Genomic DNA, 72,089 nt, shown 5'->3' with positions numbered 1-72,089 from the left:
TCTTACCCGTTTGTGAGTAATTATGGCTGGACATTCACACCTACTTGCAGCCGAACACAACCTTTGATGATATATGGTCCGGCATTCTTACCTTTTCTAACACATTTTTCAGCAATTATGGTCGGACATTCACACCTACTCACAGACGAACACCTCCGCTCCCACATTTGATAGTGTATAGTCGGGCATTCTCACCCTTTCTCAACAGCTTTTTGCAAATTATGATCTGATATTCACACCTACTTGCAGTCGAACAGCTCTGCTCCCGCTTTTGATTATGTTTGGTTGGATATTCGAACATTTTCTTAACTGCTTTTTACAAACTTTGGTCGGACGTTCACACCGTCTTGCAGCCGAACACCTCCGCTTCCGCTTTTGATGGTATATAGTCGGGCATTCGAGCCTTTTCTTACCCGCCTATTACTTACTATGGTTGGACATTCAAACCTTCTTGTAGCCGAACACATCCGCTCCTGCTTTTGATGATGTATGATTTGGCATTCGCACCTTTTCTTACCCATTTTTCAGTAATTTTTGGTCGGACATTCAGACCTTCTTGCACCTGAACACCTCCTCTCCCGCTAATGATCATGTAAGGTTTGATATTCGAAAATTTTCTTTCATATTTTAAAGCAATTATTAATGGACATTCACACCTACTTGCAGCCGAACACCACCTCTCCCGCTTTTGATGATGTATGGACCGGTATTCTTACCTTTTCTAACACATTTTTCAGCAATTATGGTTGGAGAATCACACCTACTCACAGCCGAACAACTCCGCTACCACATTTCTCACCCTTTCTCATCAGCTTTTTGCAAATTATTCTCTGACATTCACACCTACTTGCAGTCGAACAGCTCTGCTCCCGCTTTTGATTATGTTTGGTTAGATATTCGAACCTTTTCTTAACTGCTTTTTCACAAACTTTGGTCGGACGTTCACACCTTCTTGCAGCCGAACACCTACGCTTCCGGTTTTGATAGTGTATATTCGGGCATACGAACCTTTTCTTACCCGCTTTTTACAAACCATGGTCGGACTTTCACACCTTCTCTTAGCTGAACAACTCCGCTCCGTCTTTTGATTGTGTACAGTCGGGTATTTTAACCTTTTCTTACCCGCTTTTTACCAACTATGATCGGACATTCACACCGTCTTACAGCGGAACACCTCCGCTACCTCTTTTGATGGTGTATGTTCGGGCATTCGAACCTTTTCTTACCCGCTTTTTAAAACCAGGGTCGGACTTTCACACCTTTTAGTAGCCGAACAACTCCGCTCCCGCTATTGATTGTGTACAGTCGGGTATTTTAACCTTTTCTTACCCGCTTTTTACCAACTATGGTCGGACATTCACACCTTCTTACAGCGGAACACCTCCGCTCCCTCTTTTGATGGTGTATATTTGGGCATTCGAACCTTTTCTTACCCGCTTTTTACAAACTATGGTCGGACATTCAAACCTTCTTGTAGCCGAACACATCCACTGGTGCTTTTGATGATGTATGGTTGGGCATTCGCACCTTTTCTTACCCATTTTTCAGTAATTATGGGTGGATATTCACACCTTCTTGCAGCGGAACACCTCGTCTCCCGCTTATGATTATGTGCGGTTCGATATTCGAAAATTTTCTTTCATGTTTTATAGCAATTATTGATGGACATTCATACCTTCTTGAAGCCGAACACATCCACTCCTGCTTTTGATGATATATGGTTGGGCATTCGAACCTACTTGTTGCCCGTTTTTCATTAATTATGGGTGGACATTCCCACCTTGTCGCAGCCAAACACCTCCGTTCCCTGTTTTGATCATGTATGTTTTGACATTCGCACCTTTTCTCACCTGCTTTTTACTATTGTCGGCCAATCACAGCTTCCTCTCCACCATACTTGTATGGTAGGAAATTCTCACCCACTCTCATCCGAAGACCTCTCCTCCCGCTTTTGTTAATATTTAGTCGGGCATTCGAACCTTTTCTTACCCACTTTTTAAAAATTATGGTCGAACATTCACACCTACTTGCAGCTGAATACTTCCGCTCCACCTTTTAGTCATGTATGGTTGGCATTTGCACCTGTTGTTACCCTCTTTTTATACTTATTGCTGAAGATTAAGTTGTTCTTTCTCAAACTACAATTTTTTTTTAATTGTTGAAACTTGATTTGAAGTGGATAAATAAGGAGGACAAACAGTTTTAAGTCACGCTGATAGAAGAAATTAATTTTATAGCAAAATCTATATTTCGTCATATGTCGAGAGATGCTTATTGCTGAAGAAGTTCTTTCTCATTCTACAAAGTACAACGTTGTTTATCGTTGAAACTTGATTAGACATGAATAAATATGAAGGACAAAGCAGTCTTAACTTGGTTTGAGTTAATTAATTCGTTTTATAGGAGAATCCGAATTCGTGCTTATTTTCGGATTCCTGAAGAATGAGTCTGGTTCTTTCTCATAATACAAAGTTTGTTGTTTATTGTTGAAACTTCATCAGAAGTGAAGAAATAAATGAATGCCTATCAACAAATGTGGGATCTAAACTCTACTGCTTCCTCTAAAATAATTTCTTTTCTCAATTCAGAAATGTGTGTGTGTAATGTGTGTTTTTTTTTTTGATTGTGTGCCAGGGCGTTGTCTCACGTATTAGATTATGCTTAAGATACGAATGGGTTTATCAGTCACCTCAGAATCCATACATACTGATCCTCCCGTAATAAAATGGTCGGATCTTATCAAACACACTTTGTTTCTTGTGACAATCAAGTCAGCGAAACAGCGTATACACGTCAAGACACTGAATCAAGTTTGCCACAAGAACTCATAAGTTTGGCAGTATTGCTCTGCCGTCAGCAATCATACACCCATTTTATTTTCGTGAGACGTGCAGGCACCTGTTCATCTACTGTTCTATCACTATGAATTAGTTTATCTATTATCAATAAGGATACTTCTACAACTACTATCAAAGTATGTCCAGACTTCTTATGTTGTCAGTTGCTATATATGAATAAGTGGGTAGCTACTGACAAGCATTAAGCATGTCACACAGCCCAAACATATAACATTTCAGGACACACCACACAGTTAACAACCACAGTGAAGTGTCAAAGCCCAAACCTTCAACAGGACACTTACACAACACATTCAAATCAAACAGTCAGACAACATACAAGAACATATACCCCAGCCGGCATTGCTCCCTGCCTATTTTCCTACAGCTCACTATGTGTGCGCACACCTTTATTCACAAACTCTTCAACTTATACTCTTTTACCGAAGCTGCTACAGCTCGATTGGCCGAATACCCTTAGATCCTATTTCGGTGAATTTGACATCTGCCTTACATGTAACAGATTAGCGGTTTAGCAGTTTTAATTTAGTTTGAGTGAAGGAATTCATTTTATAGCAAAATCCGAAATCGTGAAGCACTCATGAAAGTAAGCTTATTCTCGGATTCCTGAAACTCTTTCTTTTACTGCAATGACAACGTTGTTTTTTTTGTGACTTCTCTGAGTAGAGTCGCCTTACTTGTTGCGACTGTGCCGATGTTCGAAGCTGGAGTGCAAAGTTGTTGCTTGAATGGTGCTTGCTGGAGCATGCGGGAGTGCAAAGTTATACCATTTAAAAGGGCTGAAGAGTGCTCAGTGCAGCGGGTGGGCGGAGGTGCAACGTGACACTCTGGCCACCTATGGCCATAAAAAGAACACTGCTACAAGTGCGCATTGTGCCAGCAAGGGCCCTCGGACCTGAAACAGTGGACAGTTATCGCTTCTCGGCCTTTTGGCTAAGATCAAGTGTAGTATCTGTTCTTATCAGTTTAATATGTCCTCTATACGAGGACAACATATTAAATGGATTTTTAAGAATAGGAGTTGAAAAAGAAGCTTGCTCCGTTCACTCCAAGCCTCGACCCGGTACTGCAGTGCCGCTGGGAACGGTGCGCTCTCCTCTGCTCTTGTGAAAAAGCGTCTTAACCAAGCAAAGCTCACCAAGTAGGAACAATCGGGCCCTTTTCGATGGCTGCAACACCTGAAAGAGATATTGATGCGAGACCCGATCAAATGCTTTTTCAAAGTCTAAATTTAAGATGACAAGCCGGGTGTTTCTGTCTCTAGCGTAATCAATGATGTCTCGAATCAGTACGAGGCTGTCGGTGAGTTGTCTCCGTGAGATGGCACAAGCTTGGTCTGGGTGAATTACCTCCTCTAAAACAGAGGACATCCGTGTCGCTAAAACCTTGCTAAAAAGTTTACAGTCAAAGTTTAAAAGTGTGATGGGCCTCCAATTCTTTAGGTCAGTCTTATCATTTTTTTTATAAAGTAGAGTCACTATTCCCACTCTAAAACTGTCAGGCAGTCGGTCGAGTTTTTCAAAATCTTTAAAAACATCTAAAATGTCTGATGATAAAAGGTCCCAATAGGTCAGATAGAATTCTGCAGGAAGCCCGTCTAAACCCGGAGCTCGACTTCTCTTAAAACCTGTTAGGCATTTTTTTAACTCTAAAGCAGTAAAATTCTGTGTCAAGTGTGCATGAATTTTAAGATTTCTGCCGATGTTTCCAAGTGCACTGGTTTCTCTTTGTACATGTTACTATAAAAGGTATGTACAGTTTCAATCATCTCTTGTGTGGATTTTGTTAAAAACCCATCTTCTCTTTTTAGATTTTGATTACACTCCTTTTTATTTATAACTTTCTTTCTTTTTCACCTTCCTCAATTTCCTGCTCCCTGCTTCTTACAAAAATTCCTTTACTCTTTATTTCTGCTAAAACTGACATTTCCTTTTAGACATCTTTGATTTCTTCTTTAAAGTCTATGCCACACTGATTTAGTTTAAAGTAGCGCTGTAAGCGTTTATGTAGTCCCATCATACATCTATTCTCTTTCCTTTTTTTACGTTTACCTTGCTGTTTAAAAAAAGTCTGGGTCGTTTCCTTCACCATTTCCCACCATTGTGCATGTGTTTCGTAGAGGTCTTGAAGGGTCTGCCACTCTTTATAACATTCCCTGTACTGACTGACTATGATTTCATCCTCCAACAGGGAACAGTTGAGTTTCCACAGACCACTTCCTACCGTCACACCAGAAGGGGGTGAAAGGGTGCAGGAGAGCATAAGGTGGTCTGAAAAGAAAACAGGGGTTAATCTAACATCAGTGGGTGGGCAATCTCTAGTAAAGAAATAATCAATGCGAGAGGCTCTGGTGCCATCATGACTAAACCAGGTGAAGCCCTCCTCTCTGGGATGCATGGTTTTAAAACAGTCAGTAAGCTTAAAATCCCTGCATATGCCCTGAAGTAAAATCAAAGTCTTATCCACTTTAAAATCTACCCCTGCTCTTTTTCTATCTTTCCTGCTCAAGATACAGTTAAAATCCCCTCCTACAACTAAAGGTACTTGCCCTAGCATGTAAAGCTGTATATCTTCTAAAAGGTCATACCTTTCATTTTTTCCATTGAAACCATAAATATTTAAGAGGTTAAAGTCTTGCCCCATAAAATTCAAGTGTGCTAAAAGTGCCCGTCCGTCTCTCACCACTGTGCTACCTTTCACCAGAACATGCGGATTTTTAATTAGAATGGCCACACCATCATTTTTATTTTGATTTGAGCCACTCCATATCAATAAATGGGGCCACATTTCCTCCCATTGTCTATGGTTTTTTAAAAAAGGTAGTCCACATTCTTGTATTAAAAACACATCTGATTTTATGGAGTCTAAGAAGGATAAAATACTCTGGGCTCTTGTCTTTGATTTCACACTTCTTACATTTAGTGTTGAGAAGGTGAGAACCATTAAAAGCATAAAGGAAAGTAGGTATGTCATTTTCGTTTTTCTAAGTTATCAAAACAAATTACACACAGGTTATTTCTTGGGAAACTAGCTCTTCCTTCATTTCTTTAGGTGAAAAGTGAGTAGGGTGATCTATATTTCCTTTTCGGACTCTCGGTGTTGGCCTCTGACGCAATGTTGCATTTAACTTTGAGTCCCTGGGGGTTGATTGCAGAGCTGAAGTTAAAAAGGAGACCTCATTTGGTGAGTCGGAGGGGAAGACTAGGTTCTTCCACTGAAGAACTGTCTGAAAGGGACCTAACCCTTCCCCTCTTCTCTGATACCACTGGGGAATCAGAGGCTCAGATGCCGTCCTCTTCGGCTGTTGACCTTCGGGGAGGTGAGTATCTTCACTAGACTCACCTGTCTGCTCTTCCTCCTCATTTAGCGTAGCTCCACCCTCTGCCTGTGAATTCTCACAGACTTCAACACTGAGTGGTGAGGCCTCTACAGGCCCCTCCCCTTTTTGCTCCTCACTTCCAATCCAAGCTTTTGGCGGGAAGTTTGAATTTATTGGGTCAACCTCTTCACTTTGTTCACCAACTGCCACCTTTGGTCCTTCTCTTTGTTGGCTTGACTGTGGCTTTACCGTCTTTAATTTGTTGGCAAAAGATTTAGGGCAATCTCTGAAGAGGTGATTTAATTCTCCACAGAGATTACATTTCCTGCCATTTGGACACTCTCCAAAAGTTTGCCCAATTTCTCTGCTCTTCCCACATAACACCTTGGTACAAGCCTCAACCAGGTGTCCATGCTCACCACACTTGCGGCAGAACTTGGGCTGCCCCTGGTAGTGGATGTAACCTCGGTTTTCAAGGTGGCCAGAGTGTCGCCCACCCGCTGCACTGAGCACTCTTCAGGCCTTTTAAATGGTATAACTTTGCACTCCCGCACGCTCCAGCAAGCACCATTCAAGCAACAACTTTGTACTCCAGCTTCGAACATCGGCACAGTCGCAACAAGTAAGGCGACTCTACTCAGAGAAGTCACTCTGCACAGTAAGAAGATTTCTTTTGCACAGACAGAAAGGGCTTCACCCGCAAAGGTAAAGCCTGCCAAAAATAGAAACAACTCATTAGTGCTGCTCTCCACAGAAATCTTTAGTAAAAGGCGAAAGACTTGTACGTTATGAAGAGAAACCAGAGTACGATTATCCGTCACTGCGGGAGCAGGGCATCAGGCTAGTTGGCATAGCCACCTTCCCCATGGTGAGCTTTGCTTGGTTGAGACGCTTGCCCCCCCCCCCCTTGCTCCTCGGCTGACCAAGTAGGAACAATCGGGCCCTATTCGATGGCTGCCTTGTCTTTTACTCTGTGCAAAAGACTAGGCAGCAACAAAAACACCACGAGAATCCCGTATTGAGGCTTTGTTCTGATCGCTCATTCGGTGTCGCGTTTCTTTCAAGCAATTCTCCCGGTTAGCCCACACTCGGCTCGCTCCCATAGCCGTGTTAAAGTCTACTTCGCATTCACTCTCTTTTCTCAGCAGACTCTTGGGATTTTATCTATAAAATGAATTCCTTCACTCAAACTATGTGAAAACTGCTTTGTCCTTAATATTTACCATGTCTAGAAAGATTTAAACAAAAAAAACAACGTTGTACTTTGTAGTAAAAGAAAGAGCAAATCTAAAGTTTCAGGAATCCGAGAATAAGCTTACTTTCATGAGTTCTTCACGATTTCGGATTTTGCTATAAAATGAATTCCTTCACTCATACTAAATTAAAACTGCTAAACCGCTAATCTGTTATATGTAAGGCAGATGTCAAATTCACCGAAATAGGATCAAAGGGTATTCGGCCAATCGAGCTGTAGCAGCTTCGGTAAAAGAGTATAAGTTGAAGAGTTTGTGAATAGAGGTGTGTGCACACATAGTGTGCTGTACGAAAATAGGCAGGGAGCAATGCCGGCTGGGGTATATGTTCTTGTATGTTGTCTGACTGTTTGATTTGAATGTGTTGTGTAAGTGTCCTGTTGAATGTTACATGTTTGGGCTTTGACACGCTTCACTGTGGTTGTTAACTGTGTGGTGTGTCCTGAAATGTTATATGTTTGGGCTGTGTGACATGCTTAATGCTTGTCAGTAGCTACCCACTTATTCATATATAGCAACTGACAACATAAGAAGTCCGGACATACTTTGATAGTAGTTGTAGAAGTATCCTTATTGATAATAGATCACTAATTCATAGTGATAGAACAGTAGATGAACAGGTGCTTGCACACGTCTCACGAAAATAAAATGGGTGTATGATTGCTGACGGCAGAGCAATACTGCCAAACTTATGAGTTCTTGTGGCAAACTTGATTCAGTGTCTTGACGTGTATACGTTGTTTCGCTGACTTGATTGTCACAAGAAACAAAGTGTGTTTGATAAGATCCGACCATTTTATTACGGGAGGATCAGTATGTATGGATTCTGATGTGACTGATAAACCCATTCGTATCTTAAGCATAATCTAATACGTGAGACAGATAAAAAAAAAAAAAGAGAGAGAGCGGTTTTGTGTCCCCACAGTCCATAATGTAGAAAAGAGAGAAAAAAGCCTTTCTGATTTGGTGTGTGTGCTCATAGTGCAGAGTGTAGAGAAAAGAAAGCCGTTTTGGTGTCACGGGTGTTGTGACTTACACACACACATTTCTAAATTGAGAAAGGAAATTATTTTAGAGGAAGCACTAGAGTTTAGATCCCACATTTGTTGATAGGCATTCATTTATTTCTTCACTTCTGATGAAGTTTCAACAATAAACAACAAACTTTGTATTATGAGAAAGAACCAGACTCATTATTCAGGAATCCGAAAATAAGCTCTATTTTATGAGTTATGCACGAATTCGGATTCTCCTATAAAACGAATTCATTAACTCAAACCAAGTTAAGACTGCTTTGTCCTTCATATTTATTCAGGTCTAATCAAGTTTCAACGATAAACAACGTTGTACTTTGTAGAATGAGAAAGAACTTCTTCAGCAATAAGCATCTCTCGACATATGACGAAATACAGATTTTGCTATAAAATTAATTCCTTCTATCAGCCTGACTTAAAACTGTTTGTCCTCCTTATTTATCCACTTCAAATCAAGTTTCAACAATTAAAAAAAAATTGTAGTTTGAGAAAGAACACCTTAATCTTCAGCAATCAGTATAAAAAGAGGTGCAAATGCCAACCATACATACCTAAAAGGTGGAGCGGAAGTATTCAGCTGCAAGTAGGTGTGAATGTTCAACCATAATTTGTAAAAAGCGGGTAAGAAAAGGTTCGAATGCCCGACTATATATTAACAAAAGCGGGAGGAGAGGTCTTCGGATGAGAGTGGGTGAGAATTTCCAACCATAATCTATAAAATACGGTGAAAACAAATATGTGAATGCCTCATAGAACACTAAAAGCGGAAGTGTTCGGCTGCAAGAAGGTGTGAATGTCCGACTATATTTGGTGAAAAGCAGGTGAAGCAAGGTCTGAATGCCCAACCTTACATCATCAAAAGCGAGATCAGAGGTGTTTGGCTGCAAGAAGGCCATAGTTTGCCAAAAGCGGGTAAGGTGCGAATGTCCGACTAAATATCAACAAAATTTGGGGCGGAGGTCTTCGGATGCAAGTGGGTGTGAATGTCCGACTATATTTGGTGTAAAGCAGGTGAAGCAAGGTCTGAATTCCCAACCTTACATCATCAAAAGCGAGATCAGAGGTGTTTGGCTGCAAGAAGGCCATAGTTTGCCAAAAGCGGGTAAGGTGCGAATGACCGACTAAATATCAACAAAAGTGGGGGCGGAGGTCTTCGGATGCAAGTGGGTGTGAATATCCCACCATACAAGTATGGTGGAGAGGAAGCTGTGAATGGCCGACCATAGTAAAAAGCGGGTGAGAAAAGGTGCGAATGTCCAATCATACATGATCAAAACAGGGAGCGGAGGTGTTTGGCTGCGACAAGGTGTGTATGTCCACCCATAATTAATAAAAAGCGGGCAACAAGTAGGTTTGAATACCCATCATCAAAAGCAGGAGTGGATGTGTTCGGCTACAAGAAGGTTTGAATGTCTGACCATAGTTTGTAAAAAGCGGGTAAGAAAAGGTTCGAGTGCCCGAACATACACCATCAAAAGAGGGAGCGGAGGTGTTCCGCTGTAAGACGGTGTGAATGTCCAACAATAGTTGGTAAAAAGCGGGTAAGAAAAGGTTAAAATTCCCGACTGTACACAATCAATAGCGGGAGCGGAGTTGTTCGGCTACAAGAAGGTGTGAAAGTCCGACCGTGGTTTGTAAAAAGCGGGTAAGAAAAGGTGCGAATGCCCGACAATGTATGATCAAAAGAGGGAGTGGAGGTTTTCGGCTGCAAGAAGGTCTGAATGTCCAACCATAATTTGTAAAAACCGGGGAAGAAAAGGCTCGAAAGCCCGACTATACACCATCAAAAGTGGGAGCGGAGGTGTTCAGCTTCAAGACGGTCTGAATGTCCATCAATAATTGCTAGAAAACATGAAAGAAAATTTTCGAATATCAAACTGCACATGATCATAAGCAGGAGAGGAGGTGTTCAGCTGCAAGAAGGTGTGAATGTCTACCCATAATTACTGAAAAATGGGTAAGAAAAGGTGCGAATGCCTAACCATACATCATCAAAAGAGGGAGCGGAGGTGTTCCGCTGTAAGACGGTGTGAATGTCCGACCATAGATGGTAAAAAGCGGGTAAGAAAAGGTTAAATTACCCGACTGTACACAATCAAAAGAGGGAGCGGAGTTGTTCAGCTAAGAGAAGGTGTGAAAGTCCGACCTTGGTTTGTAAAAAGCGGGTAAGAAAAGGTTCGTATGCCCGAATATACACCATCAAAAGCGGAAGCGGAGGTGTTCGGCTGCAAGATGTTGTGAACGTCCGACCAAAGTTTGTAAAAAGCAGTTAAGAAAAGGTTCGAATATCTAACCAAACATAAGAATGAGTCTTTTCCGCTGTAGAATGCCCGACTATAGACCATCAAATGCGGGAGCGGAGGTGTTCGGCTCTGAGTAGGTGTGAATGTCCGACCATAATTGCTGAAGAATGTGTTAGAAAAGGTAAGAATGCTGGACCATACATCATCAAAAGCGGTAGAGGTGGTGTTCGGCTGCAAAAAGGTGTGACTGTTCGACTAAAGTTTGTAAAAAGTGGGTAAGACAAGGTGCGAATGCCTGACAATGTATGATCAAAAGCGGGAGCGGAGGTGTTCAGCTGCAAGAAGGTCTACATGTCCATCAATAATTGCTAGAAAACATGAAAGAAACTTTTCGAAAATCAAACCGCACATGATCATAAATGGGATAGGAGGTGTTCAGCTGCAAGGTGTGAATGTCCACCCATAATTCCTGAAAAATGGGCAAAAAAAAGGTGTGAATGCCCAACCATACATCATCAAAAGCAGGAGTGGAAGTGTTCGGCTACAAGAAGGTGTGAACGTCCAACCAAAATATGTAAAAAGAAGTTAAGAAAAGGTTCGAATATCCAACCAAACATAATCAAAAGCGGGAGCAGAGCTGTTCGACTGCAAGTAGGTGTGAATGTCAGATCATAATTTGCAAAAAGCTGATGAGAAAGGGTGAGAATGCCCGACTATACACCATCAAATGCGGGAGCGGAGTTGTTCGGCTGTGAGTAGGTGTGAATCTCCGACCATAATTGCTGAAAAATGTGTTAGAAAAGGTAAGAATGCCGGTCCATACATCATCAAAAGCGAGAGAGGTTGTGTTCGGCTGCAAGTAGGTGTGAATGTCCAGCCATAATTACTCACAAACGGGTAAGAAAAGGTAGTTTTGCCAGACCATATATGATCAAAACAGGGAGCGGAGGTGGTTCAGCTGCAAGAAGGTTTGAATGTCCGACTAAAGTTCAAATATATTAACAAAAGCGGGAGGAGAGGTCTTCGGATGAGAGTGGTTGAAAATTTCCGAACATAATGTATAAAATGCGGTGAAAAAAAGGTGTGATAGAACACTAAAAGGTGGAGCGGAAGTGTTCGGCTACAAGAAGGTGTGAATGTCCGACTATATTTGGTGAAAAGCAGGTGAAGCAAGGTCTGAATGCCCAACCTTACATTATCAAAAGCGAGATCAGAGGTGTTTGGCTGCAAGAAGGCCATAGTTTGATAAAAGCGGGTAAGGTGCGAATGTCCGACTAAATATCAACAAAATTTGGGGCGGAGGTCTTCGGATGCAAGTGGGTGTGAATATCCCACCATACAAGTATGGTGGAGAGGAAGCTGTGAATAGCCGACCATAGTTTGGAAAAAGCGGGTAAGAAAAGGTTTGAATGCCCGAACATACACCATCAAAAGAGGGAGCGGAGGTGTTCCGCTGTACGAAGGTGTGAATGTCCGACCATACTTGGTAAAAAGCGGGTAAGAAAAGGTTAAAATACCCGACTGTACACAATCAATAGCGGGAGCGGATGTGTTCGGTTACAAGAAGATGTGAAAGTCCGACCATGGTTTGTAAAAAGCGGGTAAGAAAAGGTGCGAATGTCCGACAATGTATGATCAAAAGAGAGAGCGGAGGTTTTTGGATACAAGAAGGTTTGAATGTCCCACCATAGTTTGTAAAAAGCGGGTAAGAAAAGGTTCGAATGCCCGACTATACACCATCAAAAGCGGGAGCAGAGGTGTTCCGCTGTAAGACGGTGTGAATTTCCGACCATAGTTGGTAAAAAGCGGGTAAGAAAAGGTTAAAATACCCGACTGTACACAATCAATAGCGGGAGCGGAGTTGTTCGGCTACAAGAAGGTGTGAAAGTCCGACCATGGTTTGTAAAAACCGGGAAGAAAAGGCTCGAAAGCCCGACTATACACCATCAATAAGAAGGTTTGAATGTCCATCAATAATTGCTTTAAAACAAGAAAGTAAATTTTCGAATATCAAACCGCACATGATCATAAGCGGGAGAGGAGGTGTTCGGCTGCAAGAAGGTGTGAATGTCCACCCATAATTCATGAAAAATGGGTAAAAAAAAAGGTGCGAATGCCTAACAATACATTATCAAAAGCAGGTGTGAATGTCAGATCATAATTTGTAAAAAGCTGATGAGAAAGGGTGAGAATGCCCGACTATACACCATCAAATGCGGGAGCGGAGGTGTTCGGCTCTGAGTAGGTGTGAATGTCCGACCATAATTGCTGAAGAATGTGTTAGAAAAGGTAAGAATGCTGGACCATACATCATCAAAAGCGGGAGAGGTGGTGTTCGGCTGCAAAAAGGTGTGACTGTTCGACTAAAGTTTGTAAAAAGTGGGTAAGACAAGGTGCGAATGCCTGACAATGTATGATCAAAAGCGGGAGCGGAGGTGTTCAGCTGCAAGAAGGTCTACATGTCCATCAATAATTGCTAGAAAACATGAAAGAAACTTTTCGAAAATCAAACCGCACATGATCAAGAGTGGGATAGGAGGTGTTCAGCTGCAAGGTGTGAATGTCCACCCATAATTCCTGAAAAATGGGCAAAAAAAAGGTGTGAATGCCCAACCATACATCATCAAAAGCAGGAGTGGAAGTGTTCGGCTACAAGAAGGTGTGAACGTCCAACCAAAATATGTAAAAAGAAGTTAAGAAAAGGTTCGAATATCCAACCAAACATAATCAAAAGCGGGAGCAGAGCTGTTCGACTGCAAGTAGGTGTGAATGTCAGATCATAATTTGCAAAAAGCTGATGAGAAAGGGTGAGAATGCCCGACTATACACCATCAAATGCGGGAGCGGAGTTGTTCGGCTGTGAGTAGGTGTGAATCTCCGACCATAATTGCTGAAAAATGTGTTAGAAAAGGTAAGAATGCCGGTCCATACATCATCAAAAGCGAGAGAGGTTGGGTTCGGCTGCAAGTAGGTGTGAATGTCCAGCCATAATTACTCACAAACGGGTAAGAAAAGGTAGTTTTGCCAGACCATATATGATCAAAACAGGGAGCGGAGGTGGTTCAGCTGCAAGAAGGTTTGAATGTCCGACTAAAGTTCAAATATATTAACAAAAGCGGGAGGAGAGGTCTTCGGATGAGAGTGGTTGAAAATTTCCGAACATGATGTATAAAATGCGGTGAAAAAAAGGTGTGATAGAACACTAAAAGGTGGAGCGGAAGTGTTCGGCTGCAAGAAGGTGTGAATGTCCGACTATATTTGGTGAAAAGCAGGTGAAGCAAGGTCTGAATGCCAAACCTTACATCATCAAAAGCAAGATCAGAGTTGTTTGGCTGCAAGAAGGCCATAGTTTGCCAAAAGTGGGTAAGGTGCGAATGTCCGACTAAATATCAACAAAATTTGGGGCGGAGGTCTTCGGATGCAAGTGGGTGTGAATGTCCCACCATACAAGTATGGTGGAGAGGAAGCTGTGAATACCCGACCATAGTTTGGAAAAAGCGGGTAAGAAAAGGTTTGAATGCCCGAACATACACCATCAAAAGAGGGAGTGGAGGTGTTCCGCTGTACGAAGGTGTGAATGTCCAACCATACTTGGTAAAAAGCGGGTAAGAAAAGGTTAATATACCCGACTGTACACAATCAATAGCGGGAGCGGATGTGTTCGGCTACAAGAAGGTGTGACAGTCCGACCATGGTTTGTAAAAAGCGGGTAAGAAAAGGTGCGAATGTCCGACAATGTATGATCAAAAGAGAGAGCGGAGGTTTTCGGATACACGAAAGTTTGAATGTCCTACCATAGTTTGTAAATAGCGGGTAAGAAAAGGTTCGAATGCCCGACTATACACCATAAAAAGCGGGAGCGGAGGTGTTCCGCTGTAAGATGGTGTGAATGTCCGACCATAGTTGGTAAAAAGCGGGTAAGAAAAGGTTAAAATACCCGACTGTACAAAATCAATAGCGGGAGTGGAGTTGTTCGGCTACAAGAAGGTGTGAAAGTCCGACCATGGTTTGTAAAAAACTGTTAAGAAAAGGTTCGAATATCCAACCAAACATAATCAAAAGCGGGAGCAGAGCTGTTCGACTGCAAGTAGGTGTGAATGTCCAGCCATAATTACTCACAAACGGGTGAAGAAAAGGTAGTATTGCCAGACCATACATGATCAAAACAGGGAGCGGAGGTTCAGTTGCAAGGTGTGAATGTCTGACTATAGTTTGTAAAAACGGGTAAGACAAGGTGCGAATGCCCGACAATGTATGATCAAAAGAGAATGCGGAGGTGTTCGGCTGCAAGGTCTGAATGTCCAACCATAATTTGTAAAAACCGGTTAAGAAAAGGCTTGAAAGCCCGACTATACATCATCAAAAGCGGGAGCGGAGGTGTTCAGCTGCAAGAAGGTGTGAATGTTCGACTAAAGTTTGTAAAAAGCTAGTAAGACAAGGAGCGATGTCCCGACATTGTATGATCAAAAGCGGGAGCGGAGGTGTCCAGCTGTGAGTAGGTGTGAATGTCCGACCATAATTGCTGAAAAATGTGTTAGAAAAGGTAAGAATACTGGACCATACATCATCAAAAGCGGTAGAGGTGGTGTTCGGCTGCAAGAAGGTGTGAAAGTCCGACAATGGTTTGTAAAAAGCGGGTAATAAAAGGTTCGAATGCCCGAATATACATCATCAAAAGCGGAAGCGGAGGTGTTCGGATGCAAGAAGGTGTGAACGTCCGACCAAAGTTTGTAAAAAGCAGTGAAAAGCGAGAAAAAGCTTTTCGTGAGTTCTGCATGATTTGGGATTTTGCTTATAAAATGCATTACTTCACTCAAACTATGTTAAAACTGATTTGTCCTTCATATTTACCATGTCTAGAAAGATTTAAACAAAAAAACAACGTTGTACTTTGCAGTAAAAGAAAGAGCAAATCTAAAGTTTCAGGAATCCGAGTATAAGCCTGCTTTCATGAGTTCTGCACGATTTCGGATTTTGCTATAAAATGAATTGCTTTGCTCAAACCAAGTTAAAACTGCTTTGTCCTTCCATATTCATCAATGTCTAGATCGACTTCAACAAAGAAAAACATTGGACTTTGCAGTAGAAGAAGTTGAAATCCATCTACACATTGATAAATATGAAGGACAAAGCAGTTCCCACTTGCCCATAAGAAAATAAGCTTATTCTCGGATTCCTGATCCTTCAGTTTTGCTCTTTCTTCTACTGCAAAATACAATGTTTTTCTTTGTTGAAGTCGATCTAGACATTGATAAATATGAATGAAAAAGCAGTTTTAACTTGGTTTGAGTGAATGAATTCATTTTATACATAAAATCCGAAATCGTGCAGAACTCCTCAAAAGGGGCGTATGGCTTAATCACAAGTGTGGCTCTTTCTCATTCAGGGTAGTATGAGGAAGTTTATGCTTGAAATATATGTAGAAATGGGTACATATGAAGGACAAAGCAGTGTTAACTTAGTTTGAGTGAAGGAATTAATTTTATACATAAAATCCCAAATCATGCAGAACATATGAAAAGAAGCTTATTCTCGGATTCCTGATCCTTCAGTTTTGCTCTTTCTTCTACTGCAAAATACAATGTTGTTCTTTGTTGAAGTCGATCTAGACATTGATAAATATGAAGGAAAAAGCAGTTTTAACTTGGTTTGAGTGAATGAATTCATTTTATACATAAAATCCGAAATCGTGCAGAACTCATGAAAATAAGCTTATTCTCGGATTCTTAAAACTTTTGATTTGCTCTTTCTTTTATTGCAAAGTACAACGTTGTTTTTTTGTTTAAATCTATCGAGACATTGATAAATATGAAGGTAAAAGCCGTTTTAACATAGTTTGAGTGAAGGAATTAATTTTATAGATAAAATCCCAAACCATGCAGAACTCCTCAAAAGGGTCGTATGGCTTAATCACAAGTGTGGCTCTTTCTCATTCAGGGTAGTATGAGAAAGTTTATGCTTGAAATATATGTAGAAATGGGTACATATGAAGGACAAAGCAGTTTTAACTTGGTTTGAGTGAATGAATTCATTTTATACATAAAATCCGAAATCGTGCAGAACTCATGAAAATAAGCTTATTCTCGGATTCCTAAAACTTTTGATTTGCTCTTTCTTTTATTGCAAAGTACAACGTTGTTTTTTTGTTTAAATCTATCGAGACATTGATAAATATGAAGGTAAAAGCCGTTTTAACATAGTTTGAGTGAAGGAACTATAGAACATAGTTTAACTCCCACCTCCGGCAGAGCTTCAACCATATCCCGGGGGAGGTGGGGGACATTGAGTCCGAATGGGCCATGTTCCGTGACTCCATTGCCGAGGCAGCTGATCGGAGTTGTGGCCGTAAGGTGGTCGGTGCCTGTCGTGGCGGCAACCCTCGAACCTGCTGGTGGACACCAGTGGTGAGGGAAGCCGTCAAGCTGAAGAAGGAGTCCTATCGGGCCTTTTTGGCCAGTGGGACCCTGGAAGCAGCTGATAGGTACCGACAGGCCAGACGGGCTGCGGCTTCGGCGGTTGCTGAGGCAAAAACTCGGGCCTGGGAGGAGTTCGGTGAGACCATGGAGAACGATTTCCGGACGGCCTCGAAGAGATTCTGGTCCACCATCTGGCGTCTCAGGGGGGGGGAGCGGCTCACAGTCAACACTGTTTACAGTGGGGACGGGGCTTTGCTGACCTCAACTAGGGATGTTGTGAGTCGGTGGGGGGAGTACTTCGAGGAACTCCTCAATCCTACCAACACGTGCTCGGAAGAGGCAGAGTCGGAGAGCTCGGAGACGGGGCCTCCCATTTCTGGGGCTGAGGTTGCCGAGGTGGTCAAAAAGCTCCTCGGTGGCAAGGCCCCGGGGGTGGATGAGGTCCGTCCTGAGTTTCTCAAGGCTCTGGATGTTGTAGGGCTGTCTTGGCTGACACGCCTCTGCAGCATCGCGTGGACATCGGGGACAGTGCCTCTGGACTGGCAGATTGGGGTGGTGGTCCCCCTCTTTAAAAAGGGGGACCGGAGGGTGTGTTCCAACTATAGGGGTATCACACTCCTCAGCCTCCCTGGTAAGGTCTATTCGGGGGTATTGGAGAGGAGGATCCGTCGGATAATCGAGCCTCGGATTCAGGAGATGCAGTGTGGCTTTCGTCCTGGCCGTGGAACAGTGGACCAGCTCTATACCCTCGGCAGGATCCTGGAGGGTGCATGGGAGTTCGCCCAACCAGTCTACATGTGTTTTGTGGACTTGGAGAAAGCGTTCGACCGTGTCCCTCGTGGAGTCCTGTGGGGGGTGCTCCGGGAATATGGAGTGCCGGACCCCTTGATAGGGTCCGTTCGGTCTCTGTATGACCGGTGCCAGAGTTTGGTCCGCATTGCCGGCAGTAAGTCGGATACGTTTCCAGTGAGAGTTGGACTCCGTCAGGGCTGCCCTTTGTCACCGATTCTGTTCCTAACTTTTATGGACAGAATTTCTAGGCGCAGCCAGGGCGTTGAGGGTGTCCGATTTGGCGACCTCAGAATCGGGTCTCTGCTTTTTGCAGATGATGTGGTTTTGTTAGCGTCGTCAGGCCGTGACCTTCAGCTCTCACTGGAGCGATTCGCAGCCGAGTGTGAAGCGGCTGGGATGAGAATCAGCACCTCCAAATCCGAGACTATGGTTCTCAGCCGGAAAAGGGTGGAATGCTCTCTCCGGGTCGGGAATGAGATCCTTCCCCAAGTGGAGGAGTTCAAGTATCTCGGGGTCTTGTTCACGAGTGAGGGACGAATGGAGCGGGAGATTGACGGGCGGATCGGTGCGGCGTCTGCAGTGTTGCGGGCTCTGCACCGACCCGTCGTTGTGAAGAGGGAGCTGAGCCAGAAGGCGAAGCTCTCTACTTACTGGTCAATCTACGTTCCCATCCTCACCTATGGTCACGAGTTGTGGGTAGTGAACAAGATCGCGAATACAAGCGGCCGAAATGGGTTTCCTCCGCAGGGTGTCTGGGCTCTCCCTTAGAGATAGGGTGAGAAGCTCAGTCATCCGGGAGGGGCTCGGAGTAGAACCGCTGCTCCTCCGCATTGAGAGGAGTCAGATGAGGTGGCTCGGGCATCTGGTTAGGATGCCCCCTGGGCGCCTCCCTGGGGAGGTGTTCCGGGCACGTCCCACTGGGAGGAGACCCCGGGGAAGACCCAGGACACGCTGGAGAGACTATGTCTCTCGGCTGGCCTGGGAACGCCTCGGGGTCCCCCCGGAAGAGCTGGAAGAAGTGGCCGGGGACAGAGACGTCTGGGTTTCTCTGCTCAAGCTGCTGCCCCCGCGACCCGACCCCCGGATAAGCGGCAGATGATGGATGGATGGATGAGTGAAGGAATTAATTTTATAGATAAAATCCCAAACCATGCAGAACTCCTCAAAAGGGTCGTATGGCTTAATCACAAGTGTGGCTCTTTCTCATTCAGGGTAGTATGAGAAAGTTTATGCTTGAAATATATGTAGAAATGGGTACATATGAAGGACAAAGCAGTGTTAACTTAGTTTGCGTGAAGGAATTCATTTTATACATAAAATCCGAAATCGTGCAGAACTCATGAAAATAAGCTTATTCTCGGATTCCTAAAACTTTTGATTTGCACTTTCTTTTACTGCAAAGTACAACGTTGTTTTTTGTTGAATTTCTATCTAGATTGATAAATACCAGCCGAAACTCTGCTGCCGCTTTTGATAATTTATGGTTGGGCATTCTTACCTTTTCTTACCCGCTTTTTAAATATTATGATCTTACATTCACACCTACTTGCAGTCGAACACCTTCTCATCCACTTATGATCATGTGCGGTTGGGCTTTCGCACCTTTTCTTACCCATTTTTCAGTAATTATGGGTGGACATTCAGACCTTCTTGCAGCCGAAAACCTCCGCTCCTCTTTTGATCATACATTGTCGGGCATTCACACCTTGTCTTACCCGCTTTTTACAAACTTTAGTCGGACATTCAAACCTTCTTGCAGCTGAACCACCTCTACTCCCTGTTTTGATCATATATGGTCTGGCAATAGTACCTTTTCTTACCCGTTTGTGAGTAATTATGGCTGGACATTCACACCTACTTGCAGCCGAACACAACCTTTGATGATATATGGTCCGGCATTCTTATCTTTTCTAACACATTTTTCAACAATTATGGTCGGACATTCACACCTACTCACAGACGAACACCTCCGCTCCCACATTTGATAGTGTATAGTCGGGCATTCTCACCCTTTCTCAACAGCTTTTTGCAAATTATGATCTGATATTCACACCTACTTGCAGTCGAACAGCTCTGCTCCCGCTTTTGATTATGTTTGGTTGGATATTCGAACATTTTCTTAATGCTTTTTACAAACTTTGGTCGGACGTTCACACCGTCTTGCAGCCGAACACCTCCGCTTCCGCTTTTGATGGTATATAGTTGGGCATTCGAGCCTTTTCTTACCCGCCTATTACTTACTATGGTTGGACATTCAAACCTTCTTGTAGCCGAACACATCTGCTCCTGCTTTTGATGGTGTATGATTTGGCATTCGCACCTTTTCTTACCCATTTTTCAGTAATTCTTGGTCGGACATTCAGACCTTCTTGCACCTGAACACCTCTGCACCCGCTTTTGATGGTGTATAGTCGGGCTTTCGAGCCTTTTCTTCCCCGATTTTTACAAATTGTGGTTGGACATTCAGACCTTGCAGCCGAAAACCTCCGCTCCCTCTTTTGATCATACATTGTCGGGCATTCGCGCCTTTTCTTACCCGCTTTTTATAAACCTTAGTCGGACATTAACACCTTCTTGCAGCTTAACCACCTCCGCTCCCTGTTTTGATCATGTATGGTCTGGCAATACTACCTTTTCTTACCCATTTGTGAGTAATTATTGCTGGACATTCACACCTACTTGCAGCCGAACACCACCTCTCCCGCTTTTGATGATGTATGGACCGGCATTCTTACCTTTTCTAACACATTTTTCAGCAATTATGGTTGGAGATTCACACCTACTCACAGCCGAACACCTCCGCTCCCACATTTGATGGTGTATATTCGGGCATACGAACCTGTTCTTACCCGCTTTTTACAAACCATGGTCGGACTTTCACACCTTCTTGTAGCTGAACAACTCCGCTCCCTCTTTTGATTGTGAACAGTCGGGCATACAAACCTGTTCTTACCCGCTTTTTACAAACTATGGTCGGACATTCAAACCTTCTTGTAGCCGAACACATCCACTCTTGCTTTTGATGATGTATGGTTGGGCATTCGCACCTTTTCTTACCCATTTTTCAGTAATTATGGGTGGATATTCACACCTTCTTGCAGCGGAACACCTCGTCTCCCGCTTATGATTATGTGCGGTTTGATATTCGAAAATTTTCTTTCATGTTTTATAGCAATTATTGATGGACATTCATACCTTCTTGAAGCCGAACACATCCACTCCTGCTTTTGATGATATATGGTTGGGCATTCGAACCTACTTGTTGCCCGTTTTTCATTAATTATGGGTGGACATTCACACCTTGTCGCAGCCAAACACCTCCGCTCCCTGTTTTGATCATGTATGTTTTGACATTCGCACCTTTTCTCACCTGCTTTTTACTATTGTCGGCCAATCACAGCTTCCTCTCCACCATACTTGTATGGTAGGAAATTCTCCCCCACTCTCATCCGAAGACCTCTCCTCCCGCTTTTGTTAATATTTAGTCGGGCATTCGAACCTTTTCTTACCCACTTTTTACAAATTATGGTCGAACATTCACACCTACTTGCAGCTGAATACTTCCGCTCCACCTTTTAGTCATGTATGGTTGGCATTTGCACCTTTTGTTACCCTCTTTTTATACTTATTGCTGAAGATTAAGTTGTTCTTTCTCAAACTACAATTTTTTTTTAATTGTTGAAACTTGATTTGAAGTGGATAAATAAGGAGGACAAACAGTTTTAAGTCACGCTGATAGAAGAAATTAATTTTATAGCAAAATCTGTATTTCGTCATATGTCGAGAGATGCTTATTGCTGAAGAAGTTCTTTCTCATTCTACAAAGTACAACGTTGTTTATCGTTGAAACTTGATTAGACATGAATAAATATGAAGGACAAAGCAGTCTTAACTTGGTTTGAGTTAATTAATTCGTTTTATAGGAGAATCCGAATTCGTGCTTATTTTCGGATTCCTGAAGAATGAGTCTGGTTCTTTCTCATAATACAAAGTTTGTTGTTTATTGTTGAAACTTCATCAGAAGTGAAGAAATAAATGAATGCCTATCAACAAATGTGGGATCTAAACTCTACTGCTTCCTCTAAAATAATTTCTTTTCTCAATTCAGAAATGTGTGTGTGTAATGTGTGTTTTTTTTTTGATTGTGTGCCAGGGCGTTGTCTCACGTGTTAGATTATGCTTAAGATACGAATAGGTTTATCAGTCACATCAGAATCCATACATACTGATCCTCCCGTAATAAAATGGTCGGATCTTATCAAACACACTTTGTTTCTTGTGACAATCAAGTCAGCGAAACAGCGTATACACGTCAAGACACTGAATCAAGTTTGCCACAAGAACTCATAAGTTTGGCAGTATTGCTCTGCCGTCAGCAATCATACACCCATTTTATTTTCGTGAGACGTGCAGGCACCTGTTCATCTACTGTTCTATCACTATGAATTAGTTTATCTATTATCAATAAGGATACTTCTACAACTACTATCAAAGTATGTCCAGACTTCTTATGTTGTCAGTTGCTATATATGAATAAGTGGGTAGCTACTGACAAGCATTAAGCATGTCACACAGCCCAAACATATAACATTTCAGGACACACCACACAGTTAACAACCACAGTGAAGTGTCAAAGCCCAAACCTTCAACAGGACACTTACACAACACATTCAAATCAAACAGTCAGACAACATACAAGAACATATACCCCAGCCGGCATTGCTCCCTGCCTATTTTCCTACAGCTCACTATGTGTGCGCACACCTTTATTCACAAACTCTTCAACTTATACTCTTTTACCGAAGCTGCTACAGCTCGATTGGCCGAATACCCTTAGATCCTATTTCGGTGAATTTGACATCTGCCTTACATGTAACAGATTAGCGGTTTAGCAGTTTTAATTTAGTTTGAGTGAAGGAATTCATTTTATAGCAAAATCCGAAATCGTGAAGCACTCATGAAAGTAAGCTTATTCTCGGATTCCTGAAACTTTAGATTTGCTCTTTCTTTTACTGCAAAGTACAACGTTGTTTTTTTTGTTTAAATCTTTCTAGACATGGTAAATATGAACGACAAAGCAGTTTTAACATAGTTTGAGTGAAGGAATTCATTTTATAGATAAAATCCCAAGAGTCTGCAGAGAAAAGAGAGTGAATGCGAAGTAGACTTTAACACGGCTATGGGAGCGAGCCGAGTGTCGGCTAACCGGGAGAATTGCTTGAAAGAAACGCGACACCGAATGAGCGGTCAGAACAAAGCCTCAATACGGGATTCTCGTGGTGTTTTTGTTGCTGCCTTGTCTTTTGCACAGAGTAAAAGACAAGGCAGCCATCGAATAGATTGTTTCTACTTGGTAAGCTTACTGACTGTTTTAAAACCATGCATCCCAGAGAGGAGGGCTTCACCTGGTTTAGTCATGATGGCACCAGAGCCTCTCGCATTGATTATTTCTTTACTAGAGATTGCCCACCCACTGATGTTAGATTAACCCCTGTTTTCTTTTCAGACCACCTTATGCTCTCCTGCACCCTTTCACCCCCTTCTGGTGTGACGGTAGGAAGTGGTCTGTGGAAACTCAACTGTTCCCTGTTGGAGGATGAAATCATAGTCAGTCAGTACAGGGAATGTTATAAAGAGTGGCAGACCCTTCAAGACCTCTACGAAACACATGCACAATGGTGGGAAATGGTGAAGGAAACGACCCAGACTTTTTTTAAACAGCAAGGTAAACGTAAAAAAAGGAAAGAGAATAGATGTATGATGGGACTACATAAACGCTTACAGCGCTACTTTAAACTAAATCAGTGTGGCATAGACTTTAAAGAAGAAATCAAAGATGTCAAAAAGGAAATGTCAGTTTTAGCAGAAATAAAGAGTAAAGGAATTTTTGTAAGAAGCAGGGAGCAGGAAATTGAGGAAGGTGAAAAAGAAAGAAATTTATAAATAAAAAGGAGTGTATTCAAAATCTAAAAAGAGAAGATGGGTTTTTAACAAAATCCACACAAGAGATGATTGAAACTGTACATACCTTTTATAGTAACATGTACAAAGAGAAACCAGTGCACTTGGAAACATCGGCAGAAATCTTAAAATTCGTTGACAAAACCGTAAAAGAGAATGCACACTTGACACAGAATTTTACTGCTTTAGAGTTAAAAAAATGCCTAACAGGTTTTAAGAGAAGTCGAGCTCCGGGTTTAGACGGGCTTCCTGCAGAATTCTATCTGACCTATTGGGACCTTTTATCATCAGACATTTTAGATGTTTTTAAAGATTTTGAAAAACTCGACCGACTGCCTGACAGTTTTAGAGTGGGAATAGTGACTCTACTTTATAAAAAAAATGATAAGACTGACCTAAAGAATTGGAGGCCCATCACACTTTTAAACTTTGACTGTAAACTTTTTAGCAAGGTTTTAGCGACACGGATGTCCTCTGTTTTAGAGGAGGTAATTCACCCAGACCAAGCTTGTGCCATCTCAGGGAGACAACTCACCGACAGCCTCGTACTGATTCGAGACATCATTGATTACGCTAGAGACAGAAACACCCGGCTTGTCATCTTAAATTTAGACTTTGAAAAAGCATTTGATCGGGTCTCGCATCAATATCTCTTTCAGGTGTTGCAGCCATCGAAAAGGGCCCGATTGTTCCTACTTGGTGAGCTTTGCTTGGTTGAGACGCTTGCTCCTCGGCTGACCAAGTAGAAACAATCTATTCGATGGCTGCCTTGTCTTTTACTCTGTGCAAAAAACAAGGCGTCCAGAACCTGCCTCCCACCCTCAGTCAGCCTTTTTGCCCAATTTCATCACTTTTCAGCTGTGGACAGTCCTTCTTCCAGTATCCAGTCTGGCCACAGTAAAAACAAATATTCGGATCATAGCTCTGGCGTGGCCCATTTCGACCTCCTCTCCCACACGTCCACGTCTTCGACTTCGGCCTCGTCCTCTGTTTACACCAACTGCGTAATACATGGTCATGGCTGCCAAATGCAGCTCCTTTTCACACTTGTCCTTTTTGGTTGTCTTACACGTCTCAACTTGGTTATGAGCATGGCGAGCATATCGGCGAACGTCAGCCAAACGAGGACCCTCGCACCATCCCACGTAAATGTTCTTTACTTCAGTGGCGACATCTGGCATGAGGCCTTTAATTATTGCGTTGCATGCAATACTCTCCCATGGTCCTGATTCATTACCCAAATCCGTTGGTCTCTGATGACCGCTGTGCTTGCTAACTTCCTCAAGGATGCGGTGTACAAAATCATCAGTCCCTTCACCGGGTTTCTGTTTGCAGGTGTAAATGTGGGACATGTTGATTTTGGTTGGAAATTGAGTGGTGATGGCTTGACACAGTCTTTGGATGGCTGCTTCATATTGAGCGTTATCATTATGTCCTCGTTCACTGTTGGTAGGTCGCAAATCCAGTTGTAGCATACTGGCCTCTATTTTGCAGAGGTCGGTCGGTTTGAACTTTTTTGCCAATATGCGACGCAATTCAACCCCGGTCGGGCAGAATTGTGCGCAGAAATCTCGCAACTCGTCAGCAAAATGGGGTCCAGAAATCTCTGGATCTGGTAAGAATTGTTATGCTTCCATGATGTCAGTCTCAGTCCAGGGTCGATAAACCAGTAATGGTCCAGTGGGAACTGCAACTTTAACCATAGGCATGGTTTGAATCTGGTTTTGTTTTTTCTCACGTTTAGATCTCCGAAGTCCAGATTGTGGGTAAAGGATTTTTGTCACTTGCGTTAAAAGTTCTTGGGCAGGTACGCTGGAGAACCAAACGTCTTCCTTTTCCTCATCATCAGACCTATGTAACTGATGTTGTGAGGATGATGGAATTTCTTCCCGAGGGAGGATGGAAGAAGTCCCTTCTTCCCGAGAGCCAGAGGCTTGTGGCAGGGCTGGCTGTTGTTGTTGCAGGCGTTGTGGAGGGCAGGAGTCCAGGTCTGGATCCGGCACAGCGAGAGCGCTCAGGCTGGGGTAAAGAGGTGCAGAAGGAGAAAAAGTGTTATCAGTGGAATATGGTGGTGGTTTAAAAGAATACAGAGTTGCTCTGACCACTGAAGCAAAAACACACAGTTATATTGCCCGCTCATCACGTCATCTGTCTTTGGGTATAGTTGATTGTTCTTCTAACTTTCCTTTTGTCCCGTATTTAAGAAACGCGACACCGAATGAGAGGTCCGAACAAAGCCTCAATACGGTGTTCCTGTGGTGTTTTTATAAAATGCGGTGAAAAAAAAGGTGTGAATGCCCCATAGAAAACTAAAAGGTGGAGCGGAAGTGTTCGGCTGCAAGAAGGTGTGAATGTCCGACTATATTTGGTGAAAAGCAGGTGAAGCAAGGTCTGAATGCCCAACCTTATATCATCAAAAGCGAGATCAGAGGTTTTTGGCTGCAAGAAGGCCATAGTTTGCCAAAAGCGGGTAAGGTGCGAATGACCGACTAAATATCAACAAAAGTGGGGGCGGAGGTCTTCGGATGCAAGTGGGTGTGAATATCCCACCATACAAGTATGGTGGAGAGGAAGCTGTGAATGGCCGACCATAGTTTGCAAAAAGCGGGTGAGAAAAGGTGCGAATGTCCAACCATACATGATCAAAACAGGGAGCGGAGGTGTTTGGCTGCGACAAGGTGTGAATGTCCCCCCATAATTAATGAAAAGCGGGCAACAAGTAGGTTCGAATGCCCAACTATACATCATCAAAAGCAGGAATGGATGTGTTCGGCTACAAGAAGGTTTGAATGTCCGAGCATAGTTTGTAAAAAGCGGGTAAGAAAAGGTTCGAATGCCCAAACATACACCATCAAAAGAGGGAGCGGAGGTGTTCCGCTGTAAGACGGTGTGAATGTCCGACCATAGTTGGTAAAAAGTGGGTATGAAAAGGTTCGAATGCCCAAATTCGGCTGCAAAAAACTGTGTTCGGCTGCAAAAAGGTGTGAATGTTCGACTAAAGTTTGTAAAAAGCGGGTAAGACAAGGTGCGAATGCCTGACAATGTATGATCAAAAGCGGGAGCGGAGGTGTTCAGCTGCAAGAAGGTCTAAATGTCCATCATTAATTGCTAGAAAACATGAAAGAAAATTTTCGAAAATCAATCCGCACATGATCATAAGTGGGAGAGGAGGTGTTCAGCTGCAAGAAGGTGTGAATGTCCTACCATAATTGCTGAAAAATGTGTTAGAAACGGTAAGAATGCCGGACCATACATCATCAAAAGCTAGAGAGGTGGTGTTTGGCTGCAAGTAGGTGTGAATGTCTGACTAAAGTTCAAATATATTAACAAAAGCGGGAGGAGAGGTCTTCGGATGAGTGGTTGAGAATTTCCAACCATAATCTATAAAATGCGGTGAAAAAAAAGGTGTGATAGAAACCTAAAAGGTGGAGCGGAAGTGTTCGGCTGCAAGAAGGTGTGAATGTCCGTCTATAGTTGGTGAAAAGCATGAAAAGCAAGGTCTGAGTGCCCAATCTTAAATCATCAAAAGCGAGATCAGAGGTGTTTGGCTGCAAGAAAACGGGTAAGGTGTGAATGACCGACTAAATATCAACAAAAGTGGGGGCGGAGGTCTTCGGATGCAAGTGGGTGCGAATATCCCACCATACAAGTATGGTGGAGAGGAAGCTGTGAATGGCCGACCATAGTTTGCAAAAAGCGGGTGAGAAAAGGGGCGAATGTCCAACCATACATGATCAAAACAGGGAGCGGAGGTGTTCGGCTGCGACAAGGTGTGAATGTCCACCCATAATTAATGAAAAGCGGTCAACAAGTAGGTTCAAATGCCCAACCATACATCAACAAAAGCAGGAGTGGATGTGTTTGGCTACAAGAAGGTTTGAATGTCCGAGCATAGTTTGTAAAAAGCGGGTAAGAAAAGGTGCGAATGCCCGACAATGTATGATCAAAAGAGGGAGTTGAGGTTTTCGGCTACAGGAAGGTTTGAATGTCCGACCATAGTTAGTAAAAAGCGGGTAAGAAAAGGTGCGAATGCCCGAACATACACCATCAAAAGAGGGAGCGGAGTTGTGTTCCGCTGTAAGACGGTGTGAATGTCCGACCATAGTTGGTAAAAAGCGGTTAAGAAAAGGTTCGAATTTCCGAATATATACCATCAAAAGCGGGAGCGGAGGGGTTCAGCTGCAAGAAGGTGTGAATGTCCAACCAAAGTTTGTAAAAAGCAGTTAAGAAAAGGTTCGAATATCCAACCAAACATAATCAAAAGTGAGAGCAGAGCTGTTCGACTGCAAGTAGGTGTGAATGTCCACCCATAATTCCTGAAAAATGGGTAAGAAAAGGTGCGAATGCCCAACCATACATCATCAAAAGAAGAAGTGGATGTGTTCTGCTACAAGAAGGTTTGAATGTCCGAGCATAGTTTGTAAAAAGCGGGTAAGAAAAGGTTCGAATGCCAAAATATACACCATCAAAAGCGGAAGCCAAGGTGTTCGGCTGCAAGTAGGTGTGAATGTCAGATCATAATTTGCAAAAAGCTGATGAGAAAGGTGTGAATGACCGACAATAATTGCTGAAAAATGTGTTAGAAAAGGTAAGAATGCCGGACCATTCATCATCAAAAGCGGGAGAAGAGGTGTTCGGCTGCAAGAAGCTGTGAATGTCCAGCCATAATTACTCAAAAACGGGTAAGAAAAGGTAGTATTGCCAGACCATAAATGATCAAAACAGGGAGCGGAGGTGTTCCGCTGTAAGAAGGTGTGAATGTCCGACCATAGTTGGTAAAAAGCGGGTAAGAAAAGGTTAAAATACCCGACTGTACACAATCAATAGCGGGAGCGGAGTTGTTCGGCTACAAGAACGTGTGAAAGTCCGACCATGGTTTGTAAAAACCGGGAAGAAAAGGCTCGAAAGCCCGACTATACACCATCAAAAAGAAGGTTTGAATGTCCATCAATAATTGCTTTAAAACAAGAAAGTAAATTTTCGAATATCAAACCACACGTGATCATAAGCGGGAGAGGAGGTCTTCGGCTGCAAGAAGATGTGAATGTCCACCCATAATTCATGAAAAATGGGTAAAAAAAAAGGTGCGAATGCCTAACAATACATTATCAAAAGCAGGTGTGAATGTCAGATCATAATTTGTAAAAAGCTGATGAGAAAGGGTGAGAATGCCCGACTATACACCATCAAATGCGGGAGCGGAGGTGTTCGGCTCTGAGTAGGTGTGAATGTCCGACCATAATTGCTGAAGAATGTGTTAGAAAAAGTAAGAATGCTGGACCATACATCATCAAAAGCGGGAGAGGTGGTGTTCGGCTGCAAAAAGGTGTGACTGTTCGACTAAAGTTTGTAAAAAGTGGGTAAGACAAGGTGCGAATGCCTGACAATGTATGATCAAAAGCGGGAGCGGAGGTGTTCAGCTGCAAGAAGGTCTACATGTCCATCAATAATTGCTAGAAAACATGAAAGAAACTTTTCGAAAATCAAACCGCACATGATCATAAGTGGGATAGGAGGTGTTCAGCTGCAAGGTGTGAATGTCCACCCATAATTCCTGAAAAATGGGCAAAAAAAAGGTGTGAATGCCCAACCATACATCATCAAAAGCAGGAGTGGAAGTGTTCGGCTACAAGAAGGTGTGAACGTCCAACCAAAATATGTAAAAAGAAGTAAAGAAAAGGTTCGAATATCCAACCAAACATAATCAAAAGCGGGAGCAGAGCTGTTCGACTGCAAGTAGGTGTGAATGTCAGATCATAATTTGCAAAAAGCTGATGAGAAAGGGTGAGAATGCCCGACTATACATCATCAAATGCGGGAGCGGAGTTGTTCGGCTGTGAGTAGGTGTGAATCTCCGACCATAATTGCTGAAAAATGTGTTAGAAAAGGTAAAAATGCCGGTCCATACATCATCAAAAGCGAGAGAGGTTGTGTTCGACTGCAAGTAGGTGTGAATGTCCAGCCATAATTACTCACAAACGGGTAAGAAAAGGTAGTAGCCAGACCATATATGATCAAAACAGGGAGCGGAGGTGGTTCAGCTGCAAGAAGGTTTGAATGTCAAACTAAAGTTCAAATATATTAACAAAAGCGGGAGGAGAGGTCTTCGGATGAGTGGTTGAAAATTTCCAACCATAATGTATAAAACGCGGTGAAAAAAAAGGTGTGATAGAACACTAAAAGGTGGAGCGGAAGTGTTCGGCTGCAAGAAGGTGTGAATGTCCGACTATATTTGGTGAAAAGCAGGTGAAGCAAGGTCTGAATGCCCAACCTTACATCATCAAAAGCAAGATCAGAGTTGTTTGGCTGCAAAAAGGCCATAGTTTGCCAAAAGCGGGTAAGGTGCGAATATCAACAAAATTTGGGGCGGAGGTCTTCGGATGCAAGTGGGTGTGAATATTCCACCATACAAGTATGGTGGAGAGGAAGCTGTGAATAGCCGACCATAGTTTGGAAAAAGCGGGTAAGAAAAGGTTTGAATGCCCGAACATACACCATCAAAAGAGGGAGCGGAGGTGTTCCGCTGTACGAAGGTGTGAATGTCCAACCATACTTGGTAAAAAGCAGGTAAGAAAAGGTTAAAATACCCGACTGTACACAATCAATAGCGGGAGTGGATGTGTTCGGCTACAAGAAGGTGTGACAGTCCGACCATGGTTTGTAAAAAGCGGGTAAGAAAAGGTGCGAATGTCCGACAATGTATGATCAAAAGAGAGAGCGGAGGTGTTCGGCTGCAAGGTCTGAATGTCCAACCATAATTTGTAAAAACCGGGGAAGAAAAGGCTCGAAAGCCCGACTATACATCATCAAAAGCGGGAGCGGAGGTGTTCAGCTGCAAGAAGGTGTGAATGTTCGACTAAAGTTTGTAAAAAGCTGGTAAGACAAGGAGCGATGTCCCGACATTGTATGATCAAAAGCGGGAGCGGAGGTGTCCAGCTGTGAGTAGGTGTGAATGTCCGACCATAATTGCTGAAAAATGTGTTAGAAAAGGTAAGAATACTGGACCATACATTATCAAAAGCGGGAGAGGTGGTGTTCGGCTGCAAGAAGGTGTGAAAGTCCGACAATGGTTTGTAAAAAACGGGTAATAAAAGGTTCGAATGCCCGAATATACATCATCAAAAGCGGAAGCGGAGGTGTTCGGATGCAAGAAGGTGTGAACGTCCGACCAAAGTTTGTAAAAAGCAGTGAAAAGCGAGAAAAAGCTTTTCGTGAGTTCTGCATGATTTGGGATTTTGCTTATAAAATGCATTACTTCACTCAAACTATGTTAAAACTGATTTGTCCTTCATATTTACCATGTCTAGAAAGATTTAAACAAAAAAACAACGTTGTACTTTGCAGTAAAAGAAAGAGCAAATCTAAAGTTTTAGGAATCCGAGTATAAGCCTGCTTTCATGAGTTCTGCACGATTTCGGATTTTGCTATAAAATGAATTGCTTTGCTCAAACCAAGTTAAAACTGCTTTGTCCTTCCATATTCATCAATGACTAGATCGACTTCAACAAAGAAAAACATTGGACTTTGCAGTAGAAGAAGTTGAAATCCATCTACACATTGATAAATATGAAGGACAAAGCAGTTCCCACTTGCCCATAAGAAAATAAGCTTATTCTCGGATTCCTGATCCTTCAGTTTTGCTCTTTTTTCTACTGCAAAATACAATGTTGGTCTTTGTTGAAGTCGATCTAGACATTGATAAATATGAATGAAAAAGCAGTTTTAACTTGGTTTGAGTGAATGAATTCATTTTATACATAAAATCCGAAATCGTGCAGAACTCCTCAAAAGGGGCGTATGGCTTAATCACAAGTGTGGCTCTTTCTCATTCAGGGTAGTATGAGGAAGTTTATGCTTGAAATATATGTAGAAATGGGTACATATGAAGGACAAAGCAGTGTTAACTTAGTTTGAGTGAAGGAATTCATTTTATAGATAAAATCCCAAATCATGCAGAACGTATGAAAAGAAGCTTATTCTCGGATTCCTGATCCTTCAGTTTTGCTCTTTCTTCTACTGCAAAATACAATGTTGTTCTTTGTTGAAGTCGATCTAGACATTGATAAATATGAAGGAAAAAGCAGTTTTAACTTGGTTTGAGTGAATGAATTCATTTTATACATAAAATCCGAAATCGTGCAGAACTCATGAAAATAAGCTTATTCTCGGATTCCTAAAACTTTTGATTTGCTCTTTCTTTTATTGCAAAGTACAACGTTGTTTTTTTGTTTAAATCTATCGAGACATTGATAAATATGAAGGTAAAAGCCGTTTTAACATAGTTTGAGTGAAGGAATTAATTTTATAGATAAAATCCCAAACCATGCAGAACTCCTCAAAAGGGGCGTATGGCTTAATCACAAGTGTGGCTCTTTCTCATTCAGGGTAGTATGAGGAAGTTTATGCTTGAAATATATGTAGAAATGGGTACATATGAAGGACAAAGCAGTGTTAACTTAGTTTGAGTGAAGGAATTCATTTTATAGATAAAATCCCAAATCATGCAGAACGTATGAAAAGAAGCTTATTCTCGGATTCCTGATCCTTCAGTTTTGCTCTTTCTTCTACTGCAAAATACAATGTTGTTCTTTGTTGAAGTCGATCTAGACATTGATAAATATGAAGGAAAAAGCAGTTTTAACTTGGTTTGAGTGAATGAATTCATTTTATACATAAAATCCGAAATCGTGCAGAACTCATGAAAATAAGCTTATTCTCGGATTCCTAAAACTTTTGATTTGCTCTTTCTTTTATTGCAAAGTACAACGTTGTTTTTTTGTTTAAATCTATCGAGACATTGATAAATATGAAGGTAAAAGCCGTTTTAACATAGTTTGAGTGAAGGAATTAATTTTATAGATAAAATCCCAAACCATGCAGAACTCCTCAAAAGGGGCGTATGGCTTAATCACAAGTGTGGCTCTTTCTCATTCAGGGTAGTATGAGGAAGTTTATGCTTGAAATATATGTAGAAATGGGTACATATGAAGGACAAAGCAGTGTTAACTTAGTTTGCGTGAAGAAATTCATTTTATACATAAAATCCGAAATCGTGCAGAACTCATGAAAATAAGCTTATTCTCGGATTCCTAAAACTTTTGATTTGCTCTTTCTTTTATTGCAAAGTACAACGTTGTTTTTTTGTTTAAATCTATCGAGACATTGATAAATATGAAGGTAAAAGCCGTTTTAACATAGTTTGAGTGAAGGAATTAATTTTATAGATAAAATCCCAAACCATGCAGAACTCCTCAAAAGGGGCGTATGGCTTAATCACAAGTGTGGCTCTTTCTCATTCAGGGTAGTATGAGGAAGTTTATGCTTGAAATATATGTAGAAATGGGTACATATGAAGGACAAAGCAGTGTTAACTTAGTTTGCGTGAAGGAATTCATTTTATACATAAAATCCGAAATCGTGCAGAACTCATGAAAATAAGCTTATTCTCGGATTCCTAAAACTTTTGATTTGCACTTTCTTTTACTGCAAAGTACAACGTTGTTTTTTTGTTGAAATCTATCTAGACATTGATAAATACCAGCCGAAACTCTGCTGCCGCTTTTGATAATTTATGGTTGGGCATTCTTACCTTTTCTTACCCGCTTTTTACAAATTATGATCTTACATTCACACCTACTTGCAGTCGAACACCTTCTCATCCACTTATGATCATGTGCGGTTGGGCTTTCGCACCTTTTCTTACCCATTTTTCAGTAATTATGGGTGGACATTCAGACCTTCTTGCAGCCGAAAACCTCCGCTCCTCTTTTGATCATACATTGTCGGGCATTCGCACCTTCTCTTACCCGCTTTTTACAAACCAGGGTCGAACTTTCACACCTTTTAGTAGCCGAACAACTCCGCTCCCGCTATTTATTGTGTACAGTCGGGTATTTTCACCTTTTCTTACCCGCTTTTTACCAAATATGGTCAGACATTCACACCTTCTTACAGTGGAACACCTCCGCTCCCTCTTTTGATGGTGTATGTTCGGGCATTCGAACCTTTTCTTACCCGCTTTTTACAAACTATGGTCGGACATTAAAACCTTCTTGTAGCCGAACACATCCACTCCTGCTTTTGATGATGTATGGTTGGGCATTCGTACCTTTTCTTACCCATTTTGCAGTAATTATGGGTGGACATTCACACCTTTTTGCATTTTAACACCTCCTCTCCCGCTTATGATCATGTGCGGTTTGATATTCGAAAATTCTCTTCCATGTTTTCTAACAATTATTGATGGACATTCAGACCTTCTTGCAGCTGAACACCTCCGCTCCAGCTGTTGATGGTGTATAGTCGGGCTTTCGAGCCTTTTCTTCCCCGATTTTTACAAATTATGGATGGACATTCAGACCTTCTTTCAGCCGAAAACCTCCGCTCCCTCTTTTGATCATACATTGTCGGGCATTCGCACCTTTTCTTACCCGCTTTTTACAATTCATGGTCGGACTTTCACACCTTTTAGTAGCGGAACAACTCTGCTCCCGCTATTGATTGTGTACAATAGGGTATTTTAACCTTTTCTTACCTGCTTTTTGCCAATTATGGTTGGACATTCACACCTTCTTACAGCGGAACACCTCCGCTCCCTCCTTTGATGGTGTATGTTCGGGCATTCGAACCTTTTCTTACCCGCTTTTTACAAACTATGGTCAGACATTCAAACCTTCTTGTAGCCGAACACATCCACTCCTGCTTTTGATGATGGGTATTCAAACCTACTTGTTGCCCGCTTTTCATTAATTATGGGTGGACATACACACCTTGTCGCAGCCAAACACCTCCGCTCCCTGTTAGGATCATGTATGGTTGGGCATTCGTACCTTTTCTTACCCATTTTGCAGTAATTATGGGTGGACATTCACACCTTCTTGCATTTGAACACCTCCTCTCCCGCTTATGATCATGTGCGGTTTGATATTCGAAAATTCTCTTCCATGTTTTCTAGCAATTATTGATGGACATTCAGACCTTCTTGCAGCTGAACACCTCCGCTCCAGCTGTTGATGGTGTATAGTCGGGCTTTCGAGCCTTTTCTTCCCAGATTTTTACAAAATATGGATGGACATTCAGATCTTGTTTCAGCCGAAAACCTCCGCTCCCTCTTTTGATCATACATTGTCGGGCATTCGCACCTTTTCTTACCCGCTTTTTACAAACCATGGTCGGACTTTCACACCTTTTAGTAGCGGAACAACTCTGCTCCCGCTATTGATTGTGTACAATCGGGTATTTTAACCTTTTCTTACCTGCTTTTTGCCAACTATGGTCGGACATTCACACCGTCTTACAGCGGAACACCTCCGCTCCCTCTTTTGATGGTGTATGTTCGGGCATTCGAACCTTTTCTTACCCGCATTTTACGAACTATGGTCGGACATTCACACCTTCTTGCAGCTGAACACCTCCTCTCCCGCTTATGATGATGTGTGGTTTGATATTCGAAAATTTTCTTTCATGTTTTCTAGCAATTATTGATGGACATTCAGACCTTCTTGCAGCTGAACACCTCCGCTCCCGCTTTTGATGATGTATAGTCGGGCTTTCGAGCCTTTTCTTCCCCGGTTTTTACAAAATTATTGTTGGACATTCAGACCTTCTTGCAGCCGAAAACCTCCGCTCCCTCTTTTGATCATACATTGTCAGGCATTCGCACCTTCTCTTACCCGCTTTTTACAAACCAGGGTCGGACTTTCACACCTTTTAGTAGCCGAACAACTCCGCTCCCGCTATTTATTGTGTACAGTCGGGTATTTTCACCTTTTCTTACCCGCTTTTTACCAAATATGGTCAGACATTCACACCTTCTTACAGTGGAACACCTCCGCTCCCTCTTTTGATGGTGTATGTTCGGGCATTCGAACCTTTTCTTACCCGCTTTTTACAAACTATGGTCGGACATCAAAACCTTCTTGTAGCCGAACACATCCACTCCTGCTTTTGATGATTTATGGTTGGGCATTCGTACCTTTTCTTACCCATTTTGCAGTAATTATGGGTGGACATTCACACCTTTTTGCATTTTAACACCTCCTCTCCCGCTTATGATCATGTGCGGTTTGATATTCGAAAATTCTCTTCCATGTTTTCTAGCAATTATTGATGGACATTCAGACCTTCTTGCAGCTGAACACCTCCGCTCCAGCTGTTGATGGTGTATAGTCAGGCTTTCGAGCCTTTTCTTCCCCAATTTTTACAAATTATGGATGGACATTCAGACCTTCTTTCAGCCGAAAACCTCCGCTCCCTCTTTTGATCATACATTGTCGGGCATTCGCACCTTTTCTTACCCGCTTTTTACAATTCATGGTCGGACTTTCACACCTTTTAGTAGCGGAACAACTCTGCTCCCGCTATTGATTGTGTACAATCGGGTATTTTAACCTTTTCTTACCTGCTTTTTGCCAATTATGGTTGGACATTCACACCTTCTTACAGCGGAACACCTCCGCTCCCTCCTTTGATGGTGTATGTTCGGGCATTCGAACCTTTTCTTACCCGCTTTTTACAAACTATGGTCAGACATTCAAACCTTCTTGTAGCCGAACACATCCACTCCTGCTTTTGATGATGGGTATTCAAACCTACTTGTTGCCCGCTTTTCATTAATTATGGGTGGACATACACACCTTGTCGCAGCCAAACACCTCCGCTCCCTGTTAGGATCATGTATGGTTGGGCATTCGTACCTTTTCTTACCCATTTTGCAGTAATTATGGGTGGACATTCACACCTTCTTGCATTTGAACACCTCCTCTCCCGCTTATGATCATGTGCGGTTTGATATTCGAAAATTCTCTTCCATGTTTTCTAGCAATTATTGATGGACATTCAGACCTTCTTGCAGCTGAACACCTCCGCTCCAGCTGTTGATGGTGTATAGTCGGGCTTTCGAGCCTTTTCTTCCCAGATTTGAACAAAATATGGATGGACATTCAGACCTTGTTTCAGCCGAAAACCTCCGCTCCCTCTTTTGATCATACATTGTCGGGCATTCGCACCTTTTCTTACCCGCTTTTTACAAACCATGGTCGGACTTTCACACCTTTTAGTAGCGGAACAACTCTGCTCCCGCTATTGATTGTGTACAATCGGGTATTTTAACCTTTTCTTACCTGCTTTTTGCCAACTATGGTCGGACATTCACACCTTCTTACAGCGGAACACCTCCGCTCCCTCCTTTGATGGTGTATGTTCGGGCATTCGAACGTTTTCTTGCCCGCTTTTTACAAACTATGGTCAGACATTCACACCTTCTTGCAGCCGAACACTTCCGCTCTACCTTTTAGTGTTCTATGGGGTATTCACACCTTTTTTTTCACCGCATTTTATAGATTATGGTTGTAAATTCTCACCCACTCTTATCCGAAGACCTCTCCTCCTGCTTTGGTTAATATATAGTCGGGCATTCGAACCTGTTCTTACCCGCTTTTTACAAATTATGGTCGAACATTCACACCTACTTGCAGCCGAACACCTCCGCTCCCGCTTTTGATGGTGTATAGTCGGGCTTTCGAGCCTTTTCTTCCCCGGTTTTTACAAATTATGGTTGGACATTCAGACCTTGCAGCCGAAAACCTCCGCTCCCTCGTTTGATCATACATTGTCAGGCATTCGCACCTACTTGCAGCCGAATACTTCCGCTCCACCTTTTAGTGATGTATGGTTGGCATTTGCACCTTTTCTTACCCTTTCTTACCCTACTGATTGCTTAAGATTAAGTTGTTTTTTCTCAAACTACAACATTTTTTTAATTGTTGAAACTTGATTTTAAGTGGATAAATAAGGAGGACAAACAGTTTTAAGTCAGGCTGATAGAAGGAATTAATTTTATAGCAAAATCTGTATTTCGTCATATGTCGAGAGATGCTTATTGCTGAAGAAGTACAAAGTACAACGTTGTTTATCGTTGAAACTTGATTAGACATGAATAAATATGAAGGACAAAGCAGTCTTAACTTGGTTAGAGTTAAGGAATTTTTTTTATAGGAGAATCCGAATTCGTGCATAACTCGTAAAATAGAGCTTATTTTCGGATTCCTGAAGAATGAATCTGGTTCTTTCTCATAATACAAAGTTTGTTGTTTATTGTTGAAACTTCATCAGAAGTGAAGAAATAAATGAATGCCTATCAACAAATGTGGGATCTAAACTCTAGTGCTTCCTCTAAAATAATTTCCTTTCTCAATTCAGAAATGTGTGTGTGTAAGTCACAACACCCGTGACACCAAAACGGCTTTCTTTTCTCTCTTTTCTCTACACTCTGCACTGTGAGCACACACACCAAATCAGAAAGGCTTTTTTCTCTCTTTTCTACATTATGGACTGTGGGGACACAAAACCGCTCTCTCTTTTTTTTTTTGATTATGTGCCAGGGCGTTGTCTCACGTATTAGATTATGCTTACGATACGAATGGGTTTATCAGTCACATCAGAATCCATACATACTGATCCTCCCGTAATAAAATGGTCGGATCTTATCAAACACACTTTGTTTCTTGTGACAATCAAGTCAGCGAAACAGCGTATACACGTCAAGACACTGAATCAAGTTTGCCACAAGAACTCATAAGTTTGGCAGTATTGCTCTGCCGTCAGCAATCATACACCCATTTTATTTTCGTGAGACATGTGCAGGCACCTGTTCATCTACTGTTCTATCACTATGAATTAGTTTATCTATTATTAATAAGGATACTTCTACAACTACTATCAAAGTATGTCCAGACTTCTTATGTTGTCAGTTGCTATATATGAATAAGTGGGTAGCTACTGACAAGCATTAAGCATGTCACACAGCCCAAACATATAACATTTCAGGACACACCCACACAGTTAACAACCACAGTGAAGTGTCAAAGCCCAAACATGTAACATTCAACAGGACACTTACACAACACATTCAAATCAAACAGTCTTTTACCAAAGCTGCTACAGCTCGATTGGCCGAATACCCTTAGATCCTATTTCGGTGAATTTGACATCTGCCTTACATGTAACAGATTAGCGGTTTAGCAGTTTTAATTTAGTTTGAGTGAAGGAATTCATTTTATAGCAAAATCTGAAATCGTGAAGAACTCATGAAAGTAAGCTTATTCTCGGATTCCTGAAACTTTAGATTTGCTCTTTCTTTTACTGCAAAGTACACGTTGTTTAAATCTTTCTAGACATGGTAAATATGAAGGACAAAGCAGTTTTAACATAGTTTGAGTGAAGGAATTCATTTTATAGATAAAATCCCAAGAGTCTGCTGAGAAAAGAGAGTGAATGCGAAGTAGACTTTAACACGGCTCTGGGAGCGAGCCGAGTGTGGGCTAACCGGGAGAATTGCTTGAAAGAAACGCGACACAGAATGAGCGGTCAGAACAAAGCCTCAATACGGTGTTCCCGTGGTGTTTTTGTTGCTGCCTTGTCGATTGCACAGGGGCAAGCGTTTCAACCAAGCAACGCTCACCATGGGGAAGGTGGCTATGGCAACTAGCCTGATGCCCTGCTCCCGCAGTGACGGATAATCGTACTCTGGTTTCTCTTCATAACATACAAGTCTTTCGCCTTTTACTAAAGACTTCTGTGGAGAGCAGCACTAATGAGTTGTTTCTATTTTTGGCAGGCTTTACCTTTGCGGGTGAAGCCCTTTCTGTCTGTGCAAAAGAAATCTTGTTACTGTGCAGAGTGACTTCTCTGAGTAGAGTCGCCTTACTTGTTGCGACTGTGCCGATGTTCGAAGCTGGAGTGCAAAGTTGTTGCTTGAATGGTGCTTGCTGGAGCGTGCAGGAGTGCAAAGTTATACCATTTAAAAGGGCTGAAGAGTGCTCAGTGCAGCAGGTGGGCGGAGGTGCAAAGTGACACTCTGGCCACCTATGGCCATAAAAAGAACAGGGGTGTTAGCGGACAAGTGCGCATTGTAACAGGAAGGGCCCTCGGACGTGAACCAGTGGACAGTTGTCGCTTCTCGGCCTTTTGGCTAAGATCAAGTGTAGTATCTGTTCTTATCAGTTTAATATGTCCTCTATACGAGGACTACATATTAAATGGATTTTTAAGAATAGGAGTTGAAAAAGAAGCTTGCTCCGTTCACTCCAAGCATCGACCCAGTACTGCAGTGCCGCTGGGAACGGTGCGCTCTTCTCTGCTCTTGTGAAAAAGCAAACAGCGGTGCAGGATGGAAGTTTCAGGGAGCCCAAGATGAAACTTTCTTTTAGTCTGCTGAGAAAAGAGAGTGAATGCGAAGTAGACTTTAACACGGCTCTGGGAGCGAGCCGAGTGCGGGCTAACCGGGAGAATTGCTTGAAAGAAACGCCATACCAAATGAGCGGTCAGAACAAAGCCTCAATACGGTGTTCCCGTTGTGTTTTTGTTGCTGCCGCTGTTTGCTTTTTCACAAGAGCGCACCTGTTGAGGGGGGGCCTGGGGGGGCCTGGGTGATGGTGGGTCTCAGGCCCGGGCTGCTGCGACTGGTGTGACTGGGTGGTTTGTTTGTTTGTTTTTTGTTGTTGTTTGTTTGTTTTTTGTAGAGGTCCTCCGGAGTGGGGTTGGGTTGAGTGGGGTGGGGCGGGATGGGTACCTTCTGGGGGTACAGTAGCTCCCAGAATATGGTCGCTGCAGGCCCCGAGCCTGGTGGACATCCTTCCAAAAATAGAAACAACTCATTAGTGCTGCTCTCCACAGAAGTCTTTAGTAAAAGGCGAAAGACTATGAAGAGAAACCAGAGTACGATTATCCGTCACTGCGGGAGCAGGGCATCAGGCTAGTTGGCATAGCCACCTTCCCCATGGTGAGCTTTGCTTGGTTGAGACGCTTGCTCCTAAGTTGAAGAGTTTGTGAATAAAGGTGTGCGCACACATAGTGAGCTGTAGGAAAATAGGCAGGGAGCAATGCCGGCTGGGGTATATGTTCTTGTATGTTGTCTGACTGTTTGATTTGAATGTGTTGTGTAAGTGTCCTGTTGAATGTTACATGTTTGGGCTTTGACACGCTTCACTGTGGTTGTTAACTGTGTGGTGTGTCCTGAAATGTTATATGTTTGGGCTGTGTGACATGCTTAATGCTTGTCAGTAGCTACCCACTTATTCATATATAGCAACTGACAACGTAAGAAGTCCGGACATACTTTGATAGAGTAGTTGTAGAAGTATCCTTATTGATAATAGATAAACTAATTCATAGTGATAGAACAGTAGATGAACAGGTGCCTGCACATGTCTCACGAAAATAAAATGGATGTATGATTGCTGACGGCAGAGCAATACTGCCAAACTTATGAGTTCTTGTGGCAAACTTGATTCAGTGTCTTGAGGTGTATACGCTGTTTCGCTGACTTGATTGTCACAAGAAACAAAATGTGTTTGATAAGATCCGACCATTTTATTACGGGAGGATCAGTATGTATGGATTCTGATGTGACTGATAAACCCATTCGTATCTTAAGCACAATCTAATACGTGAGACAACGCCCTGGCACACGATAAAAAAAAAAAGAGAGAGCGGTTTTGTGTCCCCACAGTCCATAATGTAGAAAAGAGAGAAAAAAGCCTTTCTGATTTGGTGTGTGTGCTCATAGTGCAGAGTGTAGAGAAAAGAAAGCCGTTTTGGTGTCACGGGTGTTGTGACTTACACACACACATTTCTAAATTGAGAAAGGAAATTATTTTAGAGGAAGCACTAGAGTTTAGATCCCACATTTGTTGATAGGCATTCATTTATTTCTTCACTTCTGATAAAAATGATAAGACTGACCTAAAGAATTGGAGGCCCATCACACTTTTAAACTTTGACTGTAAACTTTTTAGCAAGGTTTTAACGACACGGATGTCCTCTGTTTTAGAGGAGGTAATTCACCCAGACCAGGCTTGTGCCATCTCAGAGAGACAACTCACCGACAGCCTCGTACTGATTCGAGACATCATTGATTACGCTAGAGACAGAAATACCCGGCTTGTCATCTTAAATTTAGACTTTGAAAAAGCTTTTGATCGGGTCTCGCATATATCTCTTTCAGGTGTTGCAGCCATCGAATAGGGCCCGATTGTTCCTACTTGATGAGATTTGTTTGGTTGAGACGCTTGCTCCCCCCCCTTGCTCCTCGGCTGACCAAGTAGGAACAATCGGGCCCTATTCGATGGCTGCCTTGTCTTTTACTCTGTGCAAAAGACAAGGCAGCCACAAACACCACGGGAACACCGTATTGAGGCTTTGTTCTGACCACTCATTCGGTGTCGCGTTTCTTTCAAGCAATTCTCCCGGTTAGCCCACACTCGGCTCGCTCCCAGAGCTGTGTTAAAGTCTACTTCGCATTCACTCTCTTTTCTCAGCAGATTAAAAGAAAGTTTCATCTTGGGCTCCCTGAAACTTCCATCCTGCACCGCTGTTTGCTTTTTCACAAGAGCAGAGAAGAGCGCACCGTTCCCAGCGGCACTGCAGTACTGGGTCGATGCTTGGAGTGAACGGAGCAAGCTTCTTTTTCAACTCCTATTCTTAAAAATCCATTTAATATGTAGTCCTCGTATAGAGGACATATTAAACTGATAAGAACAGATACTACACTTGATCTTAGCCAAAAGGCCGAGAAGCGATAACTGTCCACTGTTTCAGGTCCGAGGGCCCTTGCTGGCACAATGCGCACTTGTAGCAGTGTTCTTTTTATGGCCATAGGTGGCCAGAGTGTCACGTTGCACCTCCGCCCACCCGCTGCACTGAGCACTCTTCAGCCCTTTTAAATGGTATAACTTTGCACTCCCGCATGCTCCAGCAAGCACCATTCAAGCAACAACTTTGCACTCCAGCTTCGAACATCGGCACAATCGCAACAAGTAAGGCGACTCTACTCAGAGAAGTCACTCTGCACAGTAACAAGATTTCTTTTGCACAGACAGAAAGGGCTTCACCCGCAAAGGTAAAGCCTGCCAAAAATAGAAACAACTCATTAGTGCTGCTCTCCACGAAAGTCTTTAGTAAAAGGCGAAAGACTTGTATGTTATGAAGAGAAACCAGAGTACGATTATCCGTCACTGCGGGAGCAGGGCATCAGGCTAGTTGCCATAGCCACCTTCCCCATGGTGAGCGTTGCTTGGTTGAAACGCTTGCCCCTGTGCAATCGACAAGGCAGCAACAAAAACACCACGGGAACACCGTATTGAGGCTTTGTTCTGACCGCTCATTCGGTGTCGCGTTTCTTTCAAGCAATTCTCCTGGTTAGCCCACACTCGGCTCGCTCCCAGAGCCGTGTTAAAGTCTACTTCGCATTCACTCTCTTTTCTCAGCAGACTCTTGGGATTTTATCTATAAAATGAATTCCTTCACTCAAACTATGTTAAAACTGCTTTGTCCTTCATATTTACCATGTCTAGAAAGATTTAAACAAAAAAAAAACAACGTTGTACTTTGCAGTAAAAGAAAGAGCAAATCTAAAGTTTCAGGAATCCGAGAATAAGCTTACTTTCATGAGTTCTTCACGATTTCGGATTTTGCTATAAAATGAATTCCTTCACTCAAACTAAATTAAAACTGCTAAACCGCTAATCTGTTACATGTAAGGCAGATGTCAAATTCACCGAAATAGGATCTAAGGGTATTCGGCCAATCGAGCTGTAGCAGCTTTGGTAAAAGAGTATAAGTTGAAGAGTTTGTGAATAAAGGTGTGCGCACACATAGTGAGCTGTAGGAAAATAGGCAGGGAGCAATGCCGGCTGGGGTATATGTTCTTGTATGTTGTCTGACTGTTTGATTTGAATGTGTTGTGTAAGTGTCCTGTTGAATGTTACATGTTTGGGCTTTGACACTTCACTGTGGTTGTTAACTGTGTGGTGTGTCCTGAAATGTTATATGTTTGGGCTGTGTGACATGCTTAATGCTTGTCAGTAGCTACCCACTTATTCATATATAGCAACTGACAACATAAGAAGTCTGGACATACTTTGATAGTAGTTGTAGAAGTATCCTTATTGATAATAGATAAACTAATTCATAGTGATAGAACAGTAGATGAACAGGTGCCTGCACATGTCTCACGAAAATAAAATGGGTGTATGATTGCTGACGGCAGAGCAATACTGCCAAACTTATGAGTTCTTGTGGCAAACTTGATTCAGTGTCTTGACGTGTATACGCTGTTTCGCTGACTTGATTGTCACAAGAAACAAAGTGTGTTTGATAAGATCCGACCATTTTATTACGGGAGGATCAGTATGTATGGATTCTGATGTGACTGATAAACCCATTCGTATCGTAAGCATAATCTAATACGTGAGACAACGCCCTGGCACACAATCAAAAAAAAAAAGAGAGAGCGGTTTTGTGTCCCCACAGTCCATAATGTAGAAAAGAGAGAAAAAAGCCTTTCTGATTTGGTGTGTGTGCTCACAGTGCAGAGTGTAGAGAAAAGAGAGAAAAGAAAGCCGTTTTGGTGTCACGGGTGTTGTGACTTACACACACACATTTCTGAATTGAGAAAGGAAATTATTTTAGAGGAAGCACTAGAGTTTAGATCCCACATTTGTTGATAGGCATTCATTTATTTCTTCACTTCTGATGAAGTTTCAACAATAAACAACAAACTTTGTATTATGAGAAAGAACCAGACTCATTCTTCAGGAATCCGAAAATAAGCTCTATTTTACGAGTTATACACGAATTCGGATTCTCCTATAAAACGAATTCCTTAACTCTAACCAAGTTAAGACTGCTTTGTCCTTCATATTTATTCATGTCTAATCAAGTTTCAACGATAAACAACGTTGTACTTTGTACTTCTTCAGCAATAAGCATCTCTCGACATATGACGAAATACAGATTTTGCTATAAAATTAATTCCTTCTATCAGCCTGACTTAAAACTGTTTGTCCTCCTTATTTATCCACTTCAAATCAAGTTTCAACAATTAAAAAAATGTTGTAGTTTGAAAAAAAAGAACTTAATCTTAAGCAATCAGTAGGGTAAGAAAGGGTAAGAAAAGGTGCAAATGCCAACCATACATCACTAAAAGGTGGAGCGGAAGTATTCGGCTGCAAGTAGGTGCGAATGCCTGACAATGTATGATCAAAAGAGGGAGCGGAGGTTTTCGGCTGCAAGGTCTGAATATCCAACCATAATTTGTAAAAACCGGGGAAGAAAAGGCTCGAAAGCCCGACTATACACCATCAAAAGCGGGAGCGGAGGTGTTCGGCTGCAAGTAGGTGTGAATGTTCGACCATAATTTGTAAAAAGCGGGTAAGAAAAGGTTCGAATGCCCGACTATATATTAACCAAAGCAGGAGGAGAGGTCTTCGGATAAGAGTGGGTGAGAATTTACAACCATAATCTATAAAATGCGGTGAAAAAAAAGGTGTGAATACCCCATAGAACACTAAAAGGTAGAGCGGAAGTGTTCGGCTGCAAGAAGGTGTGAATGTCTGACCATAGTTTGTAAAAAGCGGGTAAGAAAAGGTTCGAATGCCCGAACATACACCATCAAAGGAGGGAGCGGAGGTGTTCCGCTGTAAGAAGGTGTGAATGTCCGACCATAGTTGGCAAAAAGCAGGTAAGAAAAGGTTAAAATACCCGATTGTACACAATCAATAGCGGGAGCAGAGTTGTTCCGCTACTAAAAGGTGTGAAAGTCCGACCATGGTTTGTAAAAAGCGGGTAAGAAAAGGTGCGAATCCCCGACAATGTATGATCAAAAGAGGGAGCGGAGGTTTTCGGCTGAAACAAGGTCTGAATGTCCATCCATATTTTGTAAAATTCTGGGAAGAAAAGGCTCGAAAGCCCGACTATACACCATCAACAGCTGGAGCGGAGGTGTTCAGCTGCAAGAAGGTCTGAATGTCCATCAATAATTGCTAGAAAACATGGAAGAGAATTTTCGAATATCAAACCGCACATGATCATAAGCGGGAGAGGAGGTGTTCAAATGCAAGAAGGTGTGAATGTCCACCCATAATTACTGCAAAATGGGTAAGAAAAGGTACGAATGCCCAACCATACATGATCCTAACAGGGAGCGGAGGTGTTTGGCTGCGACAAGGTGTGTATGTCCACCCATAATTAATGAAAAGCGGGCAACAAGTAGGTTTGAATACCCATCATCAAAAGCAGGAGTGGATGTGTTCGGCTACAAGAAGGTTTGAATGTCTGACCACAGTTTGTAAAAAGCGGGTAAGAAAAGGTTCGAATGCCCGAACATACACCATCAAAGGAGGGAGCGGAGTTGTTCCGCTGTAAGAAGGTGTGAATGTCCAACCATAATTGGCAAAAAGCAGGTAAGAAAAGGTTAAAATACCCTATTGTACACAATCAATAGCGGGAGCAGAGTTGTTCCGCTACTAAAAGGTGTGAAAGTCCGACCATGAATTGTAAAAAGCAGGTAAGAAAAGGTGCGAATGCCCGACAATGTATGATCAAAAGAGGGAGCGGAGGTTTTCGGCTGAAAGAAGGTCTGAATGTCCATCCATAATTTGTAAAAATCGGGGAAGAAAAGGCTCGAAAGCCCGACTATACACCATCAACAGCTGGAGCGGAGGTGTTCAGCTGCAAGAAGGTCTGAATGTCCATCAATAATTGCTAGAAAACATGGAAGAGAATTTTCGAATATCAAACCGCACATGACCATAAGCGGGAGAGGAGGTGTTAAAATGCAAAAAGGTGTGAATGTCCACCCATAATTCCTGCAAAATGGGTAAGAAAAGGTACGAATGCCCAACCATACATCATCAAAAGCAAGAGTGGATGTGTTCGGCTACAAAAAGGTTTTAATGTCCGACCATAGTTTGTAAAAAGCGGGTAAGAAAAGGTTCGAATGCCCGAACATACACCATCAAAAGAGGGAGCGGAGGTGTTCCACTGTAAGAAGGTGTGAATGTCTGACCATAGTTGGTAAAAAGCGGGTAAGAAAAGGTTAAAATACCCGACTGTACACAATCAATAGCGGGAGCGGAGTTGTTCGGCTACAAGAAGGTGTGAAAGTCCGACCATGGTTTGTAAAAAGCGGGTAAGAAAAGGTTCGAATGCCCGAATATATACCATCAAAAGCGGAAGCGGAGGTGTTCGGCTGCAAGAAGGTGTGAACGTCCGACCAAAGTTTGTAAAAAGCAGTGAAGAAAAGTTTCGAATATCCAACCAAACATAATCAAAAGCGGGAGCAGAGCTGTTCGACTGCAAGTAGGTGTGAATGTCAGATCATAATTTGCAAAAAGCTGATGAGAAAGGGTGAGAATGCCCGACTATACACCATCAAATGCGGGAGCGGAAGTGTTCGGCTGTGAGTAGGTGTGAATGTCAAACCATAATTGCTGAAAAATGTGTTAGAAAAGACTAGAATGCCGGACCATACATCATCAAAAGCGGGAAAAGTGGTGTTCGGCTGCAAGTAGGTGTGAATGTCCAGCCATAATTACTCCCAAACCGGTAAGAAAAGGTAATATTGCCAGACCATACATTATCAAAACAGGGAGCGGAGTTGGTTAAGCTGCAAGGTGTGAATGTCTGACTAAAGTTTATAAAAAGCGGGTAAGACAAGGTGCGAATTCCTGACAATGTATGATCAAATGAGGGAGCGGAGGTTTTCGGCTGCAAGGTCTGAATGTACAACCATAATTTGTAAAAACTGGGGAAGAAAAGGCTCGAAAGCCCGACTATACACCATCAAAAGCGGGAGCGGAGGTGTTCGGCTGCAAGTAGGTGTGAATGTTCGACCATAATTTGTAAAAAGCGGGTAAGAAAAGGTTTGAATGCCCGACTATATATTAACAAAAGCAGGAGGAGAGGTCTTCGGATAAGAGTGGGTGAGAATTTCCAACCATAATCAATAAAATGCGGTGAAAAAAAAGGTGTGAATACCCCATAGAACACTAAAAGGTGGAGCAGAAGTGTTCGGCTGCAAGAAGGTGTGACTGTTCGACTATATTTGGTGAAAAGCAGGTGAAGCAAGGTCTGAATGCCCAACCTTACATCATCAAAAACGAGATCAGAGGTGTTTGGCTGCAAGAAGGCCATAGTTTGCCAAAAGCGGGTAAGCTGCAAATGACCGACTAAATATCAACAAAAGTGGGGGCGGAGGTCTTCGGATGCAAGTGGGTGTGAATATCCCACCATACAAGTATGGTGGAGAGGAAGCTGTGAATGGCCGACCATAGTAAAAAGCGGGTGAGAAAAGGTGCGAATGTCCAATCATACATGATCAAAACAGGGAGCGGAGGTGTTTGGCTGCGACAAGGTGTGTATGTCCACCCATAATTAATGAAAAGCGGGCAACAAGTAGGTTTGAATACCCATCATCAAAAGCAGGAGTGGATGTGTTCGGCTACAAGAAGGTTTGAATGTCTGACCATAGTTTGTAAAAAGCGGGTAAGAAAAGGTTCGAGTGCCCGAACATACACCATCAAAAGAGGGAGCGGAGGTGTTCCGCTGTAAGACGGTGTGAATGTCCAACAATAGTTGGTAAAAAGCGGGTAAGAAAAGGTTAAAATACCCGACTGTACACAATCAATAGCGGGAGCGGAGTTGTTCGGCTACTAAAAGGTGTGAAAGTCCGACCATGGTTTGTAAAAATTGGGTAAGAAAAGGTGCGAATGCCCGACAATGTATGATCAAAAGAGGGAGTGGAGGTTTTCGGCTGCAAGAAGGTCTGAATGTCCAACCATAATTTGTAAAAACCGGGGAAGAAAAGGCTCGAAAGCCCGACTATACACCATCAAAAGTGGGAGCGGAGGTGTTCAGCTTCAAGACGGTCTGAATGTCCATCAATAATTGCTAGAAAACATGAAAGAAAATTTTCGAATATCAAACTGCACATGATCATAAGCAGGAGAGGATGTGTTCAGCTGCAAGAAGGTGTGAATGTCTACCCATAATTACTGAAAAATGGGTAAGAAAAGGTGCGAATGCCTAACCATACATCATCAAAAGAGGGAGCGGAGGTGTTCCGCTGTAAGACGGTGTGAATGTCCGACCATAGGTGGTAAAAAGCGGGTAAGAAAAGGTTAAATTACCCGACTGTACACAATCAAAAGAGGGAGCGGAGTTGTTCAGCTAAGAGAAGGTGTGAAAGTCCGACCTTGGTTTGTAAAAAGCGGGTAAGAAAAGGTTCGTATGCCCGAATTTACACCATCAAAAGCGGAAGCGGAGGTGTTCGGCTGCAAGATATTGTGAACGTCCGACCAAAGTTTGTAAAAAGCAGTTAAGAAAAGGTTCGAATATCTAACCAAACATAAGAATGAGTCTTTTCCGCTGTAGAATGCCCGACTATAGACCATCAAATGCGGGAGCGGAGGTGTTCGGCTCTGAGTAGGTGTGAATGTCCGACCATAATTGCTGAAGAATGTGTTAGAAAAGGTAAGAATGCTGGACCATACATCATCAAAAGCGGTAGAGGTGGTGTTCGGCTGCAAAAAGATGTGACTGTTCGACTAAAGTTTGTAAAAAGTGGGTAAGACAAGGTGCGAATGCCTGACAATGTATGATCAAAAGCGGGAGCGGAGGTGTTCAGCTGCAAGAAGGTCTACATGTCCATCAATAATTGCTAGAAAACATGAAAGAAACTTTTCGAAAATCAAACCGCACATGATCATAAGTGGGATAGGAGGTGTTCAGCTGCAAGGTGTGAATGTCCACCCATAATTCCTGAAAAATGGGCAAAAAAAAGGTGTGAATGCCCAACCATACATCATCAAAAGCAGGAGTGGAAGTGTTCAGCTACAAGAAGGTGTGAACGTCCAACCAAAATATGTAAAAAGAAGTTAAGAAAAGGTTTGAATATCCAACCAAACATAATCAAAAGCGGGAGCAGAGCTGTTCGACTGCAAGTAGGTGTGAATGTCAGATCATAATTTGCAAAAAGCTGATGAGAAAGGGTGAGAATGCCCGAATATACATCATCAAATGCGGGAGCGGAGTTGTTCGGCTGTGAGTAGGTGTGAATCTCCGACCATAATTGCTGAAAAATGTGTTAGAAAAGGTAAAAATGCTGGTCCATACATCATCAAAAGCGAGAGAGGTTGTGTTCGGCTGCAAGTAGGTGTGAATGTCCAGCCATAATTACTCACAAACAGGTAAGAAAAGGTAGTATTGCCAGACCATATATGATCAAAACAGGGAGCGGAGGTGGTTCAGCTGCAAGAAGGTTTGAATGTCAAACTAAAGTTCAAATATATTAACAAAAGCGGGAGGAGAGGTCTTCGGATGAAAGTGGTTGAAAATTTCCAACCATAATGTATAAAATGCGGTGAAAAAAAAGGTGTGATAGAACACTAAAAGGTGGAGCGGAAGTGTTCGGCTGCAAGAAGGTGTGAATGTCCGACTATATTTGGTGAAAAGCAGGTGAAGCAAGGTCTGAATGCCCAACCTTACATCATCAAAAGCAAGATCAGAGTTGTTTGGCTGCAAGAAGGCCATAGTTTGCCAAAAGCGGGTAAGGTGCGAATGTCCGACTAAATATCAACAAAATTTGGGGCGGAGGTTTTCGGATGCAAGTGGGTGTGAATATCCCACCATACAAGTATGGTGGAGAGGAAGCTGTGAATAGCCGACCATAGTTTGGAAAAAGCGGGTAAGAAAAGGTTTGAATGCCCGAACATACACCATCAAAAGAGGGAGCGGAGGTGTTCCGCTGTACGAAGGTGTGAATGTCCGACCATACTTGGTAAAAAGCGGGTAAGAAAAGGTTAAAATACCCGACTGTACACAATCAATAGCGGGAGCGGATGTGTTCGGCTACAAGAAGGTGTGACAGTCTGACCATGGTTTGTAAAAAGCGGGTAAGAAAAGGTGCGAATGTCCGACAATGTATGATCAAAAGAGAGAGCGGAGGTTTTCGGATACACGAAGGTTTGTATGTCCTACCATAGTTTGTAAATAGCGGGTAAGAAAAGGTTTGAATGCCCGACTATACACCATCAAAAGAGGGAGCGGAGGTGTTCCGCTGTACGAAGGTGTGAATGTCCGACCATAGTTGGTAAAAAGCGGGTAAGAAAAGGTTAAAATACCCGACTGTACACAATCAATAGCGGGAGCGGAGTTGTTCGGCTACAAGAAGGTGTGAAAGTCCGACCATGATTTGTAAAAAGCAGTTAAGAAAAGGTTCGAATATCCAACCAAACATAATCAAAAGCGGGAGCAGAGCTGTTCGAATGCATGTAGGTGTGAATGTCCAGCCATAATTACTCACAAACGGGGGAAGAAAAGGTAGTATTGCCAGACCATACATGATCAAAACAGGGAGCGGAGGTTCAGCTGCAAGGTTTGAATGTCTGACTATAGTTTGTAAAAAGCGGGTAAGACAAGGTGCGAATGCCCAACAATGTATGATCAAAAGAGAGAGCGGAGGTGTTCGGCTGCAAGGTCTGAATGTCCAACCATAATTTGTAAAAACCGGGTAAGAAAAGGCTCGAAAGCCCGACTATACATTATCAAAAGCGGGAGCGGAGGTGTTCAGCTGCAAGAAGGTGTGAATGTTCAACTAAAGTTTGTAAAAAGCTGGTAAGACAAGGAGCGATGTCCCGACATTGTATGATCAAAAGCGGGAGCGGAGGTGTCCAGCTGTGAGTAGGTGTGAATGTCCGACCATAATTGCTGAAAAATGTGTTAGAAAAGGTAAGAATACTGGACCATACATCATCAAAAGCGGGAGAGGTGGTGTTCGGCTGCAAGAAGGTGTGAAAGTCCGACAATGGTTTGTAAAAAGCGGGTAAAAAAAGGTTCGAATGCCCGAATATACATCATCAAAAGCGGAAGCGGAGGTGTTCGGATGCAAGAAGGTGTGAACGTCCGACCAAAGTTTGTAAAAAGCAGTGAAAAGCGAGAAAAAGCATTTCGTGAGTTCTGCATGATTTGGGATTTTGCTTATAAAATGCATTACTTCACTCAAACTATGTTAAAACTGATTTGTCCTTCATATTTACCATGTCTAGAAATATTTAAACAAGAAAACAACGTTGTACTTTGCAGTAAAAGAAAGAGCAAATCTAAAGTTTCAGGAATCCGAGTATAAGCCTGCTTTCATGAGTTCTGCACGATTTCGGATTTTGCTATAAAATTGCTTTGCTCAAACCAAGTTAAAACTGCTTTGTCCTTCCATATTCATCAATGTCTAGATTGACTTCAACAAAGAAAAACATTGGACTTTGCAGTAGAAGAAGTTGAAATCCATCTACACATTGATAAATATGAAGGAAAAAGCAGTTTTAACTTGGTTTGAGTGAATGAATTCATTTTATACATAAAATCCGAAATCGTGCAGAACTCATGAAAATAAGCTTATTCTCGGATTCCTAAAACTTTTGATTGGCTCTTTCTTTTACTGCAAAGTACAACGTTGTTTTTTTGTTTAAATCTATCGAGACATTGATAAATATGAAGGTAAAAGCCGTTTTAACATAGTTTGAGTGAAGGAATTGATTTTATAGATAAAATCCCAAATCTTGCAGAACTCCTCAAAAGGGGCGTATGGCTTAATCACAAGTGTGGTTCTTTCTCATTCAGGGTAGTATGAGGAAGTTTATGCTTGAAATATATGTAGAAATGGGTACATATGAAGGACAAAGCAGTGTTAACTTAGTTTGAGTGAAGGAATTCATTTTATACATAAAATCCGAAATCGTGCAGAACTCATGAAAATAAGATTATTCTCGGATTCCTAAAACTTTTGATTTGCTCTTTCTTTTATTGCAAAGTACAACGTTGTTTTTTTGTTTAAATCTATCGAGACATTGATAAATATGAAGGTAAAAGCCGTTTTAACATAGTTTGAGTGAAGGAATTAATTTTATAGATAAAATCCCAAATCATGCAGAACTCCTCAAAAGGGAGGTATGGCTTAATCACAAGTGTGGCTCTTTCTCATTCAGGGTAATATGAGGAAGTTTATGCTTGAAATATATGTAGAAATGGGTAGATATGAAGGACAAAGCAGTGTTAACTTAGTTTGCGTGAAGAAATTCATTTTATACATAAAATCCGAAATCGTGCAGAACTCATGAAAATAAGCTTATTCTCGGATTCCTAAAACTTTTGATTTGCACTTTCTTTTACTGCAAAGTACAACGTTGTTTTTTGTTGAAATCTATCTAGACATTGATAAATACCAGCCGAAACTCTGCTGCCGCTTTTGATAATTTATGGTTGGGCATTCTTACCTTTTCTTACCCGCTTTTTACAAATTATGATCTTACATTCACACCTACTTGCAGTCGAACACCTTCTCATCCACTTATGATCATGTGCGGTTGGGCTTTCGCACCTTTTCTTACCCATTTTTCAGTAATTATGGGTGGACATTCAGACCTTCTTGCAGCCGAAAACCTCCGCTCCTCTTTTGATCATACATTGTCGGGCATTCACACCTTGTCTTACCCGCTTTTTACAAACTTTAGTCGGACATTCACACCTTCTTGCAGCTGAACCACCTCCGCTCCCTGTTTTGATCATATATGGTCTGGCAATAGTACCTTTTCTTACCCGTTTGTGAGTAATTATGGCTGGACATTCACACCTTCTTGCAGCCGAACACAACCTCTCCCGCTTTTGATGATATATGGTCCGGCATTCTTACCTTTTCTAACACATTTTTCAGCAATTTTGGTCGGACATTCACACCTACTCACAGACGAACACCTCCGCTCCCACATTTGATAGTGTATAGTCGGGCATTCTCACCCTTTCTCATCAGCTTTTTGCAAATTATGATCTGATATTTACACATACTTGCAGTCGAACAGCTCTGCTCCCGCTTTTGATTATGTTTGGTTGGATTTTCGAACATTTTCTTAATGCTTTTTACAAACTTTGGTCGGACGTTCACACCGTCTTGCAGCCGAACACCTCCGCTTCCGTTTTTGATGGTGTATAGTCGGGCATTCGAGCCTTTTCTTACCCACCTATTACTTACTATGGTTGGACATTCAAACCTTCGTGTAGCCGAACACATCCTTTCCTGCTTTTGATGATGTATGATTTGGCATTCGCACCTTTTCTTACCCATTTTTCAGTAATTATTGGTCGGACGTTCAGACCTTCTTGCACCTGAACACCTCTGCTCCCGCTTTTGATGGTGTATAGTCGGGCTTTCGAGCCTTTTCTTCCCCAATTTTTACAAATTATGGTTCGACATTCAGACCTTGCAGCCGAAAACCTCCGCTCCCTCTTTTGATCATACATTGTCGGGCATTCGCCCCTTGTCTTACACGGTTTTTACAAACTTTAGTCAGACATTCACACCTTGCAGCTGAACCACCTCCATTCCCTGTTTTGATCATGTGTAGTCTGGAAATACTACCTTTTCTTCCCCCATTTGTGAGTAATTATGGCTGGACATTCACACCTACTTGCAGCCGAAAAACCACCTCTCCCGCTTTTGATGATGTATTGTCCGGCATTCTAGTCTTTTCTATCACATTTTTCAGCAATTATGATCTGACATTCACACCTACTTGCAGTCGAACAGCTTTGCTCCCGCTTTTGATTATGTTCGGTTGGATATTCAAACCTTTTCTTAACTGCTTTTTACAAACTTTGGTCGGACGTTCACAATATCTTGCAGCCGAACACCTCCGCTTCCGCTTTTGATGGTGTATATTCGGGCATACGAACCTTTTCTTACCCGCTTTTTACAAACCAAGGTCGGACTTTCACACCTTCTCTTAGCTGAACAACTCCGCTCCCTCTTTTGATTGTGTACAGTCGGGTAATTTAACCTTTTCTTACCTGCTTTTTACCATCTATGGTCGGACATTCACACCGTCTTACAGCGGAACACCTCCGCTCCCTCTTTTGATGATGTATGGTTAGGCATTCGCACCTTTTCTTACCCATTTTTCAGTAATTATGGGTAGACATTCACACCTTCTTGCAGCTGAACACCTCCTCTCCCGCTTATGATCATGTGCAGTTTGATATTCGAAAATTTTCTTTCATGTTTTCTAGCAATTATTGATGGACATTCAGACCGTCTTGCAGCTGAACACCTCCGCTCCCACTTTTGATGGTGTATAGTCGGGCTTTCGAGCCTTTTCTTCCCCGGTTTTTACAAATTATGGTTGGACATTCAGACCTTCTTGCAGCCGAAAACCTCCACTCCCTCTTTTGATCATACATTGTCGGGCATTCGCACCTTTTCTTACCCGCTTTTTACAAACCATGGTCGGACTTTCACACCTTTTAGTAGCCGAACAACTCCGCTCCCGCTATTGATTGTGTACAGTCGGGTATTTTAACCTTTTCTTACCCGCTTTTTACCAACTATGGTTGGACATTCACACCTTCTTACAGCAGAACACCTCCGCTCCCTGTTTTGATTATGTATGGTTTGACATTCGCACCTTCTCTCACCCGCCTTTTACTATGGTCGGCCATTCACAGCTTCCTCTCCACCATACTTGTATGGTGGGATATTCACACCCACCTGCATCCGAAGACCTCCGCCCCCACTTTTGTTGATATTTAGTCGGTCATTCGCACCTTACCCGCTTTTGGCAAACTATGGCCTTCTTGCAGCCCAACACCTCTGATCTCGCTTTTGATGATGTAAGGTTGGGCATTCAGACCTTGCTTCACCTGCTTTTCACCAAATATAGTCGGACATTCACACCTTCTTGCAGCCGAACACTTCCGCTCCACCTTTTAGTGTTCTATCACACCTTTTTTTCACCGCATTTTATACATTATGGTTGGAAATTTTCAACCACTCTCATCCGAAGACCTCTCCTCCCGCTTTTGTTAATATATTTGAACTTTAGTCGGACATTCAAACCTTCTTGCAGCTGAACCACCTCCGCTCCCTGTTTTGATCATATATGGTCTGGCAATACTACCTTTTCTTACCCGTTTGTGAGTAATTATGGCTGGACATTCACACCTACTTGCAGCCGAACACAACCTCTCTCGCTTTTGATGATGTATGGACCGGCATTCTTACCTTTTCTAACACATTTTTCAGCAATTATGGTCGGAGATTCACACCTACTCACAGCCGAACAACTCCGCTCCCGCATTTGATGGTGTATAGTCGGGCATTCTCACCCTTTCTCATCAGCTTTTTGCAAATTATGATCTGACATTCACACCTACTTGCAGTTGAACAGCTCTGCTCCCGCTTTTGATTATGTATGGTTGTATATTCGAACCTTTTCTTAACTGCTTTTTACAAACTTTGGTTGGACGTTCACACCTTCTTGTAGCCGAACACATGCACTCCTGCTTTTGATGATGTATGGTTGGGCATTCGCACCTTTTTTTTTACCCATTTTTCAGGTATTATGGGTGGACATTCACACCTTCTTGCAGCTGAACACCTCCTCTCCCACTTATGATCATGTGTGGTTTGATTTTCGAAAATTTTCTTTCATGTTTTCTAGCAATTATTGATGGACATGTAGACCTTCTTGCAGCTGAACACCACCTCTCCCGATTTTGATTATGTATGGACCGGCATTTTTACCTTTTCTAACACATTTTTCAGCAATTATGGTTGGAGATTCACACCTACTCACAGCCGAACAACTCCGCTACCGCATTTGATGGTGTATAGTCGGGCATTCTCACCCTTTCTCATCAGCTTTTTGCAAATTATGATCTGACATTCACACCTACTTGCAGTCGAACAGCTCTGCTCCCGCTTTTGATTATGTATGGTTGGATATTCGAACCTTTTCTTAACTGCTTTTTACAAACTTTGGTTGGACGTTCACACCTTCTTGTAGCCGAACACATGCACTCCTGCTTTTGATGATGTATGGTTGGGCATTCGCACCTTTTTTTTACCCATTTTTCAGGTATTATGGGTGGACATTCACACCTTCTTGCAGCTGAACACCTCCTCTCCCACTTATGATCATGTGTGGTTTGATTTTCGAAAATTTTCTTTCATGTTTTCTAGCAATTATTGATGGACATTTAGACCTTCTTGCAGCTGAACACCACCTCTCCCGATTTTGATTATGTATGGACCGGCATTTTTACCTTTTCTAACACATTTTTCAGCAATTATGGTTGGAGATTCACACCTACTCACAGCCGAACAACTCCGCTACCGCATTTGATAGTGTATAGTCGGGCATTCTCACCCTTTCTCATCAGCTTTTTGCAAATTATGATCTGACATTCACACCTACTTCCAGACGAACAGCTCTGCTCCCGCTTTTGATTATGTTTGGTTAGATATTCGAACCTTTTCTTAACTGCTTTTTACAAACTTTTGTCGGACGTTCACAATATCTTGCAGCCGAACACCTCCGCTTCCGCTTTTGATGGTGTATATTCGGGCATACGAACCTTTTCTTACCCGCTTTTTACAAACCAAGGTCGGACTTTCACACCTTTTCTTAGCTGAACAACTCCGCTCCCTCTTTTGATTGTGTACAGTCGGGTAATTTAACCTTTTCTTACCCGCTTTTTACCATCTATGGTCGGACATTCACACCGTCTTACAGCGGAACACCTCCGCTCCCTCTTTTGATGATGTATGGTTAGGCATTCGCACCTTTTCTTACCCATTTTTCAGTAATTATGGGTAGACATTCACACCTTCTTGCAGCTGAACACCTCCTCTCCCGCTTATGATCATGTGCAGTTTGATATTCGAAAATTTTCTTTAATGTTTTCTAGCAATTATTGATGGACATTCAGACCGTCTTGCAGCTGAACACCTCCGCTCCCACTTTTGATGGTGTATAGTCGGGCTTTCGAGCCTTTTCTTCCCCGGTTTTTACAAATTATGGTTGGACATTCAGACCTTCTTGCAGCCGAAAACCTCCACTCCCTCTTTTGATCATACATTGTCGGGCATTCGCACCTTTTCTTACCCGCTTTTTACAAACCATGGTCAGACTTTCACACCTTTTAGTAGCCGAACAACTCCGCTCCCGCTATTGATTGTGTACAGTCGGGTATTTTAACCTTTTCTTACCCGCTTTTTACCAACTATGGTTGGACATTCACACCTTCTTACAGCAGAACACCTCCGCTCCCTGTTTTGATTATGTATGGTTTGACATTCGCACCTTCTCTCACCCGCCTTTTACTATGGTCGGCCATTCACAGCTTCCTCTCCACCATACTTGTATGGTGGGATATTCACACCCACCTGCATCCGAAGACCTCCGCCCCCACTTTTGTTGATATTTAGTCGGTCATTCGCACCTTACCCGCTTTTGGCAAACTATGGCCTTCTTGCAGCCCAACACCTCTGATCTCGCTTTTGATGATGTAAGGTTGGGCATTCAGACCTTGCTTCACCTGCTTTTCACCAAATATAGTCGGACATTCACACCTTCTTGCAGCCGAACACTTCCGCTCCACCTTTTAGTGTTTTTCACCGCATTTTATACATTATGGTTGGAAATTTTCAACCACTCTCATCCGAAGACCTCTCCTCCCGCTTTTGTTAATATATTTGAACTTTAGTCGGACATTCAAACCTTCTTGCAGCTGAACCACCTCCGCTCCCTGTTTTGATCATATATGGTCTGGCAATACTACCTTTTCTTACCCGTTTGTGAGTAATTATGGCTGGACATTCACACCTACTTGCAGCCGAACACAACCTCTCTCGCTTTTGATGATGTATGGACCGGCATTCTTACCTTTTCTAACACATTTTTCAGCAATTATGGTCGGAGATTCACACCTACTCACAGCCGAACAACTCCGCTCCCGCATTTGATGGTGTATAGTCGGGCATTCTCACCCTTTCTCATCAGCTTTTTGCAAATTATGATCTGACATTCACACCTACTTGCAGTTGAACAGCTCTGCTCCCGCTTTTGATTATGTATGGTTGTATATTCGAACCTTTTCTTAACTGCTTTTTACAAACTTTGGTTGGACGTTCACACCTTCTTGTAGCCGAACACATGCACTCCTGCTTTTGATGATGTATGGTTGGGCATTCGCACCTTTTTTTTTACCCATTTTTCAGGTATTATGGGTGGACATTCACACCTTCTTGCAGCTGAACACCTCCTCTCCCACTTATGATCATGTGTGGTTTGATTTTCGAAAATTTTCTTTCATGTTTTCTAGCAATTATTGATGGACATGTAGACCTTCTTGCAGCTGAACACCACCTCTCCCGATTTTGATTATGTATGGACCGGCATTTTTACCTTTTCTAACACATTTTTCAGCAATTATGGTTGGAGATTCACACCTACTCACAGCCGAACAACTCCGCTACCGCATTTGATGGTGTATAGTCGGGCATTCTCACCCTTTCTCATCAGCTTTTTGCAAATTATGATCTGACATTCACACCTACTTGCAGTCGAACAGCTCTGCTCCCGCTTTTGATTATGTATGGTTGGATATTCGAACCTTTTCTTAACTGCTTTTTACAAACTTTGGTTGGACGTTCACACCTTCTTGTAGCCGAACACATGCACTCCTGCTTTTGATGATGTATGGTTGGGCATTCGCACCTTTTTTTTACCCATTTTTCAGGTATTATGGGTGGACATTCACACCTTCTTGCAGCTGAACACCTCCTCTCCCACATGTGTGGTTTGATTTTCGAAAATTTTCTTTCATGTTTTCTAGCAATTATTGATGGACATTTAGACCTTCTTGCAGCTGAACACCACCTCTCCCGATTTTGATTATGTATGGACCGGCATTTTTACCTTTTCTAACACATTTTTCAGCAATTATGGTTGGAGATTCACACCTACTCACAGCCGAACAACTCCGCTACCGCATTTGATGGTGTATAGTCGGGCATTCTCACCCTTTCTCATCAGCTTTTTGCAAATTATGATCTGACATTCACACCTACTTCCAGACGAACAGCTCTGCTCCCGCTTTTGATTATGTTTGGTTAGATATTCGAACCTTTTCTTAACTGCTTTTTACAAACTTTTGTCGGACGTTCACAATATCTTGCAGCCGAACACCTCCGCTTCCGCTTTTGATGGTGTATATTCGGGCATACGAACCTTTTCTTACCCGCTTTTTACAAACCAAGGTCGGACTTTCACACCTTTTCTTAGCTGAACAACTCCGCTCCCTCTTTTGATTGTGTACAGTCGGGTAATTTAACCTTTTCTTACCCGCTTTTTACCATCTATGGTCGGACATTCACACCGTCTTACAGCGGAACACCTCCGCTCCCTCTTTTGATGATGTATGGTTAGGCATTCGCACCTTTTCTTACCCATTTTTCAGTAATTATGGGTAGACATTCACACCTTCTTGCAGCTGAACACCTCCTCTCCCGCTTATGATCATGTGCAGTTTGATATTCGAAAATTTTCTTTAATGTTTTCTACCAATTATTGATGGACATTCAGACCGTCTTGCAGCTGAACACCTCCGCTCCCACTTTTGATGGTGTATAGTCGGGCTTTCGAGCCTTTTCTTCCCCGGTTTTTACAAATTATGGTTGGACATTCAGACCTTCTTGCAGCCGAAAACCTCCACTCCCTCTTTTGATCATACATTGTCGGGCATTCGCACCTTTTCTTACCCGCTTTTTACAAACCATGGTCAGACTTTCACACCTTTTAGTAGCCGAACAACTCCGCTCCCGCTATTGATTGTGTACAGTCGGGTATTTTAACCTTTTCTTACCCGCTTTTTACCAACTATGGTTGGACATTCACACCTTCTTACAGCAGAACACCTCCGCTCCCTGTTTTGATTATGTATGGTTTGACATTCGCACCTTCTCTCACCCGCCTTTTACTATGGTCGGCCATTCACAGCTTCCTCTCCACCATACTTGTATGGTGGGATATTCACACCCACCTGCATCCGAAGACCTCCGCCCCCACTTTTGTTGATATTTAGTCGGTCATTCGCACCTTACCCGCTTTTGGCAAACTATGGCCTTCTTGCAGCCCAACACCTCTGATCTCGCTTTTGATGATGTAAGGTTGGGCATTCAGACCTTGCTTCACCTGCTTTTCACCAAATATAGTCGGACATTCACACCCACTTGCATCCGAAGACCTCCGCCCCAAATTTTGTTGATATTTAGTCGGACATTCGCACCTTACCCGCTTTTGGCAAACTATGGCCTTCTTGCAGCCAAACACCTCTGATCTCGCTTTTGATGATGTAAGGTTGGGCATTCAGACCTTGCTTCACCTGCTTTTCACAAAATATAGTCGGACATTCACACCTTCTTGCAGCCGAACACTTCCGCTCCACCTTTTAGTGTTCTATCACACCTTTTTTTCACCGCATTTTATACATTATGGTTGGAAATTTTCAACCACTCTCATCCGAAGACCTCTCCTCCCGCTTTTGTTAATATATTTGAACTTTAGTTGGACATTCAAACCTTCTTGCAGCTGAACCACCTCCGCTCCCTGTTTTGATCATATATGGTCTGGCAATACTACCTTTTCTTACCCGTTTGTGAGTAATTATGGCTGGACATTCACACCTACTTGCAGCCGAACACAACCTCTCTCGCTTTTGATGATGTATGGACCGGCATTCTTACCTTTTCTAACACATTTTTCAGCAATTATGGTCGGAGATTCACACCTACTCACAGCCGAACAACTCCGCTCCCGCATTTGATGGTGTATAGTCGGGCATTCTCACCCTTTCTCATCAGCTTTTTGCAAATTATGATCTGACATTCACACCTACTTGCAGTCGAACAGCTCTTCTCCCGCTTTTGATTGTGTATGGTTGGATATTCGAACCTTTTCTTAACTGTTTTTTACAAACTTTGGTTGGACGTTCACACCTTCTTGTAGCCGAACACTTCCACTCCTGCTTTTGATGATGTATGGTTGGGCATTCGCACCTTTTTTTTTACCCATTTTTCAGGTATTATGGGTGGACATTCACACCTTCTTGCAGCTGAACACCTCCTCTCCCACTTATGATCATGTGTGGTTTGATTTTCGAAAATTTTCTTTCATGTTTTCTAGCTATTATTGATGGACATTTAGACCTTCTTGCAGCTGAACACCACCTCTCCCGATTTTGATTATGTTTGGACCGGCATTTTTACCTTTTCTAACACATTTTTCAGCAATTATGGTTTGAGATTCACACCTACTCACAGCCGAACAACTCCGCTACCGCATTTGATGGTGTATAGTCGGGCATTCTCACCCTTTCTCATCAGCTTTTTGCAAATTATGATCTGACATTCACACCTACTTGCAGTCGAACAGCTCTGCTCCCGCTTTTGATTATGTATGGTTGGATATTCGAACCTTTTCTTAACTGCTTTTTACAAACTTTGGTTGGACGTTCACACCTTCTTGTAGCCGAACACATGCACTCCTGCTTTTGATGATGTATGGTTGGGCATTCGCACCTTATTTTTACCCATTTTTCAGGTATTATGGGTGGACATTAACACCTTCATGCAGCTGAACACCTCCTCTCCCACTTATGATCATGTGTGGTTTGATTTTCGAAAATTTTCTTTCATATTTTCTGGCAATTATTGATGGACATTTAGACCTTCTTGCAGCTGAACACCACCTCTCCCGATTTTGATTATGTATGGACCGGCATTTTTACCTTTTCTAACACATTTTTCAGCAATTATGGTTGGAGATTCACACCTACTCACAGCCGAACAACTCCGCTACCGCATTTGATGGTGTATAGTCGGGCATTCTCACCCTTTCTCATCAGCTTTTTGCAAATTATGATCTGACATTCACACCTACTTGCAGTCGAACAGCTCTGCTCCCGCTTTTGATTATGTATGGTTGGATATTCGAACCTTTTCTTAACTGCTTTTTACAAACTTTGGTTGGACGTTCACAATATCTTGCAGCCGAACACCTCCGCTTCCGCTTTTGATGGTGTATATTCGGGCATACGAACCTTTTCTTACCCGCTTTTTACAAACCAAGGTCGGACTTTCACACCTTTTAGTAGCCGAACAACTCCGCTCCCGCTATTGATTGTGTACAGTCGGGTAATTTAACCTTTTCTTACCCGCTTTTTACCATCTATGGTCGGACATTCACACCGTCTTACAGCGGAACACCTCCGCTCCCTCTTTTGATGATGTATGGTTAGGCATTCGCACCTTTTCTTACCCATTTTTCAGTAATTATGGGTAGACATTCACACCTTCTTGCAGCTGAACACCTCCTCTCCCGCTTATGATCATGTGCAGTTTGATATTCGAAAATTTTCTTTCATGTTTTCTAGCAATTATTGATGGACATTCAGACCGTCTTGCAGCTGAACACCTCCGCTCCCACTTTTGATGGTGTATAGTCGGGCTTTTGAGCCTTTTCTTCCCCAGTTTTTACAAATTATGGTTGGACATTCAGACCTTCTTGCAGCCGAAAACCTCCACTCCCTCTTTTGATCATACATTGTCGGGCATTCGCACCTTTTCTTACCCGCTTTTTACAAACCATGGGCGGACTTTCACACCTTTTAGTAGCCGAACAACTCCGCTCCCGCTATTGATTGTGTACAGTCGGGTATTTTAACCTTTTCTTACCCACTTTTTACCAACTATGGTTGGACATTCACACCTTCTTACAGCAGAACACCTCCGCTCCCTGTTTTGATTATGTATGGTTTGACATTCGCACCTTCTCTCACCCGCCTTTTACTATGGTCGGCCATTCACAGCTTCCTCTCCACCATACTTGTATGGTGGGATATTCACACCCACCTGCATCCGAAGACCTCCGCCCCCACTTTTGTTGATATTTAGTCGGTCATTCGCACCTTACCCGCTTTTGGCAAACTATGGCCTTCTTGCAGCCCAACACCTCTGATCTCGCTTTTGATGATGTAAGGTTGGGCATTCAGACCTTGCTTCACCTGCTTTTCACCAAATATAGTCGGACATTCACACCCACTTGCATCCGAAGACCTCCGCCCCAAATTTTGTTGATATTTAGTCGGACATTCGCACCTTACCCGCTTTTGGCAAACTATGGCCTTCTTGCAGCCAAACACCTCTGATCTCGCTTTTGATGATGTAAGGTTGGGCATTCAGACCTTGCTTCACCTGCTTTTCACCAAATATAGTCGGACATTCACACCTTCTTGCAGCCGAACACTTCCGCTCCACCTTTTAGTGTTCTATCACACCATTTTTTCACCGCATTTTATACATTATAGTTGGAAATTTTCAACCACTCTCACCCGAAGACCTCTCCTCCCGCTTTTGTTAATATATTTGAACTTTAGTCGGACATTCAAACCTTCTTGCAGCTGAACCACCTCCGCTCCCTGTTTTGATCATATATGGTCTGGCAATACTACCTTTTCCTACCCGTTTGTGAGTAATTATGGCTGGACATTCACACCTACTTGCAGCCGAACACAACCTCTCTCGCTTTTGATGATGTATGGACCGGCATTCTTACCTTTTCTAACGCATTTTTCAGCAAATATGGTCGGAGATTCACACCTACTCACAGCCGAACAACTCCGCTCCCGCATTTGATGGTGTATAGTCGGGCATTCTCACCCTTTCTCATCAGCTTTTTGCAAATTATGATCTGACATTCACACCTACTTGCAGTCGAACAGCTCTGCTCCCGCTTTTGATTATGTATGGTTGGATATTCGAACCTTTTCTTAACTGCTTTTTACAAACTTTGGTTGGACGTTCACACCTTCTTGTAGCCGAACACTTCCAATCCTGCTTTTGATGATGTATGGTTGGGCATTCGCACCTTTTTTTTAACCCATTTTTCAGGTATTATGGGTGGACATTCACACCTTCTTGCAGCTGAACACCTCCTCTCCCACTTATGATCATGTGTGGTTTGATTTTCGAAAATTTTCTTTCATGTTTTCTAGCAATTATTGATGGACATTTAGACCTTCTTGCAGCTGAACACCACCTCTCCCGATTTTGATTATGTATGGACCGGCATTTTTACCTTTTCTAACACATTTTTCAGCAATTATGGTTTGAGATTCACACCTACTCACAGCCGAACAACTCCGCTACCGCATTTGATGGTGTATAGTCGGGCATTCTCACCCTTTCTCATCAGCTTTTTGCAAATTATGATCTGACATTCACACCTACTTGCAGTCGAACAGCTCTGCTCCCGCTTTTGATTATGTATGGTTGGATATTCGAACCTTTTCTTAACTGCTTTTTACAAACTTTGGTTGGACGTTCACACCTTCTTGTAGCCGAACACATGCACTCCTGCTTTTGATGATGTATGGTTGGGCATTCGCACCTTTTTTTTACCCATTTTTCAGGTATTATGGGTGGACATTAACACCTTCTTGCAGCTGAACACCTCCTCTCCCACTTATGATCATGTGTGGTTTGATTTTCGAAAATTTTCTTTCATATTTTCTGGCAATTATTGATGGACATTTAGACCTTCTTGCAGCTGAACACCACCTCTACCGATTTTGATTATGTATGGACCGGCATTTTTACCTTTTCTAACACATTTTTCAGCAATTATGGTTGGAGATTCACACCTACTCACAGCCGAACAACTCCGCTACCGCATTTGATGGTGTATAGTCGGGCATTCTCACCCTTTCTCATCAGCTTTTTGCAAATTATGATCTGACATTCACACCTACTTGCAGTCGAACAGCTCTGCTCCCGCTTTTGATTATGTATGGTTGGATATTCGAACCTTTTCTTAACTGCTTTTTACAAACTTTGGTTGGACGTTCACACCTTCTTGTAGCCGAACACATACACTCCTGCTTTTGATGATGTATGGTTGGGCATTCGCACCTTTTTTTTACCCATTTTTCAGGTATTATGGGTGGACATTCACACCTTCTTGCAGCTGAACACCTCCTCTCCCACTTATGATCATGTGTGGTTTGATTTTCGAAAATTTTCTTTCATGTTTTCTAGCAATTATTGATGGACATTTAGACCTTCTTGCAGCTGAACACCACCTCTCCCGATTTTGATTATGTATGGACCGGCATTTTTACCTTTTCTAACACATTTTTCAGCAATTATGGTTGGAGATTCACACCTACTCACAGCCGAACAACTCCGCTACCGCATTTGATGGTGTATAGTCGGGCATTCTCACCCTTTCTCATCAGCTTTTTGCAAATTATGATCTGACATTCACACCTACTTGCAGTCGAACAGCTCTGCTCCCGCTTTTGATTATGTATGGTTGGATATTCGAACCTTTTCTTAACTGCTTTTTACAAACTTTGGTTGGACGTTCACACCTTCTTGTAGCCGAACACATGCACTCCTGCTTTTGATGATGTATGGTTGGGCATTCGCACCTTTTTTTTACCCATTTTTCAGGTATTATGGGTGGACATTCACACCTTCTTGCAGCTGAACACCTCCTCTCCCACTTATGATCATGTGTGGTTTGATTTTCGAAAATTTTCTTTAATGTTTTCTACCAATTATTGATGGACATTCAGACCGTCTTGCAGCTGAACACCTCCGCTCCCACTTTTGATGGTGTATAGTCGGGCTTTCGAGCCTTTTCTTCCCCGGTTTTTACAAATTATGGTTGGACATTCAGACCTTCTTGCAGCCGAAAACCTCCACTCCCTCTTTTGATCATACATTGTCGGGCATTCGCACCTTTTCTTACCCGCTTTTTACAAACCATGGTCAGACTTTCACACCTTTTAGTAGCCGAACAACTCCGCTCCCGCTATTGATTGTGTACAGTCGGGTATTTTAACCTTTTCTTACCCGCTTTTTACCAACTATGGTTGGACATTCACACCTTCTTACAGCAGAACACCTCCGCTCCCTGTTTTGATTATGTATGGTTTGACATTCGCACCTTCTCTCACCCGCCTTTTACTATGGTCGGCCATTCACAGCTTCCTCTCCACCATACTTGTATGGTGGGATATTCACACCCACCTGCATCCGAAGACCTCCGCCCCCACTTTTGTTGATATTTAGTCGGTCATTCGCACCTTACCCGCTTTTGGCAAACTATGGCCTTCTTGCAGCCCAACACCTCTGATCTCGCTTTTGATGATGTAAGGTTGGGCATTCAGACCTTGCTTCACCTGCTTTTCACCAAATATAGTCGGACATTCACACCCACTTGCATCCGAAGACCTCCGCCCCAAATTTTGTTGATATTTAGTCGGACATTCGCACCTTACCCGCTTTTGGCAAACTATGGCCTTCTTGCAGCCAAACACCTCTGATCTCGCTTTTGATGATGTAAGGTTGGGCATTCAGACCTTGCTTCACCTGCTTTTCACCAAATATAGTCGGACATTCACACCTTCTTGCAGCCGAACACTTCCGCTCCACCTTTTAGTGTTCTATAACACCTTTTTTTCACCGCATTTTATACATTATGGTTGGAAATTTTCAACCACTCTCATCCGAAGACCTCTCCTCCCGCTTTTGTTAATATATTTGAACTTTAGTCGGACATTCAAACCTTCTTGCAGCTGAACCACCTCCGCTCCCTGTTTTGATCATATATGGTCTGGCAATACTACCTTTTCTTACCCGTTTGTGAGTAATTATGGCTGGACATTCACACCTACTTGCAGCCGAACACAACCTCTCTCGCTTTTGATGATGTATGGACCGGCATTCTTACCTTTTCTAACACATTTTTCAGCAATTATGGTCGGAGATTCACACCTACTCACAGCCGAACAACTCCGCTCCCGCATTTGATGGTGTATAGTCGGGCATTCTCACCCTTTCTCATCAGCTTTTTGCAAATTATGATCTGACATTCACACCTACTTGCAGTCGAACAGCTCTTCTCCCGCTTTTGATTGTGTATGGTTGGATATTCGAACCTTTTCTTAACTGCTTTTTACAAACTTTGGTTGGACGTTCACACCTTCTTGTAGCCGAACACTTCCACTCCTGCTTTTGATGATGTATGGTTGGGCATTCGCACCTTTTTTTTTACCCATTTTTCAGGTATTATGGGTGGACATTCACACCTTCTTGCAGCTGAACACCTCCTCTCCCACTTATGATCATGTGTGGTTTGATTTTCGAAAATTTTCTTTCATGTTTTCTAGCTATTATTGATGGACATTTAGACCTTCTTGCAGCTGAACACCACCTCTCCCGATTTTGATTATGTTTGGACCGGCATTTTTACCTTTTCTAACACATTTTTCAGCAATTATGGTTTGAGATTCACACCTACTCACAGCCGAACAACTCCGCTACCGCATTTGATGGTGTATAGTCGGGCATTCTCACCCTTTCTCATCAGCTTTTTGCAAATTATGATCTGACATTCACACCTACTTGCAGTCGAACAGCTCTGCTCCCGCTTTTGATTATGTATGGTTGGATATTCGAACCTTTTCTTAACTGCTTTTTACAAACTTTGGTTGGACGTTCACACCTTCTTGTAGCCGAACACATGCACTCCTGCTTTTGATGATGTATGGTTGGGCATTCGCACCTTTTTTTTACCCATTTTTCAGGTATTATGGGTGGACATTAACACCTTCATGCAGCTGAACACCTCCTCTCCCACTTATGATCATGTGTGGTTTGATTTTCGAAAATTTTCTTTCATATTTTCTGGCAATTATTGATGGACATTTAGACCTTCTTGCAGCTGAACACCACCTCTCCCGATTTTGATTATGTATGGACCGGCATTTTTACCTTTTCTAACACATTTTTCAGCAATTATGGTTGGAGATTCACACCTACTCACAGCCGAACAACTCCGCTACCGCATTTGATGGTGTATAGTCGGGCATTCTCACCCTTTCTCATCAGCTTTTTGCAAATTATGATCTGACATTCACACCTACTTGCAGTCGAACAGCTCTGCTCCCGCTTTTGATTATGTATGGTTGGATATTCGAACCTTTTCTTAACTGCTTTTTACAAACTTTGGTTGGACGTTCACACCTTCTTGTAGCCGAACACATACACTCCTGCTTTTGATGATGTATGGTTGGGCATTCGCACCTTTTTTTTACCCATTTTTCAGGTATTATGGGTGGACATTCACACCTTCTTGCAGCTGAACACCTCCTCTCCCACTTATGATCATGTGTGGTTTGATTTTCGAAAATTTTCTTTCATGTTTTCTAGCAATTATTGATGGACATTTAGACCTTCTTGCAGCTGAACACCACCTCTCCCGATTTTGATTATGTATGGACCGGCATTTTTACCTTTTCTAACACATTTTTCAGCAATTATGGTTGGAGATTCACACCTACTCACAGCCGAACAACTCCGCTACCGCATTTGATGGTGTATAGTCGGGCATTCTCACCCTTTCTCATCAGCTTTTTGCAAATTATGATCTGACATTCACACCTACTTGCAGTCGAACAGCTCTGCTCCCGCTTTTGATTATGTATGGTTGGATATTCGAACCTTTTCTTAACTGCTTTTTACAAACTTTGGTTGGACGTTCACAATATCTTGCAGCCGAACACCTCCGCTTCCGCTTTTGATGGTGTATATTCGGGCATACGAACCTTTTCTTACCCGCTTTTTACAAACCAAGGTCGGACTTTCACACCTTTTAGTAGCCGAACAACTCCGCTCCCGCTATTGATTGTGTACAGTCGGGTAATTTAACCTTTTCTTACCCGCTTTTTACCATCTATGGTCGGACATTCACACCGTCTTACAGCGGAACACCTCCGCTCCCTCTTTTGATGATGTATGGTTAGGCATTCGCACCTTTTCTTACCCATTTTTCAGTAATTATGGGTAGACATTCACACCTTCTTGCAGCTGAACACCTCCTCTCCCGCTTATGATCATGTGCAGTTTGATATTCGAAAATTTTCTTTCATGTTTTCTAGCAATTATTGATGGACATTCAGACCGTCTTGCAGCTGAACACCTCCGCTCCCACTTTTGATGGTGTATAGTCGGGCTTTTGAGCCTTTTCTTCCCCGGTTTTTACAAATTATGGTTGGACATTCAGACCTTCTTGCAGCCGAAAACCTCCACTCCCTCTTTTGATCATACATTGTCGGGCATTCGCACCTTTTCTTACCCGCTTTTTACAAACCATGGGCGGACTTTCACACCTTTTAGTAGCCGAACAACTCCGCTCCCGCTATTGATTGTGTACAGTCGGGTATTTTAACCTTTTCTTACCCGCTTTTTACCAACTATGGTTGGACATTCACACCTTCTTACAGCAGAACACCTCCGCTCCCTGTTTTGATTATGTATGGTTTGACATTCGCACCTTCTCTCACCCGCCTTTTACTATGGTCGGCCATTCACAGCTTCCTCTCCACCATACTTGTATGGTGGGATATTCACACCCACCTGCATCCGAAGACCTCCGCCCCCACTTTTGTTGATATTTAGTCGGTCATTCGCACCTTACCCGCTTTTGGCAAACTATGGCCTTCTTGCAGCCCAACACCTCTGATCTCGCTTTTGATGATGTAAGGTTGGGCATTCAGACCTTGCTTCACCTGCTTTTCACCAAATATAGTCGGACATTCACACCTTCTTGCAGCCGAACACTTCCGCTCCACCTTTTAGTGTTCTATCACACCATTTTTTCACCGCATTTTATACATTATGGTTGGAAATTTTCAACCACTCTCACCCGAAGACCTCTCCTCCCGCTTTTGTTAATATATTTGAACTTTAGTCGGACATTCAAACCTTCTTGCAGCTGAACCACCTCCGCTCCCTGTTTTGATCATATATGGTCTGGCAATACTACCTTTTCCTACCCGTTTGTGAGTAATTATGGCTGGACATTCACACCTACTTGCAGCCGAACACAACCTCTCTCGCTTTTGATGATGTATGGACCGGCATTCTTACCTTTTCTAACGCATTTTTCAGCAAATATGGTCGGAGATTCACACCTACTCACAGCCGAACAACTCCGCTCCCGCATTTGATGGTGTATAGTCGGGCATTCTCACCCTTTCTCATCAGCTTTTTGCAAATTATGATCTGACATTCACACCTACTTGCAGTCGAACAGCTCTGCTCCCGCTTTTGATTGTGTATGGTTGGATATTCGAACCTTTTCTTAACTGCTTTTTACAAACTTTGGTTGGACGTTCACACCTTCTTGTAGCCGAACACTTCCAATCCTGCTTTTGATGATGTATGGTTGGGCATTCGCACCTTTTTTTTAACCCATTTTTCAGGTATTATGGGTGGACATTCACACCTTCTTGCAGCTGAACACCTCCTCTCCCACTTATGATCATGTGTGGTTTGATTTTCGAAAATTTTCTTTCATGTTTTCTAGCAATTATTGATGGACATTTAGACCTTCTTGCAGCTGAACACCACCTCTCCCGATTTTGATTATGTATGGACCGGCATTTTTACCTTTTCTAACACATTTTTCAGCAATTATGGTTTGAGATTCACACCTACTCACAGCCGAACAACTCCGCTACCGCATTTGATGGTGTATAGTCGGGCATTCTCACCCTTTCTCATCAGCTTTTTGCAAATTATGATCTGACATTCACACCTACTTGCAGTCGAACAGCTCTGCTCCCGCTTTTGATTATGTATGGTTGGATATTCGAACCTTTTCTGAACTGCTTTTTACAAACTTTGGTTGGACGTTCACACCTTCTTGTAGCCGAACACATGCACTCCTGCTTTTGATGATGTATGGTTGGGCATTCGCACCTTTTTTTTACCCATTTTTCAGGTATTATGGGTGGACATTAACACCTTCTTGCAGCTGAACACCTCCTCTCCCACTTATGATCATGTGTGGTTTGATTTTCGAAAATTTTCTTTCATATTTTCTGGCAATTATTGATGGACATTTAGACCTTCTTGCAGCTGAACACCACCTCTCCCGATTTTGATTATGTATGGACCGGCATTTTTACCTTTTCTAACACATTTTTCAGCAATTATGGTTGGAGATTCACACCTACTCACAGCCCAACAACTCCGCTACCGCATTTGATGGTGTATAGTCGGGCATTCTCACCCTTTCTCATCAGCTTTTTGCAAATTATGATCTGACATTCACACCTACTTGCAGTCGAACAGCTCTGCTCCCGCTTTTGATTATGTATGGTTGGATATTCGAACCTTTTCTTAACTGCTTTTTACAAACTTTGGTTGGACGTTCACACCTTCTTGTAGCCGAACACATACACTCCTGCTTTTGATGATGTATGGTTGGGCATTCGCACCTTTTTTTTACCCATTTTTCAGGTATTATGGGTGGACATTCACACCTTCTTGCAGCTGAACACCTCCTCTCCCACTTATGATCATGTGTGGTTTGATTTTCGAAAATTTTCTTTCATGTTTTCTAGCAATTATTGATGGACATTTAGACCTTCTTGCAGCTGAACACCACCTCTCCCGATTTTGATTATGTATGG

General features: G+C 42.5%; 6 non-coding genes and 1 pseudogene across 6 annotated transcripts; 3 read left to right on the top strand and 4 right to left on the bottom strand.

Moving 5' to 3' along the window:
- The first annotated feature begins 3,771 nt into the window (after positions 1–3,771).
- LOC140317125 (U2 spliceosomal RNA) lies at positions 3,772–3,955 on the top strand. The gene has a single exon (XR_011917470.1). It is a non-coding gene; the product is annotated as a U2 spliceosomal RNA (small nuclear RNA).
- Positions 3,956–6,871: 2,916 nt separating this feature from the next.
- On the bottom strand, positions 6,872–6,985 carry LOC140317266 (U5 spliceosomal RNA). The gene has a single exon (XR_011917595.1). It is a non-coding gene; the product is annotated as a U5 spliceosomal RNA (small nuclear RNA).
- A 32,411-nt stretch (positions 6,986–39,396) lies between these two features.
- On the top strand, positions 39,397–39,510 carry LOC140317273 (U5 spliceosomal RNA). The gene has a single exon (XR_011917601.1). It is a non-coding gene; the product is annotated as a U5 spliceosomal RNA (small nuclear RNA).
- Positions 39,511–39,826: 316 nt separating this feature from the next.
- On the top strand, positions 39,827–40,010 carry LOC140317064 (U2 spliceosomal RNA). Its single transcript, XR_011917413.1, has one exon. It is a non-coding gene; the product is annotated as a U2 spliceosomal RNA (small nuclear RNA).
- Positions 40,011–40,493: 483 nt separating this feature from the next.
- On the bottom strand, positions 40,494–40,596 carry LOC140317447 (U5 spliceosomal RNA; annotated as a pseudogene).
- Positions 40,597–42,271: 1,675 nt separating this feature from the next.
- Positions 42,272–42,455, bottom strand: LOC140317056 (U2 spliceosomal RNA). The gene has a single exon (XR_011917406.1). It is a non-coding gene; the product is annotated as a U2 spliceosomal RNA (small nuclear RNA).
- Positions 42,456–42,763: 308 nt separating this feature from the next.
- LOC140317367 (U5 spliceosomal RNA) lies at positions 42,764–42,877 on the bottom strand. The gene has a single exon (XR_011917688.1). It is a non-coding gene; the product is annotated as a U5 spliceosomal RNA (small nuclear RNA).
- Between the last annotated feature and the right edge of the window lie 29,212 nt (positions 42,878–72,089).

This window comes from Leuresthes tenuis, unplaced genomic scaffold (genome assembly GCF_036924035.1).
Source record: "Leuresthes tenuis unplaced genomic scaffold, fLeuTen1.0.hap1 SCAF_10, whole genome shotgun sequence".
NCBI lineage: Eukaryota > Metazoa > Chordata > Actinopteri > Atheriniformes > Atherinopsidae > Leuresthes > Leuresthes tenuis.
Note: the sequence above shows the minus strand (reverse complement) of the source record. Positions and strands in the feature narration are given on the sequence as shown.